The sequence below is a fragment of the Saccostrea echinata genome, unplaced genomic scaffold, assembly GCF_033153115.1.
Source record: "Saccostrea echinata isolate AGI-Se365-2 ecotype Australia unplaced genomic scaffold, CSIRO_AGI_Sech_v1 ptg000012l, whole genome shotgun sequence".
Lineage (NCBI taxonomy): Eukaryota > Metazoa > Mollusca > Bivalvia > Ostreida > Ostreidae > Saccostrea > Saccostrea echinata.
This window is the reverse complement of record NW_026889761.1, coordinates 21,347,205-21,419,293: the sequence shown is the minus strand read 5'-3', so window position 1 is coordinate 21,419,293 and position 72,089 is coordinate 21,347,205. Positions and strand designations below refer to the sequence as shown.

Below are 72,089 nucleotides of genomic sequence, written 5' to 3'. Positions count from 1 at the left end.
AAGATAACTCGAAACCCTTTAGTAAAGGGGGGGGGGGGGTTCTAAGTCACACCACAGACACTTACATTCAAGCCCGTAGCAACGGTTTTCAAAGGGGGCAACCTCCAAAAAGAGTTGACAAGCAGAAATAAATAAATAAATTAACATCCTGTGCACCACCCTGTAAAATCCTATGGGGGGGGGGGGGGTGACTTCGTCTAACTTTTCGGTACATTTTGATTTCTTTTAAATGTTTGATTTTCTGTATTTTGAACCTTTCCGCAACAAAAAGTGCGGGGGAAGCTTTCAATGCAAATTAAAACTTATATATTCAAATTCTAACAAAAGACTTTTTTAAAGAAAAAGTGAGCCCCCCTCCCCCATAGACTACGGGACATTTTGAACCTTTCTCTTCATTGATTAAAATATCCCCATAATATAAGGAGATAAATATTGTCCTTTACAAAAATTTTGATATTTCTTAGGCAAAATTTGTACATGACAATTAATTGTCATGTACAAATTTTGCATAAGAAATATGAAATTTTTGTAAAAGGATAATATTGTCTTATGGATACTCCCTTTCATGACTTCTTATGCATACTTCTTAAAGTTAGCTTAGTTACTTTAGAGGATGGTCCAAAAATGGCATAGCCGTTCGTTCGCTGGAATCTTCCGATGATATCAAAGTGAAATATTTCATGTTACATGTGGGTGGTCGAGGCCCGGGACCGGTATTGTGAAGGTAAACGGAGGAAGCAATAAGCAGAACTCTATCTAGAGAGCAGAAAGGGCAGAGATTGAAGTACTTACACATGTAATATTTTATTGAAAATACTAGATTTGAATAAATATATATATTCCAGAATAAACATTCTCTCTCTCTCTTCCTCTTTCTGCAAAAATAAAGGGGGTTCCAACACCCGAACCCCCCCTCCCTGGATACGCCAATGGAGATTACGATACCTGCACTTAAGCCTCTTTTAATTCTGTTGTTAATTTTAAAGGCTAAATTACAATTGTAATAGATACCTAGATCAACATTTCATATTCATATCATTTCAAGGTCATGATTTTTTCTTATCATTGCAGCCTAATTAAGCAGACTTAAATAACGATGAAAATTAGAAAAAAAAAAAAAGATTAAACTTAATTACACCTTTAAAACTCACTAAATCTAGAAATTTTCTTTGAATTTCGTTTCGAAACACATGCATATGGTCCACGTATTGCAGTCCTTTTTTAAAGGACAGCAACTTGTTATATTATTATCAAAACATCAAACACCTATTCATGGTATTGTTTATTCTTTCACTAAAGAGGGATAATCGCGCTCTAGCGAGATGATTTCTCTACAGGGGAATTGTTCCCAACCTAATATAACTTGCATATTAACACATCAATAAGCAAATAGCATATTTTCTATTTAATATAAAAAAGGTGGGGGTCCTGGAGTAAGTGTTTAAATTTTACCCAGTAAATAGGATTTTAGGGTTGTTGATTGTGGGTCAGTTGAATGCGGCTTCCTCACTTTGTGGGGCGACCGAAACCTGTGTTTCCAAAGGTTTCAGCCACGTTGCGTTTGCGCCGAGCCATTCAACTTATGATATATTTCTTTGTGATGCTGCTGCTTAAAACAAACTCATATACCTTGAAAATGTGCACTGCTTTCAACAAATTAATGCATTGCTTTGCTTGGTAAAATATGTTTAGTTACGTTTGCGGTTAACCCGGAACGATAACTCTACATACTTGTAAAGTTTAAGTAAAATACATAAAATATAATTGTAAGGTTAATTACCTTTCGCGGTATTCCCGGTACTGCCATATTTATGCTTATTAATGGTATATGTATATGCTTTCATGTTGTTTGCTGCTGCTTGTTGTAATTTGGGGTCGCACTTTACGCTTGGCGCCCCTTCGCTGCTTTTAAAAATATCACGACTAATAATCGCCAATATCACAATAAACGTGTTTAAAATCATCTTTGTTTTATTTTCCTCTCTATATATAAATAAGACAGCTTTGGAATATTCTTATAAAATTTTCGATATCATGACTACAGTTCTATTTTGTGACATGAACAGTTTTAACGGTATCAAAACATCAAATATGGACAAGTAACGATTTCACAATTCAAAATAGTCAAAAAACATAGAATTAATATGGAAATAAGTTATGGGCATCATAATGATTTTTTTCGATTAGTTTTAGACGTTTCGTATCTATCGTGTATTTTGTTAAATTTGTAATCTTTTTATATTTCTCCTCATTTTTCAATTTCATAGAATTGCATTTAGAGGCTAGTTCAATACTACAAGTCAAAAGATTTTTCAATTCGTATCTCTCAGCAGCGATTATATAATCAAGAAGTGTTTCCCTGGAAAAAGTATGAGCTGTTTCCTTGTAAACCTGTTTGCAAATAGCAACGAGACGGTTTTCGCATTTTACCATCTTGGCATCATTTTGAGTTTCCCAGGCCAGTTCCATTAATTGTAAAATATTTTGTTCTACTGAAATAAAAGGAAAAACTTGGCAGTATCCGTTCAATCAAAATAATTATGCTTCATTGTAATTAACGTTCTTTTACAAGTACAGTGTATTTACCATTGTCTAAAGTAGATGCTATTTCTTGTTCCAAAGAAGTGAGTCGAATATCACGAATTTTTTGTTGTGTTTCAGCAGTAACCTTTGTTTCAAGTTTTGCATTTTTCATTGACTCAGAATTGCGTTTGGAGCAAAGTTCTATAATGAAAGGAAGAATCAGGGTCAAATTGTGTTTTTCGGCGCACGCAGCATAATCCACAAGAGTTCTTGTTTCAATGAGATATTTTCCCTCTTTACTGCAATTCTCTTGGATGAACGATTCGCACTTTTCTCTGAGGTCCATATCTGGTATTCATCTGCCAGAGATACTACCTCCAGTACGTTTTTCTCTGTAAATATTTAAAAAAAAAAAAGGATTGCTTAGATATTTCTGTGGTATTTCCTTAATTAAGTGTTGTCATGTTGATAAAAGTATCATTTCATTTATCCATAAATATTGCTCAATTATACCACGATAAGGGCCGCATATAAAAGTTCATCCTCAATCAAGAAATAGAGGACAAAAAGTAGTGTGTACGCTTTATGTGTCTTTCCAAATAATCAACCATTTTCCATCTTTTTTTAATGGATTTGCAACAAAATTCATGAAAAAGAGATGGATTGGCAACCATTTCAATATAGTATATAGCGTTTTTTGAAGGAAACCACATTGTTCATAGGTATCAAATTTTACAGCTCAAATAAATATTAAGGAGTCAGCTACACTTTTCTACTTTCTAGATTTTTACTATTTGCAAGTGTGATAGACCCTTTTGGTAACACTGTCCGTAAGTTAAGACCTCGAAAGACTGGCCACAGAATGAATATGGTTGCAGGAAATTTATTTCACGGAGTTTCAGAGGAAAATACAAGTTGATGTGACCGACCTAAAAAAAATTCAGATGGCGGTCGATGTTTACCTTGTGTATTATAAGGTATGGGTTTTTTAAAAAGAAATATATGTTACTCAGGTGCCTGTGACCACAACATCCAGGTCGTGCTGCATGCTTTTTGTTAATGTTCAAGAGTTCCCAATATCAGAAAGTATAAACATAAATAATCTGACAAAAACGGATCTGAAAAAAAAAACAGATAACATATAATTACATCTTTCACCTTTAAAGACTAAATGTACAAAATAAACTGTATATAACGGTTAATTTGGATAGAACATTGCAAATTAATTTCAAATTTGAAATTTAAATTTTTATACTGAAAGTTAGAGATTAAAATATAACATATTTACATAATATATATATGAACTCATTATAAGATTCTCAAATTTAATAACAGTTCATGTCGAAGTAGACTGCTTTGACAACCAATATTGCACTGGGGATTATTATGCCCCATCACATCACACATAATCCGCAAATCTCTTTGCAGGGTGTACTTCACGACTGGATCGCATTCTTTATGTTTCTGGTCGCACCGGCTCTAATACCTGTTCTGGCACGTTTGTTTCATTGAGTACCGGCTGCTCGGGTACTTCTGTTCCACTGAAGTCGTCTATATCATCATTTCTGGGATACGTTTTCGAAAACTAGTTTCCTCTGGTTTGATGATGTTTGCGAAATTGATTACCATTTAAGTTTTCAATATTGTAGGATCTGTCATGAATTTTATCTTTTGCGTACCCTGGTATCCATTGTCCTCTGTGTTGGAATCGAACTTTATGTCCCGATTTCAAACATGGGAGATTTTTCTGTTCACTGATGAAATAGTTCTTTTGTTGATTCTGTGAGTTTCTTCGCTTTTCATATTTTTTTTCTTCTGCTGGAATAATTATTTAGGTCTGAGTTGTTCTTTAGTGATGGGTAGAATAGATCTATAATTTGTCTACTCATCAGTAACTGCGCTGAAGAGTCAACATCTGTTGGAGTATTACGATATTCCAATAGACTGATGTATGGATCCTTTCCACCAACTCTGGCTTTTTTCCAACATACGTTTTAATGTTGTAAGTTTTTTTTCGGCGAGTCCATTTCCTTGTGGATTGTAAGAACTTGAAGTAGTATGTTTGAATGACCATTTCCTGGCAAAGTCCTTGAAAACTCTGGATGTGTATTGCAGTCCATTATTACTCCTAACTTTGAATGGGATACCATGACGAGCAAATGCTAACTTCATGTGCATGATGACAATTTTGCTTCTGATGTTTTCAAGTTTGGCTAATTTGGAATAATTATATACAATCACTGAGTAATCTTCATTGTTCAGTGTAAACAAATCAGATCCTACTAGTTGCCACGGTTCATTTGGGGTGGGTGTCGGTCGTAATGGCTTCTTTGGATTCTTTTTCTAAAGTCCATGCAGGTGTTACATTTGGATATCATTTCTGCAATGTCTGTATTCATTCCAATCCAATAAACTACAGTTCTTGCACAAGCCTTCGTTTTCTCAATGCCGAAATATCCGACATGTAAGTATATAAGAATTTCTGGTTGTAGAACGTCTGGAAAACGATTCTTTCATTCATCATGATAATTCCATCAACAACAGTTCTGATTTTATCTTCCAATATTCCTCATTTACACAACTGATTCTTGTATTCAGGTCAACAATTTTCAATATTCTCCCACCACAGTTAAAAAAATCAGCGCCATAGTTCCGCCACAGTAAAAAAAATATTAGCGCCACAGTAGGACTGTCGTCATCAAAAAGATAAATATATCAAGTTATAAAGCCATAAATTAATCTCCAAATTATGTACCATTTTTCCAATTTCTAACGCTTAATCGTTAATATACTCTAATTTAAGGGCCCATTGTTTGGCTTGCACAACTAGTTATCTTCTAGACGTTGCTACCGTTCACGGTAGCTCAGTCGGTAGAGCGCTCGCTCCGTGATCGGGAGGTCGTGAGTTCGAATCTCGGTGCGACTGACCTAAGTCGGTAAAAAATGGGTAGCAACTGTTCCTTCGCCATGCGCTCGGCACTTTGAAGTGAAAGTTGCGGGTCCTTCGGATGAGACCATAAAAACCTAGGCCCCGTGTCACGGCAGGCGTTGGCACGATAAAAATCCCTCACTGCTCAATGGCCCTGAGTGCCGAGTAAAGGTCAAAATTTGAAGCCCTTCACCGGTATATGGTGACGTCTCTATATGAGTGAAAAATTCTCGAATGGGACGTAAAACAACATACAATCAATCAATCTAAACGTTGCTGGACACATAAATAAAAGAAACGAGCCATTTTTTTCACGCTTCATGATAATTGCAAATGAAATTTTTTAACATCAATAAATTCATGTTTTAATATTTCTACAGATAACCACATCCCTAAACTTGTATTGGCACTAAGAGTCAAATATCGTACGTGTATCCCATTCTTAACATTACGTGTTTTTATAATGTTGAAAAATTAACGATAGATCCACCAACTAATTATTTTATGACTCTAAACTTCTTAAAGTTTTAAGATAGTTTCATTTTCAGACCAATGTTTGTAATAATATAGATGTAAGTGTGATTGGGTGACCTACCAGAATTTTTTCTGTCCTTTAATGAACACTGTATGTGTATAATTTGTACCTTTTATAAAAATTTTTTTTAATGAGGGTTAAATGCTTAAAACATATTATTACAAGTTTTATTATTTTCAGATTCTAAAAGTTTATATTTGTTTATCCATAAGTACGTAAGTATGTGTTACAGTGTAGTATTTTTTTCTTCACGGCATATATTTTGGAAACATCCTTTTTACATGCATTTCTTTTTTATGATATAATTAATGATTATCGATTAATTGTTTTAAAGCTATATATGGCATTTCTGAGCTAAAAAAAATATACGAGATTGAGTGAAGATAAAATGATATATGTTATTTACGTTCAAATTTAAATTTTCACCGATTTTGAACTCGAATAACCTCACGTTTCTATGGTCAAATTGATCTTATATTGTGTCTGTTATTTAAATGTGGAGTCGGTAAATAAATCGGTTATTGTTTTAAATTTCTAATATCTTTGAAACGTGATTGATCTAAATTGTGTAATTTACAGGAAAGTCTTTATATAAACTAATAAAACAAATAGAAAGATCTTTTAAATTTTAGTTACTAGTAGTCCGAACTAAAAATACACAATATATGACTTTAATTATTAATTTTATTAATCAATTTGTCATACAATTAATGCCATTTCTGTATTAAAATATTGATTCACAGGAGGTGTGTGTGTGTTTTTTAATTTATTTCGTGGTTATTTTGCGAATTTGGTCGCAAAATGTCCACGATTATTTGCACTTCGCGTAAGTCTAATGCCACAGTTAAATTTGAAATGATGGAGAACCCTGCTTAACTATAGGAATTCCCTCAAGAAACACAGAATTCACATGAGCTTCAATTTCATCATCTATTTCTTCTTTCTGTTTTTTCACCGAAAGTAGATGAGCACGAGATGGTGTGTCCACTATTAACAATTCTTTTCAGGGATTGTATTTGAATGCAAAGCAATGTTTCTGAAGGCGAAGTAAGAGTCTTTGTAGTCAGCTTGAACCAATGATTTCAAAAGAATGTTTTCCAACGGCTTATGGTCATTTTCCACAACATTTACTCTTTAAGTTAACTGGTGGAATCTTTCTAGACCAAAAGTTACAGCTTACAGTTCTTTCTCTATTTGTGCGTAATGTTTTTCTGTGTCTGTTAATGCTAAAGACGCATATGCAACTGTTTTTTTTGTCCTGAAGAAGTAATGCACATAGTCCACATTTTGACCAACTACACTAACTCATACAGGTTTTTCCAATTGAAAAATGTAAGGACTGGTTCTTTAGACAAAATATCCTTGATAGCCTTGAACGTATTCTCTTGTGGTTTCTCCCAGATAAACATATTTTCACTTCTGAATCAGTTTCGGATTGGTTCATTTATTGCCGACATGCTTGGAATAAATTTGGCAGATAATTAGCAGTTCCTAGCTCTAGACGCTCAACTCTTTTCTTATCCGTTGGTGGTGACATGTTGATAATTGCTTCAACTTTTTCTCGATCAGGTTTTATCCCTTCCTTAGAGATCACATGGCCTATGTAAACAATTTCTGTCTTGTTGAATAGACATTTGTAATTATTAAGGGTAAGGTTAATTTCCTTGCATTTCTGCAGTACGGCTCAAAGTCGATTGTCGTGTTTCTCTTTATTTCTCTCCCATACAAGTAAGTCGTCGACGTTCACTTCAACACTTTCAATACTGTCAAAATATTGAGCAATCCTCTTCTGAAAAACCTCCTGTGCGCTTTTTGTACCAAAAGGAATGCGTCGAAAACAGTATCGTCCATATGGTAAAATGTTGTAAGAAGTTGACCCCCCCCCCCCTCATCAAGTGGTATTTGCCAGCATCCATTATTTGCATCATTCTTGCTGAAAATTGTGGTTCCGGATAATCTGGTTGTGATGTCTTCAATGGTACGTAACTGGAAATGTTCACGTCTGATGGCTTTATTAAAGTCACAGGAATGAAGACGAAATTCGCATGTAAAGAATAATGCAATCGTATTCACCATGAAACTAAATAAAAGTCTGGATCTCAAGGTAATGCATCAAAATAATGTTCGTTTGTACTTAACATGTTAGGAAAGTTTTATTTGAAGCTGTCAGTGCATAGTAAACAAAGTAGTCCAGGACATAACGTGTGCGCAGATAATTGAATTTACCGGATGCCTCATATGGAATCAACTGGAATCGGCCGAAGCCCATCCTAAAGAGAGAACGAGGAGCTGTACACGTCACAGCAGGTGCACGATCAGTGCACTACGTAACCGAAGATGGCAGGGCAATTTGTGCCTAGTATCTCCAGCACCACTACTAGGACAAAAACACGAACCCCTGGGAACAGGTGGGATTCGTAGTCATAGTGGTATATAAATTTGTTAAATTCTCAGGCCATAATGGAATGCACAAAGTTGGTGATAACTTGGTGCATAGCGTGTATTTCACTGTGGATCAATCAAACGACAAAGTTGAATGGGACGAATTTAGTCCTTTGTTTGATATAAAAATCAAACACATCTAGTAAAAATTATGATCGCTTGCAATGGATTAAGAACTTCAAATAATGCTTGTTTTAAAGCCACTATTAATTTTGAAGCACAAGGAGATCACAAGAGTTGACAAATTTATTCATTTACTTCAATTCTGGTGGAATCTCGTTAAATTTAAGATAATTTTCAATTTGGGAAACATAGAACACAAAAGCTTGCCTATCTTAGATTTTTATACACAAAAGGTATCTGATACTAGTGCATGAAATATATAAATCTGGTTTCGCTGTGTTTTCTGAAAGAAAATATACTTTAGAATTGAAAATTAGAATAAAAATGAAAAACTTCGGAATTTGACAAATATTGTAGCCTTCCTGTGACAACTATGTATCAATACTTATTTTATAACAGGGATGGCAGTAGGTAATTTGATAATGAACTAATTTATCTTTCTAAGAGACACAACAAAACAAGGGCCAAAAGGGGGTCTTACCCTATTTTGTCCTTTAGACATCGCAGTATTTAGTCTACAAAGGAAAGATGGAGAAGGGAAATAAAGAAATCTCAACAGAAATAATTTTCTTCCTCATTGAAGCAAAATAAAAGACAAACCACCTCTTCTACCAAATCACAAGGATTCGCGAAATCCTTAATATCAGTCAGCATCAGATGATGATTTAATTATCAATGTAGAATCATACGCCAATACTGATTTGTAGATGATGCGGAAAGTGTTTCAAATGTGGAGACTGACGACTTTAGCCATCCTTGAAAACACTAAAGATAGTCTTGTGGTGACACTCAAGATCAACAACAGAACACAAGGATTGTCCACACAAAGAGTATTTCTGTAAGAATATCTGTCAGAACTTGAAAACGATCATCATGGTTGAATTAGGGTGAGTTTTTCCTATTTAACCAATTATGAAATTGAATGTCGTTTTCCTGTATACTCACGCGTTGAAATACATGTACAAACTCGCGCTAAAGTGACTCACAATGAGACTTTAATAAAATTATAACAATATAGGGCAAAAAAAATTCAAACATCGATTATATTTTTTTGCTTTTAAACATGTAAAATCTATATATAAGGAATGTTTTGAGTTGAGTGTGAATTTTTGGGGGTGTAAATCACACAGACTTGCACGTTGGCATATTTTTTCATAGCACGCTTCATGAAATATGCCTATATACGCGATAAGACTGCAATTTACACACCAATAATTCACACAAAGCTTAAAAAACATTCCGTAATTACTTTTACAAGCACAATTCAGCTGTTTCAGATGCTGTTTTATATCATGTTTGTGTTTTCATATGTAAAGGAAAGGGGTCTCATTTCTTTGCCATGGGAAAGATAGTACAGTCAGGTAATAGAATTTGCAAGAAAATATATGTTTAAATATGTATGTTTATATGGCCATAAAGTTATTGTAGTGTATGTGGTGAATTAAGGTCTGCTCAGTCATTCTACGATAAGTGGACCAACTCAGGATATAAAACATGAAAAAAAAATGATTGTTTAGAATAGCAAAATGAACATCATAATTCTCTAAAGGACATATCAGAGAACTTGAAAAAAAAAATGAATTGTCCACAAATCTGGTATTGTTAACTTTTTACAACAATTTCAATATACCATTGATTTTAAGGTAATGTTACGGAAGTTAATATTTGATCAAGTCTTATTATTTTTAAATAAAGCTGAATAAGACCAATTTTTCGTTTCTTATGTTCAATATAGAACGCTAAAGTATAAGTCATGAAGTCTCGCATGAATCCGAAATTATGTTAAAATTTCGGGGAAAATATCGTTACGGAAGTTAATTCCCAGCAATAAAAGTTTAAATTCTCGGCAACAGTTAAAATCAGCTTGTTTAAGGATATCAAACAAAAGTATGAAGCATCTCGCTCCCAAAATAATAATAAAAAAAAAATTTATATCTTTAATGCAAAAACTTTCCTCAATTACCATTACGGAAGTCAATTTTTTAAGAGAGACAACTGTTTTTGTCTAATTCATTTTGTTATGTCGAAAATGTAATTGTCTAAATTAGGTGATTCGCAACTAGAATCGGTGATATTAGGTTCCGTGGTCACTTTCAGATAAGTTTCAATTCTTTCTTTTTGAAATCTGCATTCTGTGCGTGAAATTTAAAACAAAATTGTTACGGAAGTTAATCGATTTTTAGCGACATGCTTATGATTTTGCATGAAAGAAGATCCATGTATTTCTTTGCGAGAAGTAGTTTGATTTCTTTTTATATAGAATAAATTTTTTTTAACATTCATTGCAATCTATTCTGTACGCTTTTACGGCTGAAAATTTCGTCTTGAAGTTTGTAAACAAATAAAGCGACATTAAGATTTGCAGTGGAATACTTTTTTCAATATTACATTCTGTTCATATCAAAACTTTAACTGTATATATATCGGTAAATAATTACAAAACCATGTGTGTAAATTCAGTCTTAGAGTTGAAATCGATCTTTAAATTTATAGTCAAGATATTACAACGGAAAATTTGTAAGCGACATAAAAAAATCTTAATTGGCCATGTTTTTTTGTAAATGACTGAGCTGTCTCCAACTGAAGACATTTTTTGTTCCATTTTTTTCCCTTATTATCATTCTTTTTTCTAACCAATTTTGTGCAACGTGACTTCTCGGACACTCTTCGATTGATTTTAATTCACGAAACTTTGAGCTTATGGATATTGGTCTGAACCTTGGGAATTTTCGATGTTGACGACGTCACTTCCGGTCGCAAGTTACGGCCAATTTTCTGTCGCACTATTTTTTCTTAGAAATGCTTATAGTCAAGAAACTTTCAAGGATGATGGCTCCTGATATGTTAGATGCTGTAATAAATATTTAAAAAGTTAAACTATTTGCACGGGAGGTATGTTTCTCCCAAACTGGAAGTTGTCATAAATCTTTGGGGGGGGGGGTTACGGCAGAATATTGTCAAGGCTCTACCACAAAAGAAATGCATCAATCTTTTATCCTAGATTTTCTATATAGCATCGATTGACAAAAACAAAAGCTATATTATTTTCAAAAAATAAATCCCTCGTCTAGAGAATGAATACGATTTTGTTTTCAGATGAAATTTTCCGCTCATTTTCTCAAAACGGTTTTACGTAAAGTAAAACTTTCAAAGCTGATAGATCTTGACATGAAGAAGTGACATCCATTAAGTTTTTTTCTGCCGGTCCTTCCATTGTTCATGGGAATTACTTTCAATATATGTATTTTTTCATTTTCAAACAGATGTATGAAATATAGAGATTGCGAAAAGTATTCAAGCTCACAGTCCATTTAAACAATACAAATCGGGAGCAGTGCAACCACGGACCACCAAAAATATCAGAAGTGGGATCTGATGTTATGGAGAAGTGAGCATCCCCTGTCGACCGGTCACATCCGCCGTGTGCCCCTTGTCATGGTCGGGAAAAACGGAAAAATCCGTAGACAATTCAGTGTGTAAATAATGGTCTAACAATTAGTATGAAAAACATCAATCAGCATTTTACTTAATGTTATTTTAATGTTATATTATGTTAAGATCATTGTATCGACCATAAAACTTGCGAAATGATGACTTGAAACGAGACTGTTGATATCCTTGTTTCATCAACTTGTTTGTTAATAGTTTGCATCTTTTTAGAAATTGTTCATACGTATAGTATGCTCTTGCGTATCGAATCATCTGGGAGACTAAGACCCCATATGCAGGTGATAAGGGTATGTTGTTATATAAGTAAGTGAAGGTGACGATTGAAAAATTGAAGTCATCAACTTTATCATAAAGCCTTGTTGTTAGGTTACCATTAAAGTCTTTTTCTAGTAAAATATCCAAATATGAAATAGATGTGTCAGACTATTTTTTCTTGATAAAGTTCCAAAGAGCATCTCAAGTAAAACTATAACCACCAGAAGTATAGTTTATCAAAGCCAGAAATTGTCATAAATCTTTGCTTTTTCGACAGAAATTTGTCAAGGCTCTATTTCAAATAAGAATTTATCGACTTTTTCATCAATAAATATATTTTTATATTACATTCAAATTCAAACAAAGAAGAATGATGCCTACCTGTTATTGGAGCCAGAAAGTTGGGGTTATAAAAAGTGGTTTAAAAAATTACAAATTCGGTATACTTCTTTCCTGGCAGAGATATCCTAGCTTTGTGTTTTTCGTTGAAGTCAGATTCAAACATGGCCTTGAACACAGGTGATTTATCCATCAATACACGTTTATTAACATGTATATCAATTCCCTCTACCTCTAGTATGACGTCAGTAGGTGGAAAAGATTTATTAGGCTCCTCATTGTGGGGTTCATATTCCTCCTGTACCTCCACAGCACAGGGAACCTCCGATTCAGTTGCCATGCAGTTTTTTCTTCTTGATTTTTATTAAATGATAGTGTATGGTAACACTGAATTTCAACAAAAAAATCAATAGCCATGTTTTGATTTGACGCTGCTCAGGGTTACCGTCGTCATGCATTTTTACGGTGAGGAAAAATAACTTACTACACGACTTGCTATTTGATTGATTATTTAATTTTGATGATTATCAAAACATGCCACTTAAACAAGTATTAAACTTAATTCAGTCTTGCAAAATTGATTGCATAATCAAATCAATCTAGCTACAGGATAGCCAAAAGAAGTATTGATTTGTGCCTTCAAATTCATTATAATATGACAGTAAGTTGTCTTCAACGTGATACAGATTTTACGCGCGTTTCCCAATACTTTTTTTTTTATGAATTTCAGTGTCCGAAATGAACAATAAATCCAGTATTTTGAAAAAGATGTTGAGAAATAAAAAAATAAAATCGACATGCTTTTTATTATTTAAATTTCTTACTTTTTGATGCATTTTTCGAAGATTGCAAAATGAGATCTGTTTATAAACTAATTTATCATTTACATTGTATTTACAAATGATCAATCCTTACTATTAAAATAATCATATATAAAAATATAGTTTTATATGAAATCGAAGAATCGTTAAAAGCAACCGGAAACGCAGCCATGATAAAATTCTGACGGCTTGGACAAGAGCCTCTCTTAAAATGCATGAAATACATATCCTGTTTTAAAAAAAAAAACATGCAAAATTTGCTAAAATCTGGTCATTTTTAGCCAAAAACATGACATAGGTATAAATTTACATTCCAAAGCCTTTATGTCAAATGTTTGGAGTGCTAAATAAAAATATGAATAAAATTGGAAGGCCTTCTGAATATCTTCATATCTAGTTTTGATCAATTTGCATAATAGTATCATCTGCACCAATAGTTTTCACTACATTCCTTTCTAATTACTCAATTTGCCTAGGGTTAGAATTTTTTTTATTGAAATTTACATGTTCAAACACTTGGATTCCCAGTGTGGAAGCATTTACGGAAGTAATATCCGAAAATGTCAACTTTAAGACGTATGAAACCAATAAAGGTAGCCTTCAGTATATTCTGTGACAGTCATACTAAAACGTATCCCAAGAATGCGTTACCTTTTAAACAATATGAAAAACATGCACGTTGTGCAGCATTTCAAAATGTTGTTACCAGTATTCTTTCTTTAAAAGTAAACCTGTAGCTCTACTACCATCCTTACTATATCTGTATCAGACAGAAGAACTGCGATTATATGTTAACTGTACACAATGAACTTTCGGATTTCTTGACGAAATAGAAAAACAGTGCTGAAGCCTCCTCACAAACAGCTTGTTTTGTTTAGCTTCTTTGATTTCATTGAATAGTGTTACCATGGTTACTAAAAATAGATACAGCTAAACCTTGTTATCTCTTACTTGATGGGTCCAATACTGATTTCTGATAACCTTGAAATTAAGGGGATTTCTCGGAACCAGTTTTTTTTTTGCTAAAAAATGTCATTTTAAGACCTCAATTTGGGTAAAAATGAAAATTCCAAAATCTTATTGCACATCTGCAGGACACCATCAACCATCTTCCAAAAGATGATTAGGCTACAGCATAAAATGTACAATTTAAGGAGAATTCTTGGAACAAAGGGCTTTTTGTTTAAAAAAAAACACGTCATTTTTCGACCCCCATTGGACCTCCAGGATGAAAATGAAAATTCCGAAACCTTATTTCACATCTACAGGATACCATCAACCATCTTTCAAAAGATGATTAGGATACTGCGCATAATGTAAGGGGAGTTCTGGGAACCAGGGGCTTTTACTTTAAAAAAACGTCATTTTTCGACCTCATTTGACCACCATGATGATATTGAAAATTCCTAAACCTGCACATCTACAGGACACCACCATTCATAATTCAAAAGATGATTAGGCCACTGCGTATAATGTAAGAGTAGTTCTGGGAACCAGGACTTTTTTGAATTAAAAAAGAACGTCATTTTTCGACCCCCATATGCCCCCAGGGTGAACATGAAAATTCCGAAACCTTATTGCACATCTACAGGACACCGCCAAACATAATCCAAAAGATGATAAGGCTACTGCCTAAAATGTAAGAGGAGTTCTGGGATCCAGTTATAGTAGAAAAGCATCATTTTCGACCCCAATTTGACCCCCAGAGGGAAAATGGAAATTCCAATACCATACTGCACATCTACAGGACACCACCAATTATTTTTCAAAAGATGATTAAGCAACTGCGTTAATTGTAAGGGGAGTTCTGGAAACAGCTTTTTGTAGAAAAAACATCATTTTTGTCCCCCTACTGCCCCTTGGGTAAACTTTAAAATTCCAAAACCTTATTGCACATCTACAGGGCACCTCCTATCATATTCCAAAAGATTAATTGGTTACTTCTTAAAATAAAGAGGAGTGTGAGGGAGAAGAAACTGTGGCAGACGGACGGACGGACCAGGGTAACAACAATATACCCGAACTTTAGAAAGTGCGGGTATAAAAATCCACAAACAATGCAAATCTGTGAACAGGGCACAAAACACGGACACGCGGAAATTCAAGAGGTTGGTTAATGTGCTTAGGAGGAGTAAGTATCCACTGTCGACCAGTCACACCCGCCGTGAGTCCTATGTATTAATGAGGTAGAAGGAAGACCCAACGATAGATTTTAGTTGTTAACAAGGGTCATTATAACGACCAAATAATTTTCAAAATGCTGAGGTTGTTGAAATCCATGTACCATCAAATCTGTCCTTAGCCTGTCCAATTTTAAAAATTGATAGTATTCAGAGCATGCTTTTGAGAATCGAGTAAGTTGGAAAATGTAAACACCATACGTAGGTGATAGCGGACTATTTATACATTAAGAATGACAGTTACGATGGAAAAGCTGAAGTCATCCTGTTTGTCATACAATTTAGTTGTTAGTTGGCCCTTATCGTCGAAAGTCAGCGAAACATCCAAATATTAAACAGATGTGGAAGATTCTGTGGTGGCTTTGATTTTTAGTTCAGTAGGATATATCAAGTAAACATATGAATGGATGTAACTATTTTTTTTTATTGATAAAATGTCGCCGATAAATCTAAATGTCGAGTTGAATGCCACAGAAAATGTTTTCTTCTTCTCATGTAGAAGTTTTTAAAAAAAAATAAATTCTTCTTCATAGAAATATAAAACAGGTCGGCTAATAAAGGAGCACAATTAGTTCTAATTGAATTCCAACATTTTGTTTGAAGACCTGGTCTACGAAGACTACATGTACATAAGTATTGTCAATGATCTTTTTTGACCCTGTGAATTTCTGAAAAATTAAGAATGCTAAGTTTATTTATGAGTCCATTAGATATCACTTCAATTCTCGAAAACTGCATATCTATTAAATATGACTTAATTTGGTCGCTATTTGACGCAATATGTCGTCATGAATGCGTCATCATTTCATTATCCTTAAATTTCCTTTAAAAAATGGCCAAAAGTTTAAAATGATTTTCAATACTTTATGTAGACTTTAACTTCTTATACAAAATGTAAAATTCTATAATAATTTAAAGTGACAGTACGGCGCATCTCATCAAAAAACTGACTTGATAAAATTTCCTACAAGATTTGGAATTTTTTTACTACTCATAAATATATAAACTTTCAGAAAATTACAACTTTCACAATTAAATAATTTTAATTATTTCATTAAAATTAATAGTTATTTATGGGACGTAAATATATACATCGCAACGTGTTCGGGGTTCCACATTTCATGCCATGCACGCATGCGTAGTTTTCATAAACAAAATAGCATGGTAAGAGAGGGGAAGCCCGGTAGGCCTGCTACATTGACAAAGTCGACCAAAAAGAAAAAGAAACTGAAAATAGAGCTTGAAAAAGCAACTTTCCTGACTAAAATTTAGTTTGGGGATTAATATAATCGTTGGATAAGGAAGAAACGGGAACTCGGCGACACTCACGCAGGGCTCTCGAAGGTTCTACTCGACAGGTTTGTTGATACTTGTTATCATTTCTCATTTTTCCATCGCTTTCAAAGGGAAAAAAATAGTGTAAACTCAACATAAAAATACACCTATGACTTATAAACATTGTTGCCATTTGAAGTGCTAATTTTTTTAACTCTGCAAAAAAATATTTTGTTTGACATTTGCCGCGATAACGTATGACTTGGTGGTTTTTCCTTTCTCGGACCCCAATACACAAAACGTCATCATTTGTACTTTAAACACTGTTTAATTCTTTTAAATTCGCCTGAAAGCAGACTAAAATCTTTACGATTATTATTTTAGATTATTTCATCAGAAAGTTATGATAATTTGCTTTTGACAATTGCTTTTATCTCATATTCATTATAATTGCAAACTCTACAGTGTACGCACGTGCTGTTTTAGAATTCACGTGGTACAAATAAACAGATCTAAGATTGCTCCAGTTCGTACGACCCTTGATTTTCCGGAAGATTCTAATTACGTTAATTTTGTATGAGAAGAGAATATTTTTGTTTCTCAAACTGCTTACATCAACTTTATACTTTATTTATTAATGATATATTGGGTAAATTTGAATGAAAAGGCACACGTTTTGCAGCCGTACTGTCGCTTTAACTCTTTCTTAAAATTATAAGACATGTTTTATTTTAGGATAGATGGTTGACCTCATATTTAAAAATCTTTTTCTGAGGGTACTCAAATACACCTGTTTTCTGCAACATTAAAGAACATTGGAATATAACAAATCCTGTTTTAAAACACCTGTACTTTCGAATGAAACTGTTATAAGAAATGAAAGCAATGTTTCTACATTAATGGTTGGAAGTGGACATAGGGTTTTAGTCATTTTATTCGTTTAACGACAGGGCCATTTTATACAGAAATTGAACCTAGCTCGATCTTTCTGGTTTTCTCTCAATTAGACACGTTAGATAAACTTACGTTTTTACAATTTATATAATTACTGCAGAGTCCTATGCTTTTTTATATAAAAGCACCAAAAATAGCTTTATCATTGTGTTAATTACGAGGGGTTATCAAAAACTTCGTGGAATAACGCCATTTTTTTTTATTTCCGCATTTCAACATTCAGATAGCAGTATATGTTTACATATAAACATTGCGGATTTTTATTTAACATTCACTCACTGATTCTTTCTTCTCACTCATTCCATTACAGTATCACCTACATATATAATATAAAAAAAATGTTTATTCAATATATATGCATGTATACAAATTACAATGTTTACTCCCGTTATAAGAAAAATAACAAAGTGCAATGTTTCTTTATAATTGTTATATATAGCTGATTATTTTAGCGCCATAAAATTAAACCCGCTTTAGGTACATCTATAAATTTTAACACATTTAGCCTTGATTTTTCAAGAATAAGCATTTATAGAATTTATCAATTAAGCTTAATGTAAATATCTACATTTTTGTAATGTGTTTCAGTTCTTTAAATCATAGCGATTTGTCACAGTGCTTATTCGCGTAAAATGATATTTCTGCGGAACTAACTTTACTTGTAAGTAGTTACCTTCTTGGAATATTTTCAAATAATTTTGAATAAATGTGTCATCTTTGTGTCATCTTTGTGATAAAACAAGGCATTTAAGAATTGTTGAGAATTATCAACAGAATTAGATGTCAGGTTTAAGGTCTTAAGAAGACTAGGTTGAACGTCACTAAACGTTTAAAATAGACAATTTTGACAAATCCGTTTTATTTTGAAGATTGAAGAGAAGCCATACTCGGGTTAATTTTTTAAGGAAATTTTTCCAACTTTAAATATTATTTATATAACTCACATAAAACATATTTATAGGGGAAAAACATAGTCATCATATTATTTTTTTCAGCAGTGTCACTTAAAGTTGGGGTTACATTCTGAGCCCGCTGTGGCAAAATCAGATTTAGATAGCTTAATATTCAGCTATGCATAAAGCAAACGAATGAAAACAAGGGGAGAATAAAAATGTTTTGTATCAAAAATTTGACTTGAATGAGATATGAATAAAATAAGTATTTTTTCCTTTAAAAAATTAAGAATTAAAGTAAAATACATTATATTATTGATGTAATGCATCCTCACTGTAGATTCCTGTATGTCATTTTTCCATTCATGTAAATGTTCATTTTCAATTTTTTTGGCTACATTTCTGACAGAAATCCAAATTGGGAAAATATATAACCAAACATATAAATATCTTTTTTTTCATGAAGAAAGAATATATGCGTCTTATTATACGCATTTATTTAAAAGTTATGTGTGATTTTACATTTACATGTAAATTATAGAAACTTGACCTTTTTGCACTTACACTAATTTTTGGAAAGAATGTAATTTCTAAGGATGAAAAAAAACACATCTCTTTTAAATTAAACAATTTTAAATTCATATTTCTATGTTTTTCACAAAAAATCAAGTCTTGCAAAAGACTTTAGCTTAAAAAGACAATAATGCACTTTTACACCGATCAAAACCTAATTATCAAGCAAATGTACATGAATCTCTGCAGAATTCTAAAACATTGAGTCAGTTTTTCACAAATATTTTAAAAGTAGCCTTTTCCCAATAATTTTGGGGAGAATATAACATTGAGATCTTAAAAGCAACTAGGAAGATATATCTAATTTGGGGAAAAATAAAAACTGTGCACGATAGTTGTAATTCGGGTTTGCAATATGATGTCAAACGAGTATGGCTTTACCTTAATAATACCACTTACGGTGTTTATATCTAGGACGATAGACGACAGCTGGTTTAAATAAGTTATAGTCACTTTCTATTGTACATTTTGATTCAAGAAGACAAACGCGCTTACTACATATTTCGTACTGTGTTGAATTTGTAATTTCTTTATATTTATCTGCATTTCCCAATGAAATAGAATTGCATTTAGAGGCTAGTACGATGGCAGATGACAAAAGGCGTTTCAGTTTATATCTTTCAGCAGCGATTATGTAATCTAGAACTGTCTCCTTGGTAAGTGTTCCAATAGAATTGTCAGTCGTTTCGTTGTTAACCTTTTCGCAAATAGCTAAGAGGCGTTCTTCGCATTTTTTCATCGTATCACTATCTTGAGCCTCCCAGGCAAATTCCATTAATTCTGAAATATTTTGATCTCCTGAAATAAAAGAAAAGATATCAATCAGGATGTACACCCCATCTTTTTTTTTTAATTCAGAAAGATTTTCACATTCGGTCAATCATAACATTTTAGTTAACATTTATAGTTGAATAGTTGCTACTTTACGTTCCATGAGAGAACATCGAATATCCAGAATTTTTCGGTGTGTATCAGCTGAAACCTTTGCTTCAAGGTTTGCCTTTTTCAAAGACTCATTACTGTGTTTTGAGCAAAGTTTTATAATCAGAGAAAGGGCCAAAGGCATATTGTGATTTTCGGCGTACGAAGCATATTCCAGAAGAGTTTCTATATCAATACAGATCTCTCTGTTTTCAGATGCACGTTTGCAATTTTCTAAGATAAATGATTCGCACTTATCTTTGAGGTCCATTATTTGGTATTCATCTGCCAGAGATCCTGCCACCAGTACATTTTTCTCTGTAAATTATTTAGATATTTCTTTTATTTGCAATTGGATTACTTTAATAACAAATAGTTTTTGCGTTGTTATAATAAAGTTACATAATCTGTCTCTAAAATAAAACGGTGATGAGGTAAAGGTCTGATAATGATTAATCATTTAAGGAGGTTTGATCCTGTACTTATAAGCATGCAGATTTTTGTCTAGACTTCTATGTGTAAAATGTTTCATCACATTTAAGTTCTTACAATAAATTTAGATTCTACAATAATTTTTTTTAAAATATATTTTATTCAACTAGAAACCACAATAAAGTTCCAAACAAAATGTATAAAGTGAGGGATCAAAGTTTTGTAAATTTAAGAAGAAAATTATTATTTTTTCTGTTTTAAGTTATCTTAATTTCTGTTGTGTTTGGATTCCTATTTTTCCATGCAGGCTGCACAGAGAGTTATTTTATGCGGTAAGTGAGATGTTTTTTGCTGGCACCTATTTATATATTAAATAAAATAAAGGATATATTTCATCATGAAATATGAAGATAACGAACTGTAATAGAACTCGATAGTCCACTGCAACAATACAAATTTGAAGCAGAGCAAACATATACCACTAACAATATCAGAGGTGGGATTAAGTGTCATGGAGGAATAAGCACGCCCGCTTATTATTATGCTCCTGATTTGTATCGAGGTCATTGTACTGTATCGACTTACAGTATAGAATTATGATAATGTTGACTTTAAATGAGACTTGATATCATTGTATCAGCAACTTCCTTGTCAATAGTTTGCCTCGATTTAAGAACATATGCTCTTGTGTATCGAATCAACTTGGAGAATAAAATCCATATGCAGTCGATGATAAATAAAGCAAATATATAGTGAAGGTCCTGATAAAATAGCCCCGATTTTGATTTATAATTAATATATCTTTAATTAATGAAAAAGAAAACACATCACAATATGCTCTCACTCTGACAGACTGGAATAATCCTAACCACATCACTATGCTTGGTTGTACATGTATATTGAAAGACTAAAATGTGAAAGCCAAGGTGCAAAAACATGAACATTTGAATTACTTCTTTAGGGGCATGTGGGATTTCATCATCTCACTTATGAGGAAGTCTCGGTTGTTAGTATATTACATGAATCCCGTAGAAAACTTTTTACTACATGTATGTTTCAATAATTTCGGTTATATGGAAGTAAATGTTGGTGTATTAATGATTTCTTTATAACCAGTTTTTACTGTATTTTGCGATTTATTATCTTTATTGTGCCCTTATGGTCTAGTTACTTTAATGGTATGGTTCAACAACATGATCGTAGAATTTAACAACCCAGAGTAACACTTACCAGTTATTGGAGCCACCAGTTCGGGGTTATAAAAGGTGTATAAAAAATTCACAAAATCTGTATACTTCTTTCCTGGCAGAGGTATCCTTTGTTTGTGTTTTTCGCTTAAGTCGATTTCAAACATAGCCTTAAACATGGGTGATTTGTCCATCAACACCTGTTTATTGAGGTGTAATCCATTCCTTCTACCTCAAGTATAACGTCAGTGGGAGGGAAAGGTTTTAGGGGCTTTTTAATATCGGCACTGGATGGTAATTCGCAAGCATTGTTTTCCATCCTGCTGCAGAGGAGCTTGGGTGTCTTGCATTCAGTGTCCATGCTATTTTTCGTCTTACGTGTTATAGTGTGATTAAGGCTAAAAATGCATGCAACGAACCTTGTTTAAAATTTCAATAGCAATATTTAAATGGGGCGCTACACAGGGTTCCGGTCGCAATTTCTATGCAACAAAAGTAGAAATGTTGTCTTCACGATATGGTAAATTGCAGTACATGTACTTGCAAACTGCAGACTGAGCATTCAATTCCATGATAATCTCAGCACGTCATTTAATTAAGATATGATATATTTATTTCATGTTAATATTTAAAGTACAGATATTAAAAACCCAGAGCCAACGATTGAAAAAGAGATATTTGTAGACTTAATATTTTCTCATTTTTTTAAGATACATTGCAAAAGAGATCACTGATAAGACCGTGCTTACTGAAACTCTAAAATTGAAGGAACAAATTCATCGTTTCAAATTTAGAGGAGAAAATTATCAATCTTATTTGTATTTTCATAATTAGTACATGTATTTGTAACTTCTTATTTCTATTTTGCCAAATAGATAGCACAGCTTTACCTTTAGGATACCCTTAAAATCAGATAAAAGAATATTGATTTTTGCGTTTAAACATACTGAATATGGGTCGATAATTGTTTTCATCGTGAAATAGATTTAAAAAATTGACTGTAATGGTGCAAATAAGAATTTCGAGAACAACATATATGAATGTAAACAATCATGTCAACTTCTTTATATTCTTCTGCCGCTACAGTTTGTTTATCTAGAACTATTTTTAATTATTTTTTATTGATTGTCAAACGAAAACTTTTTCAACTAAGTTATCATAAACTAAAGTGTTTAAAGGAATACATATGTCAGCCTCCGTCTCATCAATAAAGACATGACTGAAAGATGATCAGTTTAAAAGAAATACAAAAGCATAGCATATTTACGGAAGCCCATTTTGGACCTAAAAACTGTTTTGAATTCGAAATAACGAATATAATTCGTTATAAAAAAATTTGTATTCGTAATAACGAATTAAATTTGTTATAACAGATTTGTTGAATTCGTTATAACAAATTCAAAAAATTGTTATAACCGATTAAATTCTTGAAAACGAATTCTAAAATTTGTTATAACGAATTAAATTCGTTTCAACAGATTCTATAATTTTTTTATGATGAATTAAATTCGTTTTATCACATTCAACAATAGGGGTCTATAGAAAAATATATACGAATTCGATATAACGATTTACCTAATTCGTTAAAACAAATTCAATTCGTTATAACAAATTCGTTTAAACAAATTCAATTCCTTATAACAAATTAAAGAATTCATTAAAACGAGTTTAATTTGTTATAACAAACTTTTCAATAAAATATATGGAGATAACGAACAGTATTCAAGCTCAAAAGTCCATTAAACATCACAAATAGGAGCAGAGCAAACATCCAAAATCCAACATCCAAAACATCAGAGGTGGGATCAGGTGGAGTGAGCATCCCTTGCCGACCGGTCACACCCGCCGTGTGCTCCTTGACATAATCTGGAGATAACGGAAAAATCCGTCGACAATTCAATGTGTAAATAATGGCCTAACAATTAGTATGAAAAACGTCAGTCAGCATTTGATTTAATGATAAATTGTATTTGCTGACAAGGTCATTGTATCGACCATAGAACTTACGAAATGATGATTTTAAACGATACTGCCGATATTATTGTTTCATCAACTTGTTTTTCAAGAATTTACCTCGTTTTAGAAATTGTACATACGTAGAGCATGCTCTTGAATATCGAATCAACAACAAACCCCGTATACAGGTGATGAAGGTATATTGCTGCATAAGTAAGGGAAGTTGACGATTGAAAAGTTAAAGTCATCAAGTTTATCACAAAGCTTGGTTGTTAGATTACCATTAACGTCTTTTTCAACTAAAATATCCAGATATGAAACAGATGTGTCCGACTCTTTTTGTTTTCTTCTTTTCACGTATAAGACTTTGGACAAAATCTGTGTCATATGAATGCAAAAAAGGTCTGCTAATAACGGGGCGCAATTGGTACCCATGGGAATTCCAATAGATTGTTGGAAGACCTGGTCTATAAAAATCACATAGATATTGTCAATCAGAAACTCAAGCATCTTTTTAATGTCAACTTCAGAGTACTTATGTGTACAATCAGAATGTTTTTTAACAAAATAATTTTGCAAATGACCAATGACAAGGTAAGTAATTTACGAGTTCCATTTTTATTGAAAAAGCAGCTGTCAATGATATCAAAGAGCCTGGACTTTAATTTATCGTGAGGAATGGTTGTGTATATAGTTGAAAAGTCGTAAGTTTTTAAGCTGTTGATTTTGGTAAAATCTTGTGATTTCAAATTTTCCAAAAGATTCTTGGAATTTTAAAGTATCCACATCAGATTTACACTACTTCTCGAATATATTGTTGCACAGTACTACTGTTAATATCTTAGTGAGAAGTAAAGAAAGAGGCTTGGTTGAACATTTACTGGATCCCGCTATGTATCTTTGTTTGTAAGGATTTTTATGAAGTTTCGGAATCCGATATAGATATGTAATCCAAATTTATTTTGGTTGTTTGGAATATTAAAAATATTCAAAATTGACATATGATTTTGAAGAATTTCTTCCTTAGAAAGGGAATTATGAGTATATGTTGGATTACCACTTGTAGAATTAAATCCAAGTTCCTCTAAAATACATTTAATATAATGAGCCTTACAAACAAAGACAATGGTGTTATCTGCTTAATCAGCAGGGACCAGTACAGTACCAGTCAATTCGTTATATCGAATTCAGCAAATTTGTTATAACAGATTAAATTCGTTATAACGACTTCAAAGAAATTGATGCAACGAATTATAACAATTATAACGAGTTATGATTATAACAAATTCAACAATTCGTTATATCAAATTCAATCATATTTTTTATAGGTCCTAAATGGGCTTCCGTAGAAGCTCATTTAGTACTTATCAAAAATATTTTTGAATTTGAAATAAAATTATGTTATGTTGTTATAAGGGAGTAATACCCGCACACAAGCATTTGCCTGTATATGTACTCTAGCTCCCTTATACAAAGGTAGTCATAAAAGTTATTCTATAACAAGTAATAGCTTTTCAAAAAGCTTGCCTGACTAATCAGTGAATATCTATGGAACGTATAAGCAAGAGAGGTGCTAAAGATTTCCAACATCAAAGAGCGACATAGTTGAGATGCTTCAGTACATAATATGTACAAATGACTTTCTCAAATGTCATAACCAAATACTACAGAATAACGAATATCTAAGACATGCCAATATTTGGTCATTTATTAGTTAGCCCACGGGCTAACTAGTTACATTGGGTGATTGGAATTCTGGGAAAAATAGTTAGATGAGTCGTTCAAAAGAAATTCATATTACTCTCTTACCAGAGGGCGCGCTTCTCTGGTCAGTGATAGATTGATGATATGGCCTCTATTTATAGACTGGTCTGTATTCCGTCGTTCTTGACGACGAAGTAAATTGTAAACAGTTTTAACTGGGAAAGTTGTCTTGAAGTGTTTGAGACAAAAATGCTGCTCTAGGACTCAAAGTAAATGGCCTGTACACTTTATAGCTAGAGCAAAACAAGAAACTAATACCTCCCCTCCTGGACAAAACTCACGCGATGATGATCTTACCATATACATGTACATGTATTATAAATGAGTTTAAAATACATCTTTATTTATAGTTTTAAAATTGTTTATAGTTTTTCTTTTCAATTGATTTCAAACATTTTGCATTTCTTCTATAATAACGTGCTTTTTGAAATGGAAACCAGTACCATGGCCGTGGGAACCGGGGGGGGGGGGTGCGTCCCCCCCAAAATTTTGCCGATATATAGATTACTATAGTAAACATAGATACTACTGCTTGTGCTTCCCCCCTTCAATAAAAACGTTTTTTGCTTGTCAGGATCAGGAAATTTTGGTAGTGCCCGCACCCCCTTCAACTGACAACTGAAAATGTATAGCTGTGCAACCCCCCCCCCCCCACCACCACCACCACCACTGAATTTGCTTCCTACGGGCCTAAGTGCAGATCATGATGTCTTCTTCATTTTGGCGATTCTTTACTTAGAACCTAACGGGAGGGAAGCCCATTCCTCCACGGGTACTGACCTACACTCTTGTCACTGTATTAAAAGGAAACCCTTAATCATCACAAAGCATGAAATAACATGTTACTGGCTGACTTTCTAAGATTTTTTAAAAACCTAACCCTGTAACGTACATTATTTATAAATGTAATTTGAATGAAAAGGTGAAAAAACAGACTGAATCAAGAAGGGATGTCCAATTTACTAGTGGAGGGAGTTTGTTTATGAATGGACTTATCCACTTATAGGATAACCGGGAAACAAAACATAAGAATAATCAGAAAATCAACTGCTTTAGTGTTGTCTGCCCATATATAACAATGTGTTCTTTAAAAAAAATGAGATAAAATTTGCAGTTAATTAAAAAAATCCAAAGCTTAAGAATCAGCTCAAAAGAACAAACTTTATTTATTTCCATAGAAGTTGTCACACCCATTTAATAGAACAATCCAAGAAAAAGGCCTAAGATTACTTCTGACATTTGGCGCGAAATGATTGTGTCGACCCTTACGTAGAAGGCTAATGGACTGATTCAGTAGTTTAGAAACGCAGAAAAAATGTTACAGGACATGTCCGTACAAAGAATCGCAAAGAATAAACATGTCCATGCAAAAAAAAAAAAAAAAAAAAAAAAAAAAAAAAAAAAAAAAAAAAAAAAAAAAACCTGAAGGAATTAAACGCATCATTATTTTGCATTATTAATATGATTTTTTCTTCTGCAAACTGTATTTGTTTAAATGCAGGTAGCAAATTCCGATGTAAATCAGTGTGCACAAAATCTAGTTCATTAAGAATGATCGCTTAGTTTCGTACCATGGAAAATTTAATCCTTAGACTGCCTGACGCACGTGGCGTCAGGCAATTAATCTAAAATCTAAAATTTAAAAAAAGAATTGTATCAAATTGAGCATAAATGCTCAGGTGACCATATTGGCCTCTGTTAGTATTTCAAAAATGATTTCATCACCGGTCTAAAAGTTAAGATTGTAATAAATTAAAAATTCTGATTGAAAAAGGGGATTTTCAGAAAAATCCAAATTCGACCTACATTTGGTCACCAGGGTGAGAATGAAAATAACAAAATGCAGGAAACCTTATATTATCTTACAAAAGATGAGATAGCTACTATGAAAAATGTATGACGAGCACTAAAGTTTTGTTAAAAAAAAAACAAACAAAAAAAAACACACGACATTTTCGACTCCTATTTGACCCCTATGGCGAAAATGAAAACTTTATTTCACATCCACAGAACACCCTTAATCATCTTGCAAAAGATGAGATACTACTAAGTAAAATGTATAAAGAGTTCTTGGAACCAGGTTTTTCGTAAAAATGAGGACTAAATCGCTCACCAAAACACTGGTTAGAGAAAAGCAGAAATCAGTTCATTATTTAAAAGTTAAAATATATAAGAAATCCCAACCTATCCCCAGATTGATGATGAACAAACTTGAAGAATCTACACTGACTGTGAACGCTTCCTTATTTTTCTGACTTATCATGTCTTAAGTATATTTTTTAAAGATTATTCCTATATATTTCTATGTAAAAGTACGGTCTTCTTTTGTAGCCCCACCTTACCTCCGGAGGTCATAATTTGAGCAAAATTATATCTATATTAACCATGGATACTTCTATATTAATCTGACAAAACATGACTTTGCTATTCTACAGAAGAAGCTTTTCAAAGATATTTCCTACTTGTTCCTATGTATAACTCTGATCAACTTTGGTGGCCGCAACCCTATCCCGGGGAACAGGATTTGAACAAAAGTGAATCTTTAATACCTAAGAATGCTCCTGTATCAATGTAGCTAATTATAACTTTGCTATTCTTGAGAGGATTTTAAAAGAATTTTCCTATATTAGCTGTGGCCCCACCCAATCCCTAAGGGTCATGATTTTATCAAACTTGACTCTACATTACTTGAGGGTGCTTCTATATCAATATGACTAGTCATTGTTTTCCTGTTCTTGAGAAGAAGATTTTTAAATATATTTCCTCTACATTTTTCTTTGTATAACTTTGATCCCTCGTTGTGGCCATGCCATACCACCAGGGTCATGATTTTAAAATCTTGAATGTCCATTAACTGAGGATGTTTCTGTATTTATAAAACTTATTATAGATTTACTTTTCTTGAGCAAAGGATTTCTAAAGACATTCCTATATATCCCTATACATGCCTTTGATCACTTGTGGATCCACCCTAACCCCGGGGGTCATGATTTGAACAAACCTTAATATCACTATGTATGAAGCTATCAAAGAAGTTTCCTCCTTTCTGACATTGTAATTTTTTAGAAGAAGATTTTTAAAAGATGCCATTAAATTTTCATTAATTCTGTATTATCTCTCCTTGAAAGAGGATGTGGCCCTTCATTGGAACAAACTTGAATTTCTTTTACCCAAGAACGCATCGTAACAAGTTTGCATTAAATTAGGTCACTGGTTTTTGAGAACTCGAAAATGTGGAAAGTTTACAGAGGAGAGACGACCCACGGCAGCAACAGACGACGGACGACAAACAGACGCCGGGCACGCTCAGGGGGCTAAAAACGACATCTTTCGACCGTTACTTGAACCCAAGGGTGAAAATGAAAATTTCGAAACTTTATTGCACATCTACTTGACACCATCAATCATCTTGCAAAATATGATATGACTATTGCGTAAAATGAATGTGTAGTTTTGGGAATCACAGTTTTGTAGGGAAAAAGTCATTTTCAACCCTCATTTGACCCCAGGATGGTAAGGAAAACTCTAATATTAACTGCACATGTACAGGGCACCTTCCTTCATGTACCAAACGATGAAATGGCTACTGCGAAAATTGTAAGATGAATTACAAGAAGAAGAAAGTGTGACAGACGGACGAACCATAATAACAACAATATACCCGAAAATTTTCTTGAAATTGTGGGTGTAATAACTCCAAAAATATATATCAATCTGTATTTGTAGCACGTGTCTTAATCCTTAACCTGCAAAAATATTTTTGTTTTTTTTTCTCTTATTGTGATATTTGTATAACACAAATTGATTGGTTTTTTTTTTTTTATTTTACATCTATAGGTCAGTGTATTATCAACATGTGAAGAAAGAATAGAAACAGAGGTAGTCTACATTAGTGAAGCTGGTGACTGAAGATAAATAATTATGGTCTGGTCTGTCATTGGGAATTATAAAGGTCTGAGTGAATGTCCTAGCTGTTGTGGTAATCTCCTCATGTCTGGACGTGTGGTTCCCTTCTATATGTAGAACATTGTCTATAAGGTTCCTTGACTTCGAAACTGGCGGCAAACACAGAGATCAACAAACTGCGGCAATGGCTGCAATACCAAACATCCTCTACAAAGATATTCTCTAGACAGTCTTGTAACGATAGAGCGCTTTTAAATCGCAGTTAAGGTTGTGCAGGCACACTGTGGAATTCATTAGAACGCGTGTTATTCCTGATTTGGCGTTAATTCTGGGACTTGAAATGTTTGCCATTTCATCTTTTGTATTTACATTTTTGCTAGTTTGATTGAAGCGCAAAATGCAACAGAGTTGGACAATTTATAATATTGTTGGTTGTACTTCAATAAAAATTTGAATTTTTCCCAAAAATGTTTTTAAAAAATGCATTATGTTTTGAGACATACAATAAATGGAACCCTTTCTGAATTTCCGAAATTGTGCAGTACTGTGAACAGTTCTGCATACAGTTTTTCCACCCCAGTTTTTTTTTTTCGCCCTACAACACTTGCAATGATTTGCTTCGTTTAAATTCGCTTAGACAAAGATGCGGTAAATTGGTAAGTCTGTTTTGTCTTTGATATCGACCCTATCAAAATTCCCCCTTGCAATGAGGATAAAAGGATCGAAAATAAAAGGATTTCCCTGTTTACAGTTTTTGTATATGTTACCTCCATTGTGACGTCAGTTCTTACACTGATGTACTTCCTCTGACCGCCCTGGTCATTCCCAGTCTCCCCACCCACTGCCTCCAACTCCCCATCAGGAGCCTGACCACCAGAAGTCTCCCCACCCTTAGGACCATGCTGGTCATCTGTAGGTTTACTTTCAGAGGTATTTTTGTCTAACCCCGGCATAATTTATTGTTAACATTTCCGACACATCCGCCCAGTTTTCAAAGTAATTCATATTAATGTCATAATGTACATGTACACTTCCTCAAAAGCTATGGGCCTCATTTTTCAAAACACGTCCTTTTTCTCATATATATCCGGTCATATTGACTTATGGTCTTTGAATATAAGTAGATCAAAACTCCTGTTTCTTTTTGGAATCATCTGTTATCAATTTATGCAGTTGATATTTTCCAAACATGAGAATAAATGACAAAGATTTAAGATGTAAAATTTTATGAAGTTTTTCTTTGATTTCTTCTAACAAAAGTATTTATCAAGGGGCGTGTTAAACTTTATTTCAGAAAAAGAAAATAACAAGACAGATTAGTTTAAAATCTGGAAGTAAATATGGTCGGTCACGTGATCAAATCCTGATGGCTTTCACAGAAAATTTGATTATCAATAGGGATGTCAAAATATTTATTTTCCTTAGTCGACTATTCGATTGAATTATTCGAACGATAGCCGAATATATTCGGAACATTTTCTGGAAAAAAAATTGTATTTCAAACTTCACTGGTACATGATGTATTAAATTTTATAACTCAGAAAGCCTTTTACTTAAATCTATTTAAAAAGTAAAATCAAAATTTATGCAACGTAACGCGTGGATAGCATGATTATTTGAATTTCGAAACCTAATTCTCCAAAATGTATGATTTCCCCATCAATAGAATTCATAAATCGGTCTGTACATGCAGTCAGTTTTTATTTTAGTAAGCAAAGGAAAAAAAATTGCCAGGAGATATTTTTTAAGGCTTATTATGAAATAAAATGGGGGAGGGGGTTAATCTCACACTATCCACACGCAAAGTGCTTGTGATTGATTGATTGATTGTATATTGTTTTACGTCCCATTCGAGAATTTTTCAATCATATAGAGGCGTCACCATATACCGGTGAAGGGCTTCATATTTTGACCTTTACTCGGCACTCAGGGCCATTGAGCAGTGAGGGATCTTTATCGTGCCAACGCCTGCCGTGACACGGGGCCTCGGTTTTTCAGGTGAAATGAAATATATGAAGATAACGAACAGTATTCAAGCTCAAAAGTCCATTAAACAATACAAAATAGGAGCAGAGCAAACACGGACCTCTAAACATCAGAGATGGGATCATGTGCCATGGATGAGTGAGCATCCCCTGCAGACGGGTCACACCCCGTCTCATCCGAAAGACCCGCAACTTTCATTTCAAAGTTCCGAGCGCATGGCGAAGGAACAGTTGCTACCCATTTTTTTATCGACTTGTGTCTGTCGCGGCCGAGATTCGAACTCACGACCTCCCGATCACGGCAAGTGCTTGTGAAATTGTTAAACAGTTAGATACTGCTTATTCGATTATTGTTTGCTCTGGCTATCAAAATGTCCTTATACAGTTTAAAATGTAAGCAAATTGTTTTAATAATTATCGAAGTGTCAAAACATGTCATAGTTATGGTTTCTTCCTTGCGTTTGAGCAATCTTAAAATAACAAAAAATAATTGGTACTTGGTATAAGATCAAGTCCAATTAATGATTTCACAGACAAAGCCTAATAAATTGGTGGGTATTTAATTACAAAAACAACACAGGCAGTTACTGATAAATAATTCTAGCAGTACGCGACAGTAGTGAAGCACTTATAATTTCTGTACTTTCTACATGTTCTATACATGGTAAAATCAACCGTTTTTTATGAGGAAAATTATCTTTTCGACTGTCTCTGGGAAAAGACGGTTTCTCAATTTTGTGATGAGAATTCCAATATCACTCTTTTGTTGCATTTATTTAATTATGATAACATTCGAAAGTCGATTCATTATCGTCGGTCCATTCGATTGATAGTCGAATAGTTGACTATCCTAATTATCGAACGACCCACTTCATTTCCCAGTAAAGTTTTTAAACGTGTTATTCATTTCTTATATATATATACATTTGAGACGGATAATTTTATAAAAATATTGGAATAAGCCAATGATTTTGACTAAACGGTGCAAGGTGTAAATCGGCTGGAAGGTGATTACGCTTTCAATTCAGGTTGAGCAAAGGGTAAATCCTATATTGAACGAATATTCTGAGAAAAGCTACTTGTGATCAATAATTGTGAGCAGGTAGTTATCTGGGATTTTCTGTCGTGAAAACCGGTTTTCGATAGTTGAAAAGACAATTAAAAGAAACATCCGATGCTGGATAATAAAAAGTTGAGGAATTTCGGTCGGAAAAAGTATAGAGACACCAAGCCACTTAATTTAATGTTCAATATTAGAAATATAAACATAACAATAAAATTTAACTACATATATAGCATCTACGATTTTAGTTAGGTTTATTCCTCATCATGTTGATACTGAGACACTGGCGACTGCTTACTTTGTCAACACTCGTCGTTGAACTACGACCTGATGACTTGTTTACCGAAATGTTTGTGACATGTATGCATTGATATTTTCTAGCAGACTTGCAAATCCAATATTAGAAAAAAAAATTGATGAAGAAAAAAACCCAAATACAATTCAAAGTTTAGGATGAAGAGTAAAGACCCTCAGAGAAGGACAATACTGAGACTACCAGTACGATTCCAGACAGATAAATAAATAATATTGAGTTAACTCCTGGCTATTCGTGGTTGCTATCAATATATTTAAAACACACAAACTTTTGAAAAGAAGGGGAATACCAAAGGGTTTTTTTAAAATATAATTTTAAAAAAGGAGAGATTGAATACAAATTCAACTGTATGAATTTCAAACACATTCTCAATCATTTTTGCCATCGTTCATCAAAAGGAACAATATACGAATAACGTAGATAAAAATCTTTAAAATTTGAATAAATTCAAAACACCCCCAAGTAGCACCCATTTAAAGATTTTAATTCAATCTATAACACATTTGAATGATCACAGTGTAACTTAACACTTGCTTTACTGGTTCTTCCTAAAAGTAGAACAATTATGGCGACTGGACGCAAAAGACAAAGTCAACGCTCGGGAGAAGTGCATTGTAAAACGAAGAAAACTGCACTGGAAGATGAGCCCCAAATACATTTCCATCCTACCGACGTCATACTGGAGGTGGAAGGCCGGGATATACATGTCAACAAACAGGTGTTAGCAGAAAAATCACTTGTGTTTAAGGCCATGTTTGAGTCGGACTTCACTGAAAAATACAAAGAAAAGATACCATTGCCAGGGAAGAAATATGCTGATTTTGTGGACTTTTTATACACTTTTTATTATCCGGAACGTGAAGAACCTATAACAGGTAAGAGGTATGGGCGAAATAGAAGCGGAAATACCTTTGGACTGACAAATAAGAATGAGAAAATACTTTTTGTAAAACCGGGTATTTCAGTTAAAAGTATTCTTTAATTGTAAAATATATCCAATATGCAAAATTTTTAGTTGGATTGAAAATATACATCTTAAATACAAATAAGAAAAGGTAAACGGTTTTACTTACAATGATAGTGTAAGACTATACATGAAAAGTCTTCTAAACCTTTTATATAATTAGTCCTAATTATTCGAAAAAATATGCAAGCATCTATTAAAAAAATTGTAAAATCGTAATCATTGTGGCTGTCGTTGGACCACAATAGGAAGTAAATTTAACAAATAAATTTAGAGACTATTTTGAGATCAATTTTTTAAAATCAGATTACATTTGTTTGAATTCATTTTTGTAAGTTTAGGAAATTTTATTTACGTGAAATTCATTTTCAGGAATTGAGATATGCTTAAGGAGGGATTCTTGTCTGGTTTCTGACTTGATGAAAAATTGAAAGTATATGTGCTTATATGTTTTATAAATTTAGATGTAAGAGATTTAAAAGATCATATTTTTCTTTCCTCATCACAATTGTACAACTTTAAATAGAAATGGTAAACTGAGCTTGAAATCTAGCAGCGACTATATTTTTGGCGGAATGGCGGCGTATGAAAATATCTTTTTTTTGCCTCTCAAAATAATTATAGAACTATGAATTTAGTTATAATTTTTACACAATCATAGACTTGGAGAAAATTTTTAAATGTAAGTTAAATTAATAATAAGGGACTACAGTTTTAAAATATATCAAATAAATATGACTTAACAACAAACTACAATTATGTTAGCTTTTAAAAGCTTCCAATCTAAGTTCAGATTTGAGCCAAAAATCCGTAAAAAGTGTTTTTTCTCTCTTAGTAAACGGTCAATTCTTTTTGTTTTTATATCATTTTGTATCCTTATGTGACAACTTTACCATATGTGACAATAAGAAAAATTTAAATATAGGAAGCATATAAAAATAACTAAAATATCTTAAAATTTTGGGAAAAATAAAGAAAAAAAGGATTAGCCAATATCCATTTCAGCTGAATTATTTATGTCAATTTGGTAATATCATCTTAAAAACCCTATATGGTAATATCTCTTTATGCAAAAAGAAAAACATTTAATTTATTGAAATAGAAGTAGGCATCGCATGATTGGCAACAGTAATTTTTTATTCTTAATGTCCGGGAAAAAGGTACTGACCTTGACCTGACCTTGCCTCTAATAGAAAAAGGGTCAAGTTTAATCTAAGTGATACCATCACTTAGTGATATTGTCTTCTTGATTCTGTGAAAATTTCATTGATTTTTAAATATAAGAAATAAGTGTTCTTATAAGAAGAATCCCTCCCTTACTGATAGATAAGTTGATCATATTCTTTGGTCGTTATAATGACATTGTTAGCAAATTTAAACTATCACTGGTTTGTATATTTTGGCTAACGCGTTTCATAACAATTGTAAGGCCTTTGTTTCTATACTTAATTTGACTTCGAAATGTTCTTTCCATCTGATCAATGCATAGGGTTTGCTGCGGGTGTGACAGGTCAACATGGGATGCTTACTCCTCTTCCTAGGCACCTGATTTCCCGCCTCTGGAATTTCGAGGGGGGTGGATCCGTGTGTTTTTTAATCAGTTATATGACAAATAGATTCTATCAGTTAAACTATAATTAAACAATTATCAAAAAATTATTTCAATTTATCATGAACATAGACGTATACCCCCAAAACAGGAAAACGGAATAAATCTAAATAATATTGCCAATATATAACTGGACAATCTGAGTATGTTTCCTTTAAAATATGATATTTTTGTTCCAGAAAATAAAGTACTAAAGATTATTCCGCTGGCTGAGGAATATCAGATCTTAGCTGTCAAGGATAAATGCGAATCACTTCTCAGAGAAGTCTGTCAAAGCACTGCTAGAGATATAGAAAAACGCATTGAGACCAGTACTCTTGTAAACTACACTGCTTGTGCTGCACAATTTAACATGAACTCAGTACTTCCCTTTGCTCTCCGGTTATGTGCAGAATGCCCTCCACAGTCTTTAAAGCTGGCAGGAATCGATGCTAAGGTTTCCGCGGATATTCAAAAAAGGATTGCAGAGCTTCGAATTACCTCATTTGAGAATGAATTGAAACCAGCATTAACCACAGGTATTGTAACTTGATTGATTGTATGTTGTTTGACGTCTCATTCGAGAATTTTTCACTCCTAAAGGGACGTCATTTGCTTTAGGTAAGGTGCCATAAATATCGACCAAGTTATGGCGCTTACGGTCGTAACAGTGAGGGATATCTGAAGTGCCAACACCGTGACTGGGAATCTTGGAATTTAAGGTCTCATCCAAAAGACTTTGACTTTCTCCTTTAATGACCAGTCACATTCGTCTTGCTGTAGTGCGTTTGCTTAATAATCTGGAGTCCAGGTTCGATTTTCGTTCGTCGCGCAGCGTCATAATTAAGACGTAGACACAGATAGTGACTTTTCCTCTGCCAAGCACCCGGCATAAGAAAGTGAAAAATTCTTAAATGAGAATTTACATGTATAATCTCTTCTAACGCCTGGTGCTTGATGAAGGAACAGTCACGACCTATGGTGTATCTTAAACGTCTTGTTCAAGGTTTGACGCAGCTCCGGGAACAAGAATCGAACCCTGGACTTCCCGATCACGAAGTAAACGCCCTACCACTAGGCTACTGCAACGTGTTCGTAACTTGAAAATTGATAGTAACTTGAAAATTGATCGCACAGTATATCTAATAAAATATGTCACGATAGATAAATTAAATGTAATTTGATTTTTTTTCCAGGTTCAAAAAAAAATATTTTGAATCTTATGGTGTTGTTATGGGACACTCTTAATTCAGCCGAGAAAAATGAATGTGAGGATCGTCTTGTTAGATCTTGTAATCAAATTTCTTCTGCTATTACTTTGGACGCACTTCTTGGATACATCATTGCTGCTGAACGATATAATTTGGAGAAACTCTTGACTGCAGCAATAGACCTTGCATCTAAATGCACCCATTACAAATTAGAAGATAAAGAAAGATACAAATCAATTTCAGAGTTGACCAAATCTAAAATACTGCGGAAGAGAATAGAGCATTTCGAAAAGAAAGTGTCAAAAAATAGGCAAAATTTATTCGTCACCGACTACGACAAAGAATTCGACATGGTGAAAAAATATTAGTTTCCTTCACAAAACTTGTGTACTTGATAAGATGCACTATCACAAATTCACAATTATTGCAAGTGTTTCACAGTAGAACTTAAAATTATTGATATTTATTTGATACGTTGATGAAAACACTTTGCAACGAAAAGCAACTTTAATGAGTAATTACAAAGAATATGAGATTTTTTTTTAAAATTTGAACTATAAATAAAAGAAAAACGAAAAATTCTTTTGTAATATGTTTTTACACACCACCATATTTACTTTCGCAAATACTATGATGGATAATATGACTTGTCAGCAAATGCAGTCTATTATTTAGTCTTATGATGACTGACGTCTTTGATATGTATTGTTACGCCATTACTTTCACACGGATTTTTCCGTGACATTCCAACTTATACCCATAACTCCCTTTCTAAGGAGGAAATTCTACAAAATCATGTCAGTTTCGAATGTATTTAATGTTCTCAACAACCAAAAATTAATTTTAATTACCCTATTTATATTGGATTCCAAAACTTCAAAATTAAACGATATATATGGAGATAACGAACAGTATTCAAGTTCGAAAGTCCATTAAACAATACAAAATAGGAGCAGAGCAAGCACGGACCTCCAAAACATTAGAGGTCGGATCAGGTGCCATGGAGGAGTGAGCATCCCCTTCCGACCGGTCACACCCGCCGTGTGCTCCTTGTCATGATCGGGAAAAAACGGAAAAATCCGTCGACAATTCAGTGTGTAAATAATGGTCTAACAATTAGTTTGAAACGTCAGGCAGCATTTGACTCAATGATAAATTGTATTTGCTGACAAGGTCATTGTATCGACCATAGAACTTACGAAATGATGACTTTAAACAGGACTGCTGATATTCTTGTTTCATCAACTTGATTGTCAATTATTTACCTCGTTTTAGAAATTGTACATACGTAGAGCATGCTTTTGCGTACCGAATCAACTGAGAGATATAAACCCCGTATGCAGGTGATGAAGGTATACTGCTGAATAAGTAAGGGAAGTTGACGATTGAAAAGTTAAAGTCATCAAGTTTATCATAAAGCTTGGTTGTAAGATTACCATTAACGTCTTTTTCAAGTTAAAAATTCAAATATGAAACAGATGTGTCAGACTCTGTGGTACTTTTTATCTCAAGCTCACCAGGATAAAAATCTTTACAAAGATATATAGCGGGTTCCAGTAAACGTTCTACCAAGCCTCTTTCTTTACTCCTCACTAAAATATTGACAGCAGTGAAGGAGAAACCTCAGGAGTACTGTGCAAGAATATATTCGAGAAGTGGAGTAAATCATATGTGGATACTTAAAAATTCCAAGGAACTATTGGAAAATTTGAAATCACAAAATTTTACCAAAATCAATAGCATAAAAAATTAAGACTTTCAACTCTGTATAAAACCATTTCCCACGATAGATTATAGTCCAGGCTTTTTAACATCATTGACAGCTGCTTTTCAATAACAATGGAACTCATAAATTTACTTACCTTGTCATTGGTCATTTACAAAATTATTTCGATAAAAAATATTCTGATCGTACACATAAGTATTCTGAAGTTGATATTAAAAAGATGCTTGTGTTTCTGATTGACAATATCTATGTGGTTTTTGGAGACCAGGTCTTCCCACAGTCTGTTGGAATTCCCATGGGTACCTACTGCGCCGCGTTGTTAGCAGACCTATTTTTGTATTCAAATGAAGCAAAATATATTCAAAATCTTATACATGAGAAAAAGAAATTTCTTGCTGTGGCCTTCAACTCGACATTTAGATATATTGACGATGTATTATCAATCAACAATAGTTATTTCCATTCATATGTCAACACGATATATCCCAGTGAGCTTGAAATAAAAGATACCACAGAGTCTGACACATCTGTTTCATATTTGGATAATTTACTAGAAAAAGACGTTAATGATAATCTAACAACAAAGCCTTATGATAAACGTGATGACTTTAACTTTTCAATCGCCAACTTTCCTTACTTATGCAGCAATATACTCTTATCACCTGCATATAGGGTGTATATCTCTCAGTTGATTCGATGCCCAAGAGCATGCTCTACGTATGAACAATTTCTAAAACGAGGTAAGTTATTGAAAAAAAAGTTGATGAAACAAGAATATCAACAGTCATCATTTCGTAAGTTCTTTGGTCAATACAATGGCCTTGTCAGCAAATACAATCTATCATTAAGTCAAATGCTGGCTGACGTTTTTTATACTAATTGTTAGGCCATTATTTACACACTGAATTGTCGATGGATTTTTCCGTTATTTACCGATCATGACAAGAAGCACACATAAGTTGACAATGGGTGATCAGAAAAGCTTACTTGAGCTTTCAGCTCAGGTGAGCTAAAACTGTTCAAATATTAGTATGTGCTAAACAAAACATCTCGAGTTGTTCGCCCTAGCTTTCGATGCAATACTTGACTCCGCTTAAAAAATGAGTTGACCAATCAGACAGATCTTTTTCCGGGGGAGTGGATTGTTTACGCTGGGCGCATCTGTCAAAATGGATCGTGATGTTATGCGAAACGGTGTACTTCACCGGAAATGGTAATAATTTGTAGAACTCTTGAATGCGGTGATGGACGTTGCATCTAAATGCACCAATTACAAATTAATAGATAACGAAAGATAGAAATCGGCTTGAGTCGACTAAATCTAAAATACTTATGAAGAAAAGCGAACATTTAGAGAAAAAAAATGTAGAAGTTTACACAAAATTTACCAGTCTTGGACAACGAGACAGACTCTCGTAACATGGTGAAAACGTCACAGTTTCTTTCTCAAAAACTTAATAAGATGCACTATCACCAATTAATAATTATCGCAAGTATTTTATATTTTTCATCAACTTGAAATAATTGCCATTTATTTGATACGTTGGTGAAATACATAATATTGTTTTTCACTCTTGAATGAATAACTTTAATTAGCAATAACATAAGATGATTTTTTTAACAATATATATAGCAACAAAAAGATGTCCTTTGATATATGTTCTTACACACGTCGGCACATACACTTCTACAAATTCTATGTCGATTCTATGACTTTGCTAGCAAATACAATCTGTCGTTAAGTAGAATGTTGACTCACGTCTTCCAAACAAATTTTTTGGCCATTTTCATACTGAATTGACTACCGATTTCTCTGTTTACCGATTATGACAAAAAGCACACGACGGGTGTGACCGGTCGACAAGGAATGTTTACTCCTCCATGGCACTTGGTCCCACTTCTGATATTTTTTTGTTTGCTCAGCTCAGAATTTGTATTGTTTCAATGGACTTTTGAGCGCGATTAATGCTCGTTATCTTAATATATCATGTGTATACTAGAACATTCAAAATTTTCAGAAGTGATTTTACAATGAATGTATTAGCTTGTCTGAAAAGGTTTTAAATGTTCCATTAGGCTAAGAATTGTACAGTCCACTTTAAGGTTAATTTACAGGTCCCAAATATTTCTAGATGATGATTGCAAATCCAAGCAATCCAAAACAAAAGTGCTTCATATTAGTACAAGAAACCTTATATATATAAAGTTTGAGCTACGAAACGACATACTTTGTAATTACTCTTTACTGCTTTTGAACTCATTTACAAGATTTTGACAAGTTCGTTATGCAGCAGTATCGGCTGTAGGACGGTAGGACAAGGAAATGAGACCAAATAAAAATCACGTTGGTAGAAGTTGTTTACTTTCAAAAGGAAAATTCCATTAGAATTTGAATGATTAAGATAAATTCTTGCTAATCTTTTATAAAGATTATACACTACATGTATATTGGGTTTAGACATAAACATGCACATGCACATATTTTTGTAGTCATAAATAATATTTAAAATGGAGATAACGAACAGCGATCATCCTCCAAAGTCCATTAAACAATACAAATTATGAGCAGATCCAACAGCGACCTCTGAAACAGAGGTGGGATCAGGTACTATGCAGGAGTAAGCATCCCCTGTCGGTCGGTCACTCTTGCCATTTGCTCTTTGTCATGATTGAGTAAACGGAAAAATTCGTGGACAATTTGGTGTAAAAAAAAGTGGCTTACAATTTGTATAAAAGACATCAGTCAACATTCGATTAACGACAGATTGTATTGACAAACATTTTCATTGTATCAACAGTAGAATTTGCAAAATGTTGACTTTTATCTAAATTGCTATAATTCTTTTATCATCAGCTTATTTGTCAATAGCCTTCCTCCAATTTGATCATACCTAAAACATCCTCTTGCGTATAGAATCAAATGAAGACTATATTCCATATGCAGGTGATAAGTAATAGATATAACATATAATTTTAACTGTTTTGTGATGCAGTGTAAATAATACCATGTTTGGGTTTCAGGACCCCGGGTTCAACCTCACGACACGAAGTCGAGTGACGTTACTCGAGGTCGTGAATCCCAAAACATATAATTTAAACAACAACATAAAATAGTTAAAGTAAAATTTTAATTATTTTCTGTTTCCTGTAATATAAGGGCACTTTATTGAAACTAACAAAAATACAGGGGTAATGTTACATGTAACTCTTCATTAAATACATGTTTTTATTACATTTTTAACAGTGAAATACTGTGATTTATTTATTGAATAAAAGTGATATTCTCTCACATTGTGAAAGAATATCAAAATGGTATTCTCTCACTGTGTGAAAGGATATCAAAGTAAGTAAAAAATAATTTCTGGTCTGTCCTAAGATAAAGATAGTAACTAAACATCTTGTTAGAGCTAAAACTGCAATTTTCTTCCCAAATATGTTGTTAAAATCCATGCTATGTAATGTTTTCAATCTCACAACTGCTAAGCTATGACGTCTCAACCGCTCATATATGACGTCAAGCCTAGCTATGACACTGTGTTAAGAAAAGACAGAGGCAAAGGGAAAATTAAAAAAAAAATGTAATAAACAGAATATTCAATGTTTTGTAGATGAATATGGAATTTATTTCACTCGTGAGACAGGATTTTTTGATATTTTCACTCGTGCTTCGCACTCGTGAAAATATCTAAATTCCTGTCCCACTCGTGAAATAAATTCCATATTCGTCTACAAAACATTGAATGTCCTCTATTTATTTCCTGATTGATGTTCATCTTAAATATTGCCAATATTCACTGAATATTTCCAAGTACAAGTTTGTTGCTATACAGAGGTGAGGTTTCCTAAAATTTTAAATTGTGACCAAATTAGATCACATCAGTAGAAATGATATAAACGTACTAAGTATCTGCCCAAAGAGGACTTCAATAATTGTTTTTGCTATGATTATAAATTTCAATCGCGTAGTGCACATAAATGCAAAGAAAAATCTTTTCCACGAAGCAATACCTTGATTTGATTTTCTATGACCTTATAAGTTATAGTGTTTGATGCTAAAACGATTTCTCAATAAATAAATCGTACAATAGAAAAGAAAATATTATTCATTTATACTTCTCAATACACTTAAATAACCCTGATGATAAAGGAAGACACTTTAAAATATATTGCTCTGAAGTTCATGAATGAGTAGAAATTAAATTTTCATTTAGAATACTCCAGATGTAGTTGACAGGGAGAACTTAATTTGTAAGAGATGTGATTGATTAACAGTTGCCAATTTAAAGAACCGGAGGCCGCGGAGCGGAAGCAGAAATCCATGGAGTCTATTCTGCAGATGGAAGGAGCCGGCGAGGGACAGCCGCGCTCTTCCTAGTCACACGTTGATGCAGTTCCTCTGCTACAGGCAGGGAGGATGCCAGGATTTAGAAGACAGCATGTAAACGAGCAAGTTAGGGAAGACCGACGTCCAGTTGGTGTGCCGATTGAGTTAATCGAAAGATTTGTAATGTATGCTTACCGGGAAGATCCGATCTCAGATGAAGGTAACCGCGGCTGGTTGTAGCCCTGGAGATTTCCCTGAGAGCCGTGGATTTATTTTTGCTGCCCGATTTAGCCAGGGTGGTCGGAAATTGCAATAGTAGGAACTGGGTAGTTTGGAAGATAGGATTGGACTTTTCCGACCCTCTACCCAGAGACAGCAATATTTATATATTATCCGAGATTGTTTGACTTTGCTAGATTAGACGTTTGTGCCGACTGTTGTACCAGTATTTTTGCACAGTTTCTCTGGAGGTCCAGAGCAGGTGAAGTTGTGGGTTGATTATGGTAGACCAGTGTTTTTTGTGTTAGTGGCCGAGTCTCTGAGATGTCTGAGGTTCAATTGGCAGTTGGCAAGAGTACGACCAATTCCGTCTGACCGTTTGTTGTGGCGTCGGAGAGTCCCTACTGACCTTGTGGTGTGGAGTATCCGATGGGCCCGAGCCGCATCGGAGCGGTATATGAGAGAGTAGCCGCATGTAGGGAAGATGATGTTACCCTACTCGCTAATTTATATTCCTTTAGTATGGACATTTAGGTTAATTGGCATTGTTTGTTTACATTTGTGGTAGGTCCTGCTAGGAGTTTTTTATTATTGTATATACGTTATAGTTCGCCCTATTGTATTACGGGTAGGAACGCCCTTTTACAAAATAGGGAGGATTGTAGTTGTCTGGAGGAGCTGGGTACGAATTACCCTGTCACCTCAAGAAACATGTGACTCTCTGTCCAGGCATGGGTTGTGGCGTGTGCAGAGACTCGCTCTCTTCCTTGCAGACTGCTGTGTAGCAACCTCTAATGATAAAACGCCGCTTAATGATACAAATATCATTAAGCATTGCAATTGCAACGCTTAATGCCATAAATTATTGCATTAATAATTGACATTCTCAACCGCTAATGCTAAATCGCCGCTTCATGATAGAATTATATCATTAAGCGTCACAAATGCAGAGCAACATCGACGCTTAATGAAACAAGCAAATATCTACATAGTTGACGGTTAATGATACACACTAGTATATCATTAAGCGTTGCAGTCGCACCCTTTAATGATATAAAATTTAGAAATGGCTGCCAATAACTAAGAGAAACATGCATCCACCTTTCTTTCCATCACTTGCAAAAACATTTCAGTATGCCCTTGTGCAATAGAATATAGTAATTCTTGGAGTTTTTCCATGTTTTCTAGTCAAGGGAACTTCTTAAAGCTCCGGATATCCAAATTTACATCTGCTACGCAGCGTCCTACATTTAAATTATTGTTTATTGATATCGAAAAGAAAAATATATTGGTATATAAATTAAATAAATGTCATTGCAATGGGACTCTTACTCGTGCTTATTTAACTAGACAGCACACACTAACAAAGAAATATTCAAACACTTCTGTGTTTCTTTTCTTTCCTTGCATTTATGGTACTTATAAATATTGATTTACGCTGAAACCACTTTGATACATTGAAAGGATTAAACCAATAAAGTTTTGAAAAGTTTCCTTTGTTAGTTACTGAGAAAAATGAAAAATAAAAAAAAAATCACATTTTTTCTGTTTCCATGGCAACAATTGGCATTTAGAAATTTTTGAATGTTGACTGAACAAAAAGAGTGTCTAATCATATTTTCTGTAAATTTTCACCACAATTGTCCGAGCCCCCTGCGAAAACATCTGTGTGTATATTCACCTTTTTGTGTTTATTTCATTTCTATGGCAATTGTTTGCAAAAGATTCTAATCTTTAAAATAGAAATTATTTTGAGAGAATGTAAGAAACAATCCGTACAAGTTTCAAAATAATTGCCTGAGCAGTTTGTGAGAAAATCAAAGTTAAGCAATTTTTACTTTTCTTCTGTTTCCATGGCAACGATAGGTGGATTGAAAATTTTTAATGCGATTTGCAAAACTTCAATTACTAGTTATCATTTCTTTGAAGATTCATTATGATTGTCTAAGATATCAGTGAGAACACTTCTGGGCAAAATTCTTCACTTTTCGTACGCTTCCATGGAAACGGTAGCCATGTTGAAACTGAAAAATATTTTCCGCACAAATACAGTTGGTCATCATCTTTTATGGAAAGTTTCTGCAACATTGCCCCAGCCATCTGCGAGAAAGTCCGTGAACAATGTTTTCATGCGTACAATAGCAATATGTCCCCCGACTTCGTTCGGGGTGACATAATTATTTCTTATATTATTCAAACGTGGTTAATTCTATTCGTTACACAGGCCCCTTGCTACGGTTTTAAAAGGGGGGGGGGCAACTTCCCAAAAGAATCCAACAAGCAAAAAAAGGTAATTTACTGTACAAATCATGGAATTTGCCAGTGCTCGACCTTACAACAAAAGGTTGTGGGGGGAGGGGGGGGGGGGCAACCAGCATCTATAAACAAGGAATATTTACTTTAGCAAAATATTATACTCAGAAAAAAGTGCCCCCCCCCCCCACGGCCCCTGCCTTTTACGGGTCCGTTACCATAAAGATTTCAGTCTCTCTCTACTGCATATGTCAGTACACAACGATCCATTTCGGTATACCGTATATACTCGTCTGTAGGTTGGTCTGCTTATAAGTCGGTTGTATTTTTTTCAGATTAATTCGGAAGAATTAGTCATTGACCCGCTTATAAGTCGGTAATGTTTTGCTAAAATCTGTAGACAATTTCAGATGAAACATCTTTTGTATTTACCAGCGTTTCTAAGTACATGTATATTTTGGGGCAAGACAGATATTTGAGTTTATTAACAGTTTTAACAAGTACATGATCATTTAATACTTTTTAAATACTAGTGTTATAATTATGATTGTGGTAACCTTAGATCTTCATTTTCTAGACCTAGACTTTTGGTTCAAAATTAAATTTCTTAGCACATGTTTTTAAATTTGAGTATTTGTGGTAGTTTCAGAACTGTAGCGTTATGGTTTATGTTTTAGTCTTTGATCATGACGCTACAGATCCCGTTATGAAAATATGATTGGTCAATCAACTACCTTAAATACTCCTTTATTCTAGACCTTTTTTAACCAATCTGTATATTTTATCCACCTCCCAACCCTTTATAGTCGTCTCTACAGACAAATAAAATTTTGTCATCCGACAAAAAAGACATACAACATGCAAATTTAAGCGTGCTACATTCGAAGAGAGTGTGATTGTTCGATAGTTTTCTGAAAGACGTCAATTTCCATTCCAATTTTATAATATAAAAGGAGACATTCAATAAGGGTTTTTTTTACCATATGTATACAAAACAAATGTTGGGAAATCCTTCTTTTTAAAGTCATATATGGCTTATTTTTGATAAGTTCAGACTAACTAAAATTAAAAAGATCTTTCTATTTGTTTTATTGCGTGGACTCTGAGGTCCACGCAGAAAATATATTAGCGGAGTTAAACCGGATGCCATGGGCTTACGTCAGGCTACGCATGCGCGAGGATGCTAGAGAGTTCGCCTCTAAGACAACTTGCCCGTAGAACAATTCGCCCTATTCGAATTAGAATATGCCAATCATTGGCAAACCTCGCTCTAAAATCTGCACATCGTATTTATGTATTCTTTGGCGTAACCAAGATCTGATTTTCTCTTTAATTCATATATCCTTATATACAAACTAAATTCTATGGTACAAGCATTTTAAATAAGTAGGAAGAACTTATAGAGATAGCTTAACAGCTTAAAACCACAAGGTTTTAAAAGATAGTCTTTGCCATGTTTACCGGCATTAGTTTTGTGCATCAAGGTTCGCAAAATAATTTGATAGACAGCAATCCAAATATAGCTTGATAAAGGCCTGTAGCAATGTTTTTCCATGTGTGTGGGGGGGGGGGGGAGGGAGAAACATCAAAAAAAAAAAATTCTGCGTTCTACAGATCTGTGCTACACGTGTACCATCTATCTTTCCAATGATAGGATACTTCCGTATAAATCTAGTACAGATGTCAAGTCCCAGCCGTTCAGCATTACATGTATCGAAATAGCCCGATTTTTTTTTCAGTTAAATGACAAAACTATAGGCCAATCGGGATAAAATTTAACAACTTTGCTATGAAAGTACAATCACTCAAAGTAGGCAGATCATTGTAGAAAATGTTAAGGAAAGATAAACCTGTGCCACCTTTCAGAGGAACCAATGAACTCGTCCATGGATGCATTGACGGTCGTTGTAACAAGAATAGATATGGGTTACCCCATATCCAAAATATTCGACTTTTAATTTACTCCAATTTTCACTAGAAAAAAAACTGTACTTGTTATGAAACTGGTGTATAGTTCTTCATGTCTGTAGCAAATACCGTCACCAGTCTAAGCGTCACTAGCAAACAGTACACACTTGTGCTTGCAAGACCAAATAGCCTCTAGTAGGTCTACACACGTGCGATAAGATTGTCAATCGCATCTTCTCAGACCTGCCGCCGAGAAGTTACGATTGCAGGTGTTGAATATTAACCATTCCGTTATTTAAACGAGACAGAGAAGAAAAAAAACACACACAAAATTAATCTTTTTTGTGTTTTTAAATTGATAGAGTTAATCGATAACTTAGCATTGTTTAAGATAACACCCTTTAGTAAAGGGGGGGGGGGGTTCTAAGTCACACCACAGGCACTTACATTCAAGCCCGTAGCAACGGTTTTCAAAGGAGGGAAACCTCCAAATAGAGTTGACAAGCAGAAATAAATAAATTAATTAACAACCTGTGCACCACCCTGTAAAATCCTATTGGGGGGGGGGGGGGACTTTGTCTTACTTTTCGGTACATTTTGATTTCTTTTAAATGTTTGATTTTCTGTATTTTGAACCTTTCCGCTACAAAGAGTGCGGGGGAGCTTTCAATGCAAATTAAAACTTATATATATTCAAATTCTAACGAAAGATTTTTTAAGAAAAAGTGAGCCCCCCTCCCCCACATACTTCGGGACATTTTGAACCTTTCTCTTCATTGATTAAAATATTCCCATTATATAAGGAGATAAATATTGTCCTTTACAAAAATTTTGATATTTCTTAGGCAAAATTTGTACATGACAATTGATTATCATGTACAAATTTTGCATAAGAAATAGCAAATTTTTTGTAAAGGATAATATTCTCTTATGGATACTACCTTTTATGACGTTTTATGCATACTTCTTAAAGTTAGTAACTTTAGAAGATGGTCCAAAAATGGCATAGCCGTACGTTCGTTCGCTGGAATCTTCCGATGATATCAAAGTGAAATATTTCATGTTACATGTACATGTGGGTGGCCCGGGACCGGTATTGTGAAGGTACACGGAGGAAGAAATAAGCAAAACTCTATCTAGAGAGCAGAAAGGGCAGAGAAGTACTTAATATTTTATTGAAAATACTAGATGTAAAAAAATATATATATATTACAGAATAAACATTCTCTCTCTCTCTTCCTCTTTCTGCAAAAATAAAGGGGGCTCCAACACCCCAACCCCCCCCCCCTCCCTGGATATGCCAATGGAGATTACGATACCTGCACGCTTAAGCCTCTTTTAGTTCTGTTGTTAATTTTAAAGGCTAAATTACAATTGTGATAGATACCTAGATCAACATTTCATATTCATATCATTTCAAGGTCGTGATTTTTCTTATCATTATAGCCTAATTAAGCAGTCTTAAATAACGAAGAAAATTAGAAAAAAAGATTTAACTTAATTATACCTTTGTAAACTCACTAAATCTAGAAAATTTCTTTGAATTTCGTTTCGAAACACATGCATATGGTCCACGTATTGCAGTCCTTTTTTAAAGGACAGCAACTTGTTCCTTTATATAAAGATAGGACTTTCCTCTAAATTACACAATTTAAATCAATGACGTTTCAAAGGTATTAGAATTTTAAAACAATAACCGATTTATTTACCGACTCCGCATTTGAATAACAGACACAGTTTAAAGTCAATTTAACTATGGAAACAAGGGGTTATTCAAGTTCAAAATCGGTGAAAATTTAAATTTGAAGGTAAAAAAATATATATCATGTTTACATGTATCTACACTCAATCTCTAATTTTTATTTTTTAGCTCAGACACGCCATATATAGCTTTAAATTGATTTAATTGAGATATTAGATAAAAATTCTGATGTTCAAGTCTGCACTTTCATCCCGAATGAAATTAACCTGATAAAATTAACTCAAAATAAAAACATCAGCAAATTTTGTCATTCTGATGTAGTTAACAAGCAGAAATCAACTTGCTTAATAAGTTAAAACTTATTTGAAAACATTGCAGCCAAACAGTCTAATTTTATTGTGAAAGTGAAATTGTTAAATATATTACCAGTCCGGATCATTTAATTTAGATCGAGTTTGGCACGATTATTGCGATTTCTTTTCAAATCCTTTTTCTGACATGTTCTAATTTATGAAGTTACCGGGTGTGAGTAAATATAAAATTTAGACCAAGATAGCTGTTGCCATGTTGTACTTTTGTATTAACTTCCACTTAGTAAATTCAAGATTTAGAACATAACACCTTTATAAATATTATTGTAAATTAATTCTTTTATGTTTCTGTGACACTTTTTTTCCACAGATTAAAAAGGTACTTGTATTATCAAATTATTATTCGGACACGTAGCATCAGGGGGAGGGGGGCTGCCCCCCCCCTTTTCCACAGATAACTTTCTACTATTGAAAATGTTCATTGAAAGGCTGCCCCACCCCCCACTTTTTGTTGTAGCACAGTCAAATAAGGATAGTAATGGATGAAAAAAAAATGGTACTGAAAGAAGTTTGCCTACCCCCCCCCCCCCCGAAATAGGATTTTCGCTTTTCGACTTTGGACAAGTTTCCCCCTTTTTTAGTCCCCTACCGGTGAAACCGGTGGGGACTATAGGTTTCCTCTGAGTCTGAGTCTGTCCGTCTGTCTGTCTGTCTGTCCCTCTGTCTGTCTGTCAGTCTGTCCCACTTGGTTTTCCGCACTTTTTTTCTAAACGCTTGCAGATATTGAGCTGATCTTTGGTATGCGACTTTGCCTTGATGAGTTATAGATCAAGTTTGCATTTCTTACTGCTTCATTGATTTTTGACGGAATTATGGCATTTTCAATTTTTAACGGGAACCAGATTACACTTGCCGGTAGGGGACTAGTATTTCTAATGCAATACTCTCAGAATGCTTGTTTACTTGTCAGGTAAGTTGAAATTTGTTTTCTCTGGCTGCCCCCTTTCAAAAACGATGTTACGTCAGTGTTATTAGTCCCCTACCGGTGAAACCGGAGGGGACTATAGGTTTCCTCTGAGTCTGTCCGTCCGTCTGTCCGTCTGTCTGTCTGTCTGTCTGTCTGTCTGTCTGTCTGTCTGTCCCTCTGTCTGTCTGTCAGTCTGTCCCACTTGGTTTTCCGCACTTTTTTCCTAAACGCTTGCAGATATTGAGCTGATTTTTGGTATGTGAGTGTATCTTGATGAGTTACAGATCAAGTTTGCATTTCGTTCCGCTTCATTGATTTTTGACGGAATTACGGCCTTTTCAATTTTTAGGGGTTTTCCGCAATTTTCTTCTAAACGCTTGTAGATATTGAGCCGATTTTTGGTATGTGGCTGTACCTTGATTAGTTATAGATCAAGTTTGCATTTCGTCCCGCTTCATTAATTTTTGACGGAATTATGGCATTTTCAATTCTTAACGGGAACAGAACCAGATTACACTTGCCGGTAGGGGACTAGTATTGCTCATGCAATACTCTCAGAATGCTTGTTTCATATTCATTCATTATTAGTCCCCTACCGGTGAAACCGGAGGGGACTATAGGTTTTTTTAAGTAAGAAAAGTTTAACTGACTCTTCTTGACTATCTTATTTGATACTTATTTTAGGCTTTAATCGACAACAAATTTGAAGCTCTCTTATTTCTTATTTGCAACAAAAAACATTTTTTTTCTATTTTCTATCAAAAAAGCATATTTAAAATACACTTGAAAGCATATATCCATCCCACAACCGTAGCGAAAAATGTGTAATGGCCAAAAATAAGAGATTCTGAACCTGTGCGCTGGGCTCCAAGGGAGGATTTTCTTAAAATATTTGAAATGGGTCGTAAGAGGAAGATGTATTGTGAGTTGTTAAAATTACAATGCTCTGTTTTTATTCTGTCTAATATACTTAGATATGCCACAGACATAACAAATTCATGAAAGAATTTTCCGGATTGCAATAGTCTTCAAACTTTGGCTCTGCTTTATAGACATTTACATAATCTAGGGTAAGAAAAAAGGGAAAACTCAATATTATTAGTCCCCTACCGGTGAAACCGGAGGGGACTATAGGTTTCCTCTGAGTCTGTCCGTCCGTCCGTCCGTCCGTCTGTCTGTCTGTCCCTCTGTCTGTCTGTCAGTCTGTCCCACTTGGTTTTCCGCACTTTTTTCCTAAACGCTTGCAGAATATTGAGCTGATTTTTGGTATGTGAGTGTACCTTGATGAGTTACAGATCAAGTTCGCATTTCGTTCCGCTTCATTGATTTTTGACGGAATTACGGACTTTTCAATTTTTAGGGGTTTTCCGCAATTTTCTTCTTAACGCTTTCAGATATTGAGCTGATTTTTGGTATGTGACTTTACCTTTATTAGTTATAGATCAAGTTTGCATTTCGTCTCGCTTCATTGATTTCTGACAGAATTATGGCATTTTCAATTCTTAACGGGAACCAGATTACACTTGCCGGTAGGGGACTAGTATTGCTAATTGCAATACTTTCAGAATGCTTGTTTAGTAGGTGACATGGAAAAAAGAAGGAGGAAAGGAGAGAACAATTTTACCTTAAGGAAATAACGTAGTTATGAACTTTTATGTTCTTATTCCCTGTATAATTTAAGAGTTTCAATAATTGAAGAACCTTTGTGCAATTTTTTGATGCCTGGTAATGCTGTACACCTCCTCTGAATCTAATTTATAAAAATACCAGTTAAAACCATATTTTTGCTACATATAAATTCTCTTTCAAAAACTAAAAGAACATCTGATGGTCCTAATTGTATGAACATAAAGTAATACTTTTGGAAAATTATCACTGAAAAGGTATATTGTACAGTTTATTTGCATGTACATTGCCTAGTATGTCCTTTTAAATGCAAAAAAAAATCTTTTGCATGATCTCGCTTCACTAGAACAATAATTTAAAATAGTGAAAAAAAATTGGGAGTCACCTGACATCTGGTCACGTGATTAGACAAAATGGCCGCTATATACGAGATAAAACGGCTATTTTACATGAAATTTGATGACCGCAGACCGCGTTACGCAGGTGACCGCTTAATAGAGTTACATTATATAGGAAAATTCATTGGGAGGAAATAAAATGACCGCATAGAACAGGTGACCGCTGAATAAAGGTGACCGCTATGACAAGTTTGACTGTATACTTTTTATTCGCCTGACCACTGCATCGTGACTCACCACTGTTGGAATGATCCCGATGTTCAATCTACAGCACATTAAACATACGTATTCACGATGTAGAGTATTTGTTGATTCACTGGTTTATTTTTTTTTTACGATCTTGTCTTGAGAGTACATTTCTGAACTTAAATTTTAACTGCTTTCTCGGCGGTAAATTATATAAACTATACTTTCTAATACTACGAGACTAATACTCGTATATATACATTCAAAACAAACTCGAAATACTTAATATGTAAATTTCATTCTGAATATTCTTAAACATGCGCAGATCCAGGAATTTTTTCCAAGGGGGGGGGGGGGGGGTTCCACCCCAATCCAAAAAAAATCCAACTCGGAAATTTCTTGACAAGAACAAATACTAAAAGATAAAAAAAAAAAACAAACGTTATTTCCTTTCCCAAGTGTGAAAAACCTATATTTCGTGGTGGTGGTGGTGGTGATAGGGGCGATGTGGGTGGGAGGGTGGGGCTGGGGGGTTGTAGCCGTTACTTATTAAGCTTCATTTGTACGACTTTTCATACCAACTTAACAGGGGCCCGCGTTTTCTGTAGGGGGGTGGGTCCAAGGTCACTTTTAGTTGCTTTAGGAAATACATTTAATAACTCTGAAAATTCGAAGGAGGTCTGCCCCCTCCCTCTAGATCCGCGCATGTTAAAATACATAAGATATGCCAAGAAAGAAGATTAATATCGCAAGAAAATTCACACGAATTGAACTGTATAAGACCCGCAGTATCCGGTTTTATCAGAAGGGGGGGGGGGGTTACCGGTCTTGTAGAGTAGGTTTTCCCCTCTGAAATCTTTCCTCAGAAAAATTTGCTCTAGAGTAGGATTTCCTTCGGAAAATATGCTCTAGAGTAGGTTTCCCCTACGGAAAAATGACTCTAGAGTAGGATTTCCCCTACGGATATCCCACACCAGATTCAATTTTCCGGGGGAATCCTACTCTTTGTAGAAGTTATAGATTTCCCCCAGAGCCAATTTCCCCCCAATAAAATATTATGACTGTACTAATGTTATGAGGGGGAAGGGGCGACACATTGTAACATGTGTCCCTTCTTGAAAATGGTGACCAGATGTATTGATTGATTGATTGTATGTAGTTTTACGTCCCATTCGAGAATTTTTCACTCGCACTCATATAGAGACGTCACCATATACCGGTGAAGGGCTTCAAGTTAAGACTTTTACTCGGCACTCGCCCTGAGTACCGAGTGCACATTGAACAGTGCGGGATCTTTATCGTACCAACACCTGCCGTGACACGGGGCCTCGGTTTTTAAGGTCTCATCTGAAAGACCCGCAACTTTCACTTCAAAGTGCAGAGCGCTGGCGAAGGAAGAGTACTGTTGCTACCTATTTTTTTTTTCGACTTGGGTCAGTCGCGGCCGAGATTCGATCTCACGGCCTTCCAATCACAGAGCGAGCGCTCTACCGACTGAGCTGCCGTTACGGCCTTCCAGATGTATTGAAACATACGAAGAATGAAAAATGCCCTTGCTTAGGGTATGTGTTGGTTTATTATATATGAAAGCTGTGTGTATAGATTTTTATGACTTTATAATATTTATTATGAAATGAATAACATAAAGAGTAATGATTTAGAGAAAATGGTTATTGACAACCGTTTGAATTATTTCAAAGATTTGTAAGCATTGTACAGAATTTTTTATTTTTATAATATAATTTCAGGAACATTGTCAACTTATTTCTATATGGAATAAAGAACCTTGAACACAATCACCGTGTTACACTTTTGAGGGGATAAATATCTGGTTATAAGGAGATATCTAACTCGTTATGAAATAATGTATTCGTTCTAACGAGATACTAACTCAATTCTTTTGTTCATTGGACATACGCAACCTACCTTACCTACTGATAATTTTTCGAGATATTCTTAATTAAAGATTATAGTTCCATCAAATGTTCGTAGAAAAAAAATCAGCATGCATTACCAGGGGTTTTGAAAAGATATCAATCGATGAAAATTCTTGTATAATTCAAAGAAAAATATACAAAAAATACTGAACATATATTCTAGATGTTCTGTTTATCCAAATTTGTTGTAGAAGAAGTGTACAATAGCATATATAGACATTAAAATGTAGCACACAATTCTTTTAAATATTGGAACTCTTCAACTCCAGGGAAAAAGACAATAAAGTTCAAACTACGTTGCGTATGTCCTTAAATTACTTTCTTTGAAAGCAAACTGAAACTTTAAACTTAAGATAGCCCTGATATACTGCACATTATAAATATGTGACAAATACAAGTACCGCTGTGTCATTAGAAGTATTAAGGAGGGATTCTTCTCATATTCTGCTCATACTTCTTGTATTTAAAAATTAATGAAATTTTCACAGATTCAAGAAGACAATATCACTAAGTAATGGTATCAATTAGATTAAATATGACCGTTTTATTTTAGAAACAAGGTCAGGTCAAGGTCATTATCTTTTTCCTTTACATTTAGAGTAAAAAATTACTGTTGCTAATCATGTGATGCCAACTTTTATTTTAAAAGATAAAATGTTTTTCTTTTTGCACAAAAAGTTAATACCATATCGGGTCTATCAGATGATTCTACCAAATTAATTGACATTATTTAACTTAAATAGATATTGGCTTATTCGGATTTCCTCTGTTTTTCTTAATTTTTTAGGATATATTAGTTATTGTTATTTACTTCTTACATTCAAATATTTCTTATTTTTACATATGGTAAAGTAGTCATATAAATATACAAAATGATACAAAAACAAAAAGCTTTGACCGTTTAGTAAGAGAGAAAAAACACTTTATTGATTTTTTGCTCAAATCTGTTTTCAGGTTGGAAGCTTTCAAAAGAAAACAAGATTGTAGTTTGTTTAGAAAATCATTTTTACTTGCTATGATTTAAAACTTTAGGGCATTATTTATAATTTTATTTACATATCAAAACTTCTTCAAGTCTTTGATTGTTTGAAAAAATTAACCATATGTAATGTTCTGTAAGTGATTTTGATAAGTAGAAAAGGAGATATTTTTATACGCCGCAGTTGCGCCAAAAATATAGTCCCTTATGGATTTCAAACTCAATTTACCATTTCTATTTAAAATTGTACAATTATGATGAGTAAAGAAAAATATGATCTTTTAAATACATTAATTACAGCTAAGTTTATAAGACATACACGCAAATATACTTGGAATATTTCGTCTCGTCAGAAACCAGACAAGAATCCCTCCTTAAGGTCAAGATCTAGTTAATGATTTTAGACTGCCTTTTTGATGCTAGATCCATTATGACGTCATAATCAAATTAAACTTTCTTTTCCCTGTACTTTACAGCTGTAAAAGAATTATGCAGAAAATAAAGTACTTTTCTGGAATTCAATTTGAAATCATGTGAAAAGTAATCCCGAAACCTATATTCAATTTAATATTATTTTAAAGAAGAGGCTAAGAACATACAAAATACCGTTTTCTGAGAGACTGTAGGCTATCTGGATACATTTAATTTGTCTGATATGGAAAAAACTCCCATATTCATGACTGATTTTCTTAATTTTTCATTGAAAATGAAAGTTTAAGATATGATTTTTCGTCTTGTTTACCTACAAATTATGCCCCGAAACACCTTATTTGACCAAGCTATATTTATAAAGCTTCATTAAAGGAATTTATTTCTCAAATTTGAGAAATCTGTAGGCTCCTTTTATTTACTAGATCTTGACCTTAAGCTTCGAATCTGAGGAGTTTTACATTTCTTTTGAAAGCTTAATATTCGGGTTCAGACTCCATGATTGGAAAAATATGCTAAGAAAATTCTAACTACAATTGAACAGTATACAAGTAAAAAACATTCATTTTTCATTTAAAAGTCAGTTTGTCGTTTATCTTTTTTTTTTTCACAAAAATATTGCTGTTTATATTGACTCCAAAACTAGAGCGGAAAACCTATTCTGAGAAAGAAAGAGGGGGAAATTTGACTCTGGTGTGAGACTTCCCTTCCGGAAAATCCTACTCTAGGGTACAATTTCCGGGGGGAAAGCTGGCTATGGGGGAAATCCTACTCTACAACACCGATAAAATATTTCACCAGTAAAGATCTTTTAGAAATGAAATATGCTAGATAAAAAAATAAAAAAGAATGATAAAAAAAAATATCACACATTCACACAGTCAAATAACAATGCATATGACGCCAAGATCCCGGTTGGGGGAGGGGGGTTGAATTTTTTGTATCAGTAAAGGATGCGACTGCAACCCTTAATGATATACTAGTGTGTATCATGTAGATATTTGCTTGTTTCATTAAGCGTCGATGTTGCTCTGCATTTGTGACGCTTGATAATATAATTCTATCATTAAGCGGCGCTTTAGCATTAGCAGTTGAGAATGTCAACTATTAATGCAGTAATTTATGGCATTAAGCGTTGCAATTGAAACGCTTAATGATATTTGTATCATTAAGCGGCGTTTTGTCATTAGAGGTTGCTACACTGCTGACAAGTGTAGACGTGTGTCTAAAGTGTTGTGTACTGTATTTGTAGCGTCGATTTGACCGTTTGTAAAGTGCGGAATTATACTATAGTATTTCTCTGTTTTTCATCACGGCAATATTTATTTTGTAGGTTAGGTACGGAAATACTATACACGCAACAAGTACAAACTAAATGTAAGAGTCTTGTCGGAATACGGTAACTCGAAAATGGACTGTTGTAGCAAAGGTGCAGACCACTTCACTTAGCAGTAAGCAGAATAATTTTATATTTAAGAAATAAATAACAAGTTTAAAAACTTCTCTGGGAAATGAAGTGGGTCGGTCACGTGATCAATTCCTGTGATGGCCGAAGGCCTTCTCAGAAGATTTGATCACGTACCGACCCACTTCATTTCCCAGTGAAGTTTTTAAACTTGTTATTTATCACTTACATATACATTTGAGATGGACAATGGAATATTATCGAATATAAATAGTGCACTAACTGTTCGTCATAGATTTTGACAATATTACACAAGGTGTAAATCGGCTTGAAAAGTGGTTACGCTTCGAATTCATCTGGCAAAGGATTCTGTTTTGAAGGGAATATTCTGTGAAAGGCTTCTTGTGATCAGTTATAGTGAGCATATTGGTGTCTGTGAATTTTTTTGTATTCATGAGAACCCATATTCGATGACATTAAAAAAAACACAAGAAACACGTCCGATGTTGGATAATAAAAAGTTGGAGGAATTTCGGTCGAAAAAGGATGAATGGAGACACTTGTCCGGACCAGTTAACTTAAAATCAAGTAAAAAAAAAATTATCAGAAACATAAAATCTACGATTTCAGTAAGGCATATTTATTATGATGTTGACACGGAGACACTGGTGACAGCTACATTGTTCACACAACGATTGATGATGGAGGTGTGCCTACCGAACTTCCGAAGTGCAGTGTTTGTCATCTGTTTGTGGCATGATTGCATTAATTGATATTTTCCAACAGATTTTCAAATTTATTGTGAGTAAAGTTTAATGAAAAAAAAATTATAGCATTCAGAGGTCTACAAGAAAAGTAAGGGTAAACGTTGAGACTATGCAGCTCAGACATGAAACTTATAACACGTAGTTTTCTATTCTCTATGTAAAATCGATCAAGAACTGTATTAATTACTCTTTTACATTGTAAATAAAATTATTATCATTTTACTTGCGTATTTTGTACATTTTTATGCATGAAAAACATGCTGTATTACTAAGTAGAGTAAGTCTTTTTATGTAGATATTAATGCGCTGTGTGATTAGGTCACGTAATGACCTATGACCTTCGAAAAACTTCATACAGGTATGAAGATATTTGCTCTCTGTATGTTTATATAATAGAGAGATACCACAAATGTATATATATATATATATATATATATATATATATATATATATATATATATATATATATATATATATATATATATATATATATATATATATATATATATATATATATATATATATATATATATTATTTTAAATCTTTTAAACTACAGAATGAAAGTGATTTGAGTCTTTTAAAATAATAGGGATTAAACTCTTAAATGTTACCATTTGTTTGTATTTAGTTTCGAATATATACTAATCTGGAAAGTACTAGGACGTAGTGCGAACAGAAAATATAACCTTGAATTCTTTGTAATCCTGACACTGTCTTGTACATTATGACAATGTCATTAGGTTTTTACTTTGCACTTGAGCTATATACAAAATATAATCAATAATGCAAAGGTGAGACACAACTCTTCATTGTCGGTACCAATATCAAGCACACAGATCAATTCTCTTTTATTTAAAGGAAGGGAAATCCCAAATGCAATTGTTTTAAAAGATAATTTATGATTTTCAAAGATGTATTCCTATCACAAAAATTTTTACCACCGCTTATCATAAGGAATAGCAATCTTTCTGTATTCCAAAATTGAAAATACAATATTTTTATTTAAAGTTTCTGTTTCAATGCGGTTATTATTTAATATGTAAGAAAAAATAAATAATTTTTGAAGTTGGTTTTATTGACAAGGAAGTTTTTGGTCTTATTGACGAGGAAGTTCTTGATTTTATTGACAAGGATGTTTTTAATATTAAATAGGTGATGTGCTGGCAGCGTTTGAGATAGATTTCAGGTAAATAAATTCAGGATAGCCCTAAGTGATATCCCATTTAAAGGTCTTAATTCAAGCGTCAATGCACCTGTACCTTATTTTGGCTTCCTACCTGTAAAAGTGGGAGAAATAGGCCAGTTGAAGAATACGCATCGGAAATGTTCGTATTGGAGTATGAGTCAGAGAAGTTTGAGGATTTTTATGTTGAAGAAAATACTCTAATAGGAGACATCTCTCTAGAGGAAGCAGAGACAAAAATACATTTCCTTTCTACCGACGTCATACTGGAGGTGGAGGGCCGGGATATACATGTCAACAAACAGGTGTTAGCAGACAACTCACCTGTGTTTAAGGCCATATTTGAGTCGGACTTCACTGAAAAATACAAAAAAAGGTACCATTGCCATGGAAGAATTATGCTGACTTTGTGGACTTTTTATACACTTTTTATTATCCGGAACGTGAAGAACCTATAACAGGTAAAGAATATGGGCAAAAAATTCAGAAAAATCCCATGCTGTTACGCAAGGCATGGGTATTGTCACAAAAGGATATCAAAGTTTACTCACACAAGCAAATGAGCCACGTCTTCATTTTATTGTGAAGGGAGCACAAGTTATCATCAGTAAATTTCTTCCCCTTGAATTTTACATAACAATAAGTTGTGATCGTTTTACTTACATTAAATTTATTTTCAAGAATTGATTTTGTATGTGACTCAGTAGGTGTATTTTCTATCAGTTTAGCAATAATAACACGTTTGCTTATACCCTATTCTCGGATTGTATTGATTATGCGATTTATGAATGGCAAGCCCTTTTGCTTTTTATTCGGAATATAAAATATCTCTTAAAATTACAGATATCTCTTATTTTAGACAGATATCGCTTAAAAAAAGAAATATATCTCAACTTAAAGAGATATGTCTCAACTTTTAGAGATATCTCTCCAAGAAAGAGATATCCCTTTCACTAAGAGAGATATATCTTTCACTAAGAGAGATATCTTTTTTACTGAAAGAGATATCTCTTCCACTTAAAGAGACATCTATTTTACTTAGAGAGATATCTCTTTCACCTATAAAGATATCTCTTTTACTTTAAGAGGTATCTTTCCAAGATAAAGAGATATCTCTGAAAGTAAAAAAGATATCTCTCTAAGTTCATCTTAAGAGATATCTCTCAAAGTGAAAGAGATATCTTTCAAAAGCGTCTAGAAGAGATATCTGCAGATCTCTCAAGCAATATGAGATATCTGTTTACTGTAAAGAGATATCTATCTTCATTATTTTAATTTAAAATGCATTTTTGATTACTTCTCCCTTTACCGGAAGTAAGCTTTATATTCATGGAAATACATTAAACCAAACCAAAATTAGGGACGAGAAAGTAGAACATGTGGTGTTTTTTGATATTTTGAGCAAATTTCTGAGTTGCAGATGTAACAATTACCCAAGATACGACACGAAAAGGGAACTATCTTTCTACAAGTGCTTGATGAACTCATTTAATGAAAAGAAGTTCAGAGTAAGAAATGTAGCCGATACGAAAACGTATTACAGTGGATTGCTCCCGGAATGTAAGCAATATAAAATATTTTAAAACCCAGCTTGACAACTGATACAACTCAGTAGGTCTACAGATATTTCTTTCTCTTTATTAACATTATTTGTATTCCGGAAGCACCCCGTGAGATCCTACCTGCATACAAGTTGGATACCTTGTGTTATTATTATACTATCATACTATGGGTTAAAAAAATTAATACAGAAACAAGAGTCTGTAGAGAGCGCGTAGACCATTTGATTTTGAAAGGGGGAAGTGGCTTGCAGATTTTGGAAATAGATAATCTGAACCTCAAAATGTTGAAAACAAAGAATTTGTCCTTGTCTAACCCTCCCCGCTTTGGGGGTCAAAACTGTTATTAGTGAAGAAGAAAATATGTAATATATAATTTTCTGTATTGATTATCTTGAAAATAGTTAATTTGCCCTTCACTGTCTTGTAAATAAATAATCTGACTCGAAAGATAACATTCAATCCCCCCTCCCCTCTCAACAACAACAAAGGGACAATAAATAATATTTATAAGTTACCATCCTCATGTCTCCAGGGGCTGTGGTTGAGCCACAACAGGTAAACAACCAAGTTTTACTTAGGAATATAGTGGACATAAACTTGTTGCACTTCATATCTGGAACATTGATAGAAAAAGTTTGTAGGGGATGTTTCAATATTCATTACATGTAACTGATCTTTTCAAATTAAATACAGTTGTCTGCAACTACACTAGAAATAATCAAAAGGCCCATGGTTGCAATGCTCACCTTAGTCACTATGGCCATGTTGTTCTTTATCAGCAGACCACCCCCCCCCCACCCATTACACACACACACACTTTCTGTGACATTTGCTTTCAAATGCGAAGCATTTCCAAATTTCCAGTGAGTGTACCAAGTAAATATGATAACCTGAAAATGTGTGAGTTAATTTTTACATGTGTATGTATTATTTTATTATAACTTACAAATATGTTGTTAACAACATTGAAACATGAAATAGATTAATTCAAAAATACAGTATGTTCTCTTAAAGTAAGTCTTAAAAGATTTTTACTTTTGTATGTGTAGGTCACAAGTAAGTCTGAGGAGACCAGCACTTTTAGCATTGAGGGAAAGTCTGCATTGTCAAGTTCTTTGTGTAGACAGAAAAGAGATAAGCAATGAAGTGAATGGACCAGACCAGGATTCTAGTCAGGGCTCCTGAATTAGTAGTCATGTGCTCTACCAATTGAACTATCTGGCCACAAGAAATTGAACCCACCTGAATGCCATATATGGATCTGTGGAAGTCCGAATTATTCAAGTTTTATCAATCAGACAGGTTTTACTCCACGTATGTCATGTGACCATAATGTAACAATTAACTGTATACACTTCAGCAAAACTGCAACCCAAGAAGAAATTATTGTCCTATTATAAAGCTTCTGGCTACAGAAATTTTTTTTTCATGTGATGTAAGTATAGATTTTTATCATGTTTATTGATACTATTGACCTTATTCAAACTTGTAGAATATCATTCTCCTATGTAGAGTTGTCGTTTGTTCCTCTCTCAGACATGCATTTATGAGCCAATGGTAGAGAGTGGTAGAATATTTCACATGTATAATATTTTCTACACAATACATTCAAATTAACAGCATTCAAGTTTATTACTTAGATTTTTTTCAATCCTAGCTCCCAATACACTAGTATTTGTTTCATTTTCAATTCATCTATAAGTAATATAAAATTTTTGTTTTTTCTTTCATTTTCTTTTATGTTGTTCATATTTACTTTACACTTTCTTGAGTGAATGCTAAATGAAAAGACTGACTGTTGCCCAAACCCTGACTTTCTTTTGAAGAAGCATTGGAAGTTTGTGCCACATGCATAAATTGAATATAACTTCAAGGTGTGTGATGACCATGACCCAAGGATTTGCTGAAAATAGAGGTGATTTTATTTTTAAAAAATCAATAAAAATTTATAATTCCTGCTCGACTATATCTTGTATTTGAGAACATTAGAGGTTCATACTTATCACAGATATAGAGCATGACCCGCGGTTATGACTGACTTTAAATCAAGGTCATTTTTAAGCAAGTTAAAGGTAACTGGCAGAAAAAGTGTGTTACCTTTGTCCAATGTATCATTTTCAAATGGAGTTTTATTGGAAGTTGATACTCAACACAAAGATTGCTTATGGTGTTTCATGACTTTATCCAATGTCAAGATTACTGGAAGAGGTATGAATAGGTATGGATAAGTATTGGAACTGGAAACTTCATAGATTATTTGTAAGCTGAAAGTACATCATAACCTTGATCCATGATATTGTGGCAAGTTCAAGGTCATTGGCAGAAAAAGTGTTCATGTTATGTCCATAATTTCCTAGTGAAGAAACAATAAATATCCACCTTTTATTTAAAGATTTCTGATGAATCGAGAATGCATCTTTTCTTTTTTAACCAGTATCAATTTGGTAATTGCAAGTTCAATATCATATTTAGAAAATTGGTATTGGCATTTTGAGAAAAAAAAATTGTAAAGGGGGTATAATTTTGGAGCTTGTTCACAGTAATTGAATTATATAGACATAGTTCAATTATAGTATACAGGTAGCATTAGCCATTATTGGAAGGTATATTTGAATCCTTAATGATAAAATTATTGCAGATTTAGATTTTACTATCTGAACTTGTGAAGACCTCTTAAAAAAAGTCACATAAGTAAAAGTATTAGAGCAACTATGCTTTATGATATTACAATTTTTCATAGCATGTATTTCACAGTTTAAGAACAAGTACCAGTACAAAAAACATAAGTATGTGTATGTACATGTAATAACCTTTTTATTTTGTATTCAAATAAAATAAAGATATTGAAAACACTGATACGTTGTTTTATTGACTTGGGAATAAATTGTTTTGTCATTGTTAAAATGTGGGTACATGCATATACACTGTACCAATAAGTAAATAAACCTTTTAAAAGAATTTTTTGACATTTAAAAACAAGTGCAGAAAGTCTAAAAGTTTGTGCATCACTTTTCATGGCCTGGAATTCTTCGAACAGGACAGATTTCAGATGACAAGAAAATTATTTCTATTCTGATAAGGTAAATTTTCAAACTTCCAAATAGAAAAAAAAAAACAAACAAGTTCAAGCTATAGATTTCCATCAAAAGAAGTGTTGCAATTATGACTTGGCAATCCATTAATTACTTTTACTTTAATTTTTATTTCCATTTCACACAATAGAATTTGTATAAAAATCAAAGAATGCCTTGATCCCTTTCCTTGAGTGAGATGAGTAAAAATTCAAATTAGATCCAACTAGGTAAGCATATTTGTATAAAAGACAAAAGACAAAATGTAGATTGACCCACAGGTGCTCCAAGGGGATAGGAACATTCCCCCCCACCCCCACCCCCATATATTTAGGGCTTCCCGAGTTATTTTTTATGATTTACTTTTTTAAGCATTTGTTGATGTATAATGCACTATAAAAATTCACAATAAATGCAAATAAGCTATGTACATGTATAAAAAAAAATATACCAATAATATAGAGAAGTTATCATTATTTTGGATACGTATATAGCTTATTTGCATTAATTGTGAATTTTTATAGTGCATTTTACATCAGCAAATCCTAAAAAAAGAAATAATGAAAAATAATTCAGGGAGCCGTAAATGTGTTTTTTTGGGGGGTGGGGGGTGGGGGGTGGGGGGGGGGGGTGGGGTTGATATCCCCTTCCTCTTTTGAAATCGTTGCAACGGGCCTGTTTGGGGGTGTCCTGTCCCCAAGCACCTGTACATTAAACCATGGATATCAGAACCTAATGGTGCTTACTTATAGAGTTGGTGGGTAGGAGGAAATCTCTCCAATTTTTCCAAAAACAACATTACTTACCCCTATTAAAAATATTCAGCAAAAGTTCGCTGTTCAACGGAATAGACCTCCACCCGATTTCTCTAATTTGATTTCGACCAGGATGTTAAAGAAGCCTTTAAATACGACCTATTTTACATTATAACTTAAATAAATTTGACAGTAATTGAATGTTGTCTTGATTATTAAAATTAGAAACAGTTGATTATTTCATAAGGTGTGAAAATTCGGTCCATTGCAGTTGAAATTATTGCTTAATTTCGTTTTCCTGAATATAAAGCCTTTAGCATGTTTATCAACGAAGTAGTCATTATCCTATTGATGTTTCAAACAAAGGATTAAGCGTTTCTGTCGACATACTTCTTTCTGGGGTTTGGCTTGCTGAATCTATTCCAGAGAGCTACATGATATTACATTACATGTACTTCCTGCCATGTCGCATCTAGCCTCGCTTACGTATTATAGGAAAGGAATAATTACTTCATTTTAAGGATAACTAGAAAAGAGATACCGCTTTCATAAAAAGATCTCAACATTTCAAAAAATCTAAAGAGGAATCTCTGTACCTTACTCAGATATCTCTTTTTACGTTGTTATAGAGATATCTCTTTAACTTTAAGAGATATCTCTGTCGCTTTAAGAAATATATCTGTAGCTTAAAAAGGTATTTCTCTACGTAAAAGATATCTCTCTTGCAAAAAGAGATATCTGTTTTGTTAAAAGAGATATCTCTCTAGGTTATAAAGATATCTCTCTTAGTCAAAGAGATTTCCCTTTTAGTTAGCTAAAGAGATATCTCTTAATAAAGAGATATTTCTCTTATTGAAAGATATTGAAGTAAAAAATCATTTTACGAGATAAATAGTCAAAGGGCTTGCCATATTAATTCGATATATCATCATCTTCAGCATTTTCTTTGATTAAAATCTCAGACACCAAGTACATTTGCATGGCGAAAAACACAACAGAAAATCTACAACTAGAATTAATATTACGTATGCTCTAGGCTTACAAATTGAAACTTTTACATTGTGTATAATCTGATTCTGTGAATTCTTAATCTTAGTAAAATGCAATTTATGTTCCAGAAAATACAGTACTAAAGATTGCTCCATTGGCTGAGGAATATCAGATTTCATTGATCAAAAATAAATGCTAAAAATTTCTCTCGAAGTTTGCAAAAGCACCGCTAGTGACGTGGAAAAACACATAGAGACATCTACTCTTGTGGAATATACTGCATGCGCTGTAGAATTTAACATGGAATCTGTACTTCCCTCTGCCACACAGTTATGTGCAGGATGCCCCGTAAAGTCTTTAAAACAAGCAAGAATCGACACTAAGGTTTCTGTAGATATACAAAAAAGGATTGCGGAAGGTCTAAACTCTTTACTAGAGAAGGAATTGAAACCAGACCTGATTGCAGGTATTATACCTTGAGAAATGTTTTTTTTTTCCGAAGAAAATGCAGTTTATGCCATCAGACTCGTTATATTTGTGTAATATTTTCTTTTTAGGTTCAGGAAAAGATTTTTTAAAGATTGTAGTGTTGTTGTGGGACACTCTTAACTCGACTGATAAAATGAAATACGAGGACAGTCTCGTTAGTTCTTGTAACCGTCAGTCGGGGCCCAGTTCATCACAGCCTTCTGCTATATCCTTACACACACTTATTGGATACATCATTGCTGCTGAAAGATTTAATCTGGAGAATCTCTTGACGGCAGCAATTGACCTTGCATCTAAATGTCGCTTTATGAAGTTAAGAAATGAAAAAAGATACCGGAGAATTACATAATCGTCTAAAACAAAAATACTTATAAAAAGAATGGAACTCTTTGAGGGTCATTTTGATAGTTGGGAAAGTATGACACTGTCAAAATTTAACAAGGACTATAACAAAATACAATATTGAAAATTTCTTTCAGAAATTTGCCTGATACATCATACAAAATATCTCTTTAGAATACCGTAGCTTATTATGTCAACATTATTTCCTTCTACTGAATAAAAGAAAAGATTTAAAAATCATATTCATAATAATGAGGCACCTGGGTATTATGGATACCTGTGCATTGCCTTCCTTCACTGAAACACATTACGTCGTCGTTTTTTTCTTGTAAAATCTGAGGATCCTGATGCTTCTCTATTTGACCCAAATGCAATTTTATTTGACTATAGTAACCTAGAATTGGGAATATAGTGACTATATTTAGCGTTTTTTTAATGAACGGAATTTGATCTCTAACATAATGATATGTAATTAATTACCTTTAGACAAAAATAGGTATATGGCTATAACAAATCATGCTTACCTTTTGCACTAGAAATTTTTTTTACAGTTTTTGTTTAAATTTCGTTTTGGCTTACCTGAGAGGAAGGTCTTTTCCGACCTTTTCCCAAGAATAGCTTATTCTGCTTAACATGCCGAGAAGCATCCTTGGCAAAAAGGGGTTAAAATTTGTTCAAATGAAGGACCATGTCCTCTTCAGGGGAGGAGATACTTTAAAAGTAATGAAAATTTAATTACGTCTTTTAAAAATCTTGAGAACCACTTGGGCAGAAAAGTTTAATCTTATGAGAAAGCTGAATTACAATGAAATATGAAGATCAGTAATCAATCTCAAAATTCATTGAAACAATACAAAAAGGGAGCAGAAAACACGGATCTATAAAACATCAGAGCATAAATCAGGGCCATGGAGGAGTATGCATCTCCTTAATTAGTTCAAAACATGAAACCTTGGCCACCGTACACGATCACAGTTTTACATACAATGATGCGCATTGAAGCGGTAAAATTTGAAACGTGTTTAGCTTTCTTTTAATGATTGTCACATAATGGCACGCCCATTTTGCCAGAAAAAAGCGGTCAAATAGTGTATTCGAATACCTGTATAACAGGTAATCATTTCAAAAATACAATAGCCAATCAGATTGGCAGTCTACATAAATACCGAATAAATACGTGGTTGATCAATACCTGTGTTGTGACAACTTCAATAAATATAATAAATTCCTAATTATGTACACATATATACAAATATATGTATATATACAATCAATATTACTTTCTCTCTTTAAACAGGATTTATTGTATTTGTTTTAAAATGACGTATGTATATACATTTCCTATGTGTAATTTTTAAAAATATGATGAAATTTTAATTTCTTAAAAGACAGAATATTACGAGATTTTTGCTCCAGCAGATGAGGATAAAGCGCGTTTTACAATGTGCCAAGCATTTTCCCGCCAACACTCAACACCAAAACAAAGAAACTGCAGTGGCTGAACTAGAGGGGGTTGTGGGGGTTTCAACACCCTCCTTTGGATATGAGGGAGAGAGAGAGAGGAGAAGGGGGTCCAAAATATTTGTGAAGAAAATTAGGTGTATGTTGAAAACTAAAATCCGCGTCTGCAATGTCTCATACACTGTTTTATTTCACCGGGATAAATTAACAGTTTAATATCAGATATATTAATAACAGATCACGTATTTCAGTTTGTTGCCTCATAATAGGAACAATTGATTTGCCGCCGATTTTTGACGTTTGCGTCAATATGTTTCTTGTTGTAGAAATATATAGAAATTAATCTTTAAAAACTTTTCTTCTCAAGAACTGTGGTTGGATATGATTTTTTATCCAACGAGTTGTGTGTTTTTCTCCGAGCCTTGGCGAGGGGATAAAACACACAACGAGTTGGATACATGTAAATAGAGGATATTCAATGTTTTGTAGTTGGATATAAAATTTATTTCACAAGTGGGACAGGATTTTTTTTTATATTTTCACGAGCACGAGTGAAAATATAAAACAAATCCTGTCTCACGAATGAAATAAATTCCATATCCAACTACAAAACATTGAATTTTCTGTTTGTTACATTTTCTTTGATTTTACCTTTGCTCTGTCTTTTCTAAGCACATTGTCATAGGCTGTTACGTCATAGCTTAGCGGTTGAGACGTCATAGCTTAGCAGTTGTGCGATTGAAAACATTGTAGCATGGATTTTTGGGAAGAAATTGGCAGTTTTAGTTCAGTTTACTATTTACGGTTTAGTTACTGTCTCTATCTCTATCTCATTACAGGCCAGAAATTATTTTTACTTACTTTGTTATCCTTTGACACTGAGAGAATATCACTTTGGTATCCTTTCATTGGCCTCCTATATATAGAACGTTGTCTATCAGGAAAACACTTGAAACTGGTGACGAACACAGAGATACACAAACAGCGGCAATGGCTGTAAGGAGACTAAGGTTACTGGTGATTTACAAAGAAGGATTGCGGAATGTCGAAATTCTTTACTGGAAAAGGAATTGAAACCATACTTTGGTGAAGGTATTATAATTTGAGAAATGATTTTTTCCGAAGAAAATGCAGTATATGCCATCAGTATGCCATCAGTATAATATTTTCTTTTTAGGTTCAAGACAAGATTTTTTAAACATTGCAGTGTTGATGTGGGACTCTTTCAACTCAGCTGAGAAAAGACAATACGAGGACAGTCTCGTTAATTCTTGTAACCGTCAGTCGGGGCCCAGTTCATCACAGCCTTCTGCTATATCCTTACACACACTTATTGGATACATCATTGCTGCTGAAAGATTTAATCTGGAGAATCTCTTGACGGCAGCGATTGACCTTGCATCTTATTGTAGTTATAAGTAATAAGAGAAATGATGAAAGATACCAACAAATTACAGAATCGTCTAGGACTAAAATACTTATAAAAAGAATGGAATCACTTGAGGAACAATTTTATTTTTGTGGAGAAATATCAATATCAAAATATAAAGAATCCTTTAACAGAATACAAAATTAATTTTTTTACAGATATTTTGCATGTTTACATAAGACAAATTAATAAATCTGTTAAGAATATCATAGCATGTTATTTAAACAAAAGTAATTGCTATTTTTTCCTTATATTGAATAAAAAAGGGTTTTAGAAATGTAGAAGTTTTTTTTTAATGAGCGGAGTTGATTTCTAATTTAATCTTTTTAATTTATTACCCTTGTACAAATATAGGTATATTTAACTTAATATATCATGCTTATTTTTGTACACGAAAATACCGGTGTATATATATATATATATATATATATATATATATATATATATATATATATATATATATATATATATATATATATATATATATATATATATATATATATATATATATATATATATAAGTTTTTTAAAATCCTTCTTGGCTTACCTATGCCAAAGGGTTTTCAGACCTCTTCTCAAAAATAACTGGACATATTTCAACCAAACGTGTCAGGAAGCATCCTTGACTGAAGGGCTTAAAATTTGTTCAAATGAATGGCCATGATCTCCTCAGGGGAGATATTTATAAACTAATGAAAATTTATTTCTGTCTTTTAAAAATCTTCTACTTGAGAACCGTTTGGCCAGAAAAGATTGATCTTTTATGAAAACTTTAACCAAGCTCAAAAGTCCATTGAAGTAATACATAGCGGTAGCAGGGAAACATGGACCTTTAAAACATCAGAGATCAAATCAGGTGCCATGGAGCAGTAAGCATCCCCTATCATTTTTTCAAATCATTAATCCTGGGACCACTGTTGCCCATCAAATACTATGATGCGCAATGAAGTGGTACAATTTTCCCTATGAATCATTTTTTAGTTTTCTTTTGAACATTTGAATGTTAATTGTCACAAAAAGACAAGCCCATTTCGTGAAAAATAAAAAAAAAACGATATATTGGTTCATTAGAATACTTGTAGAACAGACATTCCATAAATACAATAGCCAGTCAGATTAGTAGTCTACATAAATGCGAGCCTTACAGAATAAATGCGAACTCATTTAATACATAATTATGCTGTGACAACTTGAAAAGAAAAATTAAAAAAATCATAATAATGAACAGTCTATAACTTTTTCTCCTAACTTAATAAAAGCTTCATATCAGCAATAGTTATGTCGCTAGCCGCAAAGACCGTGTGTCTTAAAACAATTCGTCGAATATTGCTTTTTCGTTTCTAAGATATGGGTGTGTCATTATGCAATAATTGACGTTCGAAAAGAAATACCCAAACGATCCATTCAAACGAAAAAAAAAAAACAAACAAACAAAACACAACTTTAATGCACATCCGCAGGTGTTTTAGATTCAAGATGTGCCACGATAAGCAATCGAACTATACGTAGGAATATATTTGAGGAAAAAATTAATAAAAATCTTCTCAAGAACAGCAAAGCCATGGTTAATCATAATACATTGTAATTTGAAAGCATCCTAAGTGCGATCATTGTTTTACCTACATAGGAATCTAAAGCAATTATAAATAAAGAGTGTTGAGTATGTTTTTGCTAAGTGTGTCTTTTCTAGTAGAATTACAAACCTGTCCTGTACTTTTTCACACTTGCTATTACATAGATATTTTTTTCAAATTTTAATTGCGTATACATCAAATTGTCGCACACTTTTCATTACATTATACAATAATGCCATGATTATTATTTTAGCGAAATTTCAATCAGGATGTAAGGATTTTTCATTTCTTAAATAAGTGTTAAACAACTAAGCTATTCCTTCTGCATTTCATCCCTTAAAGAAAGACTGAAATAAATCTAAACTTTATATAAAAAAACAGACTTGTTTTAAAGTCATTTGTAATATGAAAATTATTTTGATTAGGTATATTCCAAAAGACTAATTAGTACAATACCTCTGAAAAAGGTCATTATTTGTTTGAATGTTTGTCTGTTGTTTAACGTCCCTCTCGAGAATTTTACACTCATATGGAGACGCCACAACTTGCCGGTGGAGGGCTACAAATTTTGGGCTGTACTTGGCACTCAGGGTCATTGAGCAGTGAGGGAACTTTTTCGTGCCAGCACCTACGGCGACACGGGACCTCGGTTTATACAGTCTCATCAGAAGGACCGGTCTCTACGTCCCGCTGTGGGATTCGAACCTGCGACGTAAGGATCAACTCCTTACTCTGCGACTCTAGAGCAAACGCTCTAACCACTGCGCCACGCGGGCGACCTTAATTTGATTAAATGGTTACTTATAAAAAAGTCCACAACTGGGAAAAATGTCGAACATTAAATCAGAAGGTTAACTTTAAATTTCGTGAACTCTCTGGATTCATTTTCAATTTTAGATTTCAGGCTGTTGTTTCTCTTTCGAGCCCGTTTTCTTTTTAAAATTCAAGCTTTTACTTTACATAATATTGTGCTTTGATGTTCGAGGTCTGACAATTCTATTCATAGTCTCACCAGCATTGACTTCCACAGTAAGATAGCAAGTACTTTTCTATAATCTTGGTGGAGTGTTAGAATGCAAAACGTAAAAACAACACAAAATGTAATAAACGCAGAAAGTAAAAACAAAATGCAATAACATTCTTTTAGAATTATTACATTCTGCGTTATTACATTTTGGTTTATCTCAACGCAAAATGCAATAACGCAAAATGTAATACAAAACTTGTTGGATTATTACATTTTGCGTCAAGATTAAGCAAAACACAAAAACACAAAATGCAATAACACACTTACTGGTCTATTAGCTTGAGAATGATTTTCACACCTATGAGCATGTATGGGACAAGATAGACCGGAGAGTGATACAGCTTTGTCAGTCACAGAATCTAGCAGAACTACAGGGAGACCTAGTCAACACATGGAATAACTTTCAATAAAAATCTCTCTTCTTCAATTGTGTGAACTCTTTAAGGAGCAGATGCCTTTCTGTTAATTCGTTTGAATGGAGGA

The 72,089-nt window shown here is 33.6% G+C and overlaps 4 protein-coding genes across 4 annotated transcripts; 2 read left to right on the top strand and 2 right to left on the bottom strand.

Moving 5' to 3' along the window:
• Nucleotides 1-2,139: 2,139 nt before the first annotated feature.
• LOC133185125 (uncharacterized) lies at nucleotides 2,140-2,908 on the bottom strand. Its single transcript, XM_061320184.1, has 2 exons — nucleotides 2,587-2,908; nucleotides 2,140-2,492 (listed from the first exon to the last, which is right to left on the bottom strand). The coding sequence occupies exons 1-2, from the start codon at nucleotides 2,867-2,869 to the stop codon at nucleotides 2,140-2,142; spliced, it is 636 nt and encodes a 211-aa protein (XP_061176168.1). The 5' UTR covers nucleotides 2,870-2,908.
• A 17,285-nt stretch (nucleotides 2,909-20,193) lies between these two features.
• Nucleotides 20,194-22,200, bottom strand: LOC133185124 (kelch-like protein 23). Its single transcript, XM_061320183.1, has 2 exons — nucleotides 21,876-22,200; nucleotides 20,194-20,531 (listed from the first exon to the last, which is right to left on the bottom strand). Exons 1-2 carry the CDS (start codon nucleotides 22,024-22,026, stop codon nucleotides 20,194-20,196), a joined length of 489 nt encoding a protein of 162 aa, XP_061176167.1. The 5' UTR covers nucleotides 22,027-22,200.
• An 11,187-nt stretch (nucleotides 22,201-33,387) lies between these two features.
• Nucleotides 33,388-68,998, top strand: LOC133185123 (uncharacterized). The gene is made up of 4 exons (XM_061320182.1): nucleotides 33,388-33,697; nucleotides 35,575-35,831; nucleotides 68,587-68,668; nucleotides 68,754-68,998. Exons 1-4 carry the CDS (start codon nucleotides 33,388-33,390, stop codon nucleotides 68,996-68,998), a joined length of 894 nt encoding a protein of 297 aa, XP_061176166.1.
• LOC133185530 (uncharacterized) lies at nucleotides 65,501-66,265 on the top strand. The gene is made up of 2 exons (XM_061320825.1): nucleotides 65,501-65,750; nucleotides 65,842-66,265. The coding sequence occupies exons 1-2, from the start codon at nucleotides 65,585-65,587 to the stop codon at nucleotides 66,120-66,122; spliced, it is 447 nt and encodes a 148-aa protein (XP_061176809.1). The 5' UTR covers nucleotides 65,501-65,584; the 3' UTR covers nucleotides 66,123-66,265.
• Nucleotides 68,999-72,089: the final 3,091 nt, after the last annotated feature.

Bases quoted from the DNA above. Each gene is read 5' to 3' on its own strand.
- LOC133185123 (XM_061320182.1), top strand. From the start codon at position 33,388: ATGGCGACTGGACGCAAAAGACAAAGTCAACGCTCGGGAGAAGTGCAT. The intron at 33,698-35,574 runs GTAAGAGGTATG...TTTTTGTTCCAG, and splicing joins ACGTGAAGAACCTATAACAG to AAAATAAAGTACTAAAGATT. The intron at 68,669-68,753 runs GTATTATAATTT...TTTTCTTTTTAG, and splicing joins GAAACCATACTTTGGTGAAG to GTTCAAGACAAGATTTTTTA.
- LOC133185124 (XM_061320183.1), bottom strand. From the start codon at position 22,026: ATGGACAAATCACCCATGTTTAAGGCTATGTTTGAAATCGACTTAAGC. The intron at 20,532-21,875 runs GTAAGTGTTACT...AATAATTTACAG, and splicing joins ACTGGTGGCTCCAATAACTG to AGAAAAATGTACTGGTGGCA.
- LOC133185125 (XM_061320184.1), bottom strand. From the start codon at position 2,869: ATGGACCTCAGAGAAAAGTGCGAATCGTTCATCCAAGAGAATTGCAGT. The intron at 2,493-2,586 runs GTAAATACACTG...CTTTTATTTCAG, and splicing joins AGCATCTACTTTAGACAATG to TAGAACAAAATATTTTACAA.
- LOC133185530 (XM_061320825.1), top strand. From the start codon at position 65,585: ATGGAATCTGTACTTCCCTCTGCCACACAGTTATGTGCAGGATGCCCC. The intron at 65,751-65,841 runs GTATTATACCTT...TTTTCTTTTTAG, and splicing joins GAAACCAGACCTGATTGCAG to GTTCAGGAAAAGATTTTTTA.